This window comes from Lampris incognitus, chromosome 14 (genome assembly GCF_029633865.1).
Source record: "Lampris incognitus isolate fLamInc1 chromosome 14, fLamInc1.hap2, whole genome shotgun sequence".
NCBI lineage: Eukaryota > Metazoa > Chordata > Actinopteri > Lampriformes > Lampridae > Lampris > Lampris incognitus.
The window spans coordinates 18,147,506-18,219,594 of record NC_079224.1 but is presented as its reverse complement, the minus strand read 5'-3'; the positions used below and the strand labels follow the sequence as shown (position 1 = coordinate 18,219,594).

The window sequence follows — 72,089 nt, the reverse complement described above, 5'->3', positions numbered from 1 at the left end:
CTAAGTTTCTCGGAGACCCCAGAAACATACGGGGTGACTGTGCTGTTCCTTCTGTTCCTTTTCTCCTCATCACTCACCTGGTTGGTCTATTTGGAACGTATTGCAGTTTTCACAAAGGTCCAACTGGGGTAGCCACAGGTTTTTAAAGCTCCCCTCAGGTGTTTGTGTTCTTCTCGTTGGGCCTGAGTGCTGCTGGGCACATTGTCAGCTCTGTGTTGCAAAGTTCTGATGACGCTCAGTTTGTGTTCCAGCGGGTGGTGTGAGTTGAAAAGTAGATATTGGTCTGTGTGTGTAGGTTTCCTGTAAACCCCAATGTGGAGGCTCCTGTCTTCCCCAATGTGGACGTCGCAGTCCAAGAAGGGCAAACTGTTGTTCTTTACGTCTTCCCTTGTGAACTTAATGTTCTTGTCCACTGAGTTGATGTGTTTGGTAAACGCTTGCACCTCTTGTGTTTGGATTTTGACCCATGTGTCATCCACATATCTGAACCAGTGGCTCGGAATGTGTTCCTCTGAAGGAGTTCAGGGCCCTGTGTTTTACCTTTTCCATATATAAGTTGGCCACAATGGGCGATACTGGTGAGCCCATTGCACAGCCATGTTTCTGTCTGTAAATCTGGCCCCTGAATTGGAAATATGTAGTGTTCAGGCAAAGGTCCAGTAGTTGAGGCGGAACAGCTTAGGTTAAAGGTATCAGCAGCTCTGTCCAATGCAAAATTCCCTCCTTCCAACCTAACCATAGCCTCCAAGAACAGCAGTCGGTCACTAACGGCTCCAATGACTCTCATGACCACTGAATAATGAAGTCGAAACTAACACCCCCAACGACCGTCGCTGCTAAACAAATGCAAATCAATAGCTGCTGGACATCGGAGCACAGGAGAGCCACGCATATCAATAGCTCCAATAACGACGGGCGCGGCCAAACATTGGTGCACAAAAGAGCCACGCATATCAATAGCTCTGACAACGACTCCTAGAGGATAAATATCTGAGTCTCATCACCAGCCAGTCAGACTAGCTTGGTCTATTCAGAAAGGCCCGAACTGAGGAAGCCTCTTGGATGAGAGGCGAAACGTCTTCACGGATATATATACCAAGTGACCAGTTGCACTTGATTCAGCTCCTTTGGATAACCATGACCTGGATGAATGAGAACATTCACAGACATCCAGTGCCCAAGGAAATCATTGGCTGGCAGGCCCAACTTGCACTTCGCTGGGTTGACGATGAGCCCATGCTGGCTGAGCAACCCGGTATCATGAACAGCCGCCGGAGGTGGACCAGGTGCTCCGCCGCAGACGTACTGGCCACAAGAATGCCGTCCAGGTAAACAAACAGGAACGGCATATCCCGCAGTACAGAGTCCATGAGCTGCTGAAAGGTCTGCGCAGCCCCCTTGAGCCCAAACGGCATCCTTTGGCATCCTTGGTCTTGTACATATTAAGCAAATTATGCTGTTTTGCATAAACTCTAACCTTTTAACTATAAAGATTATGACTTCTCTATTTTATCCTTCCACATATATTTTTAACATATTTAAACATTATGAACTTCATTTTTAAAACTAGTTACGTCTTAAATGAATTTTAACCAAATATATATGAATTTTAGGTGTCTAAATTAATTTTAGCCAGGGCTACACATAGTAATCAATACAACGCCTATAATGATACATCATCTAAGGATTATTTCATATGATAGTATTGCACTTTCCATTATAGCAACATCCAGCTGTCAGTCACCTACACAATGTACAATATAATACTACTACTAATATAACTCTATATAATACAGCTACGTGATGTACAATATGCCTTGTGCATGGCAATTAGTAATAATGATAATAATTCATTTTATTTAAAGGCACTTTTCATGACACTCAAAGCCACCTAACATCAAATACAATAAACAACAAAGCAGTAAAAAACACAAGTGCAATCAACAACAAAACACACAATAAGCAATAGAGCATACATCAGCAGGAGTTGAAACAAGACTAAAAAACACAACTGCAATGTAGAATTATCTAAACATGAAAATGACATGACCTCTTTGAGAACAATTAGTTGTATCCTCAAAAAAATACAAGCAGTTAACTAATTAATTTAAGGTTGGTGGAGGTCTTATCGCTGATCCACAATTAATTGCCAACAATTTTGATAGCTTTTTCCCATAAGTTGGTCCAACTTCGGCCTCCAAGATTCCTCCCAGCAACCATAGTCCTCTTCAGTTTATAAATTCTTCATTTCTTACCGGTTACAGAAGGTGAGGTCCGGGAGACCTTATTCAGTCTGGAAGATTCTTCTCCAGATTCTGATAGCATTGACAGAAAACTGCGGCTATCCATGAGTACATTGGAAACCTCTAGCTCACATTTTCAATCTCTCATTGGAAAAGGGAATTGTTCCTCTTGAACTAAAAATAGCCACGATGATTCCTATCTATAAAAATGATGACCCAGCCATTTTTAACTATTATAGACCCATCGCCACTTTGCCTGCTATATCAAAAGTACTTGAAAGGCTCGTCTATAAAAGATTAATCAAACATCGTAATAAGTACAATGTTATATAGACACATCAGTATGGGTTTAGAAAGAAACATTCAACTTATATAGCACCTACATATCTACTTAATGAACTATACAAAGCTAGAGATAGAAAGGAAAACACTATAGGTATTTTTTAGACTTACCCAGATGCACGAAACAGGCTTGTACGGCTATGAATTAAAGTTTTTCCCCCCTACATCTATCTTCATATTCCGCTCCTCATTTGTTGAGCACTTTTATCAACACCATTGACGGTTTCTCTCTCTCTCTCTCTCTCTCTCTCTCTCTCTCTCTCTCTCTCTCTCTCTCTCTCTCTCTCTCTCTCTCTCTCTCTCTCTCTCTCTCTCTCTCTCTCTCTCTCTCTCTCTCTCTCTCTCTCTCTCTCTCTCTGGTGTTATAAAGGGGTGCTGTGTTCAACCATAGAGGATGAGCTGATTTTTGCTGCAGAACTCGGATGAAAGGGGTCTTATCTGTTTTCCTTTCTTTTTTTTTTTTACGTTTTGAGCTATTGTTGAATGATTGTTTTTGGGAATGTTAGAGATGTGTGTTAAGTACTTATTTGTAAGTTGACAAATATTGTTCATGATGTTAAAAAGATGTCAAGTCTGTTTTTTTGTTCAATAAAGACTTCTCTTAAAATCAAATCTCTCTCTCTCTCTCTCACTCGCTCTCTCTCTCTCTCTCTCTCTCTCTCTCTCTCTCTCTCTCTCTCTCTCTCTCTCTCTCTCTCTCTCTCTCTATATATATATATATATATATATATATATATATATATATATATAGTAAGGTGCATGGATTAGTAGACACGTTAGCCCTAAGCTGATGGGTCGGACCCTTTAGTCGAGTGGTTAGCGAAGTCTCCCTTGATGTGGGACATACCGGTTCGTGTCCTGGCTGCAGCGGTTCCTGTGGTTGCCCCCTGAATTCGCTACTACACACACATACATATATGTACAAAAGTGTTGGGACACCTGGCCATTACACCCACAGGAGCTTTTATGACATCCCATTCTAAATCCATAGGCATTAATATGGAGTTGGTCCCCCTTTTGCAGCTTTAACAGCTTCCGCTCTTCTGGGAAGGCTTTCCACAAGATTTTGGAATGTGTCTGTGGGAAGGTTGCCCATTCATCCAGAAGAGCATTTGTGAGGTCAGACACTGATGTTGGCTGGCAATCTCCGTTCTAGTTCATCCCAAAGGTGTTTGATGGGGTTGAGGTCAGAGCTCTGCGGGCCAGTCGAGTTCTTCCACACCAAACTCACCCAACCATGTCTTAATGGGCCTTGCTTTGGGCACTAGGGCGCAGTCATGCTGGAACAGAAAAGAGCCCTCCCCAAACTGTTCCCACAAAGTTGGAAGCATAGACTTTTCCAAAATGTTTTAGTATGCTGAAGCATTAAGATTTCCCTTCACTGGAACTAAGGGGCCTAGCCCACCCCCAGAAAAACAACCCCATACCATTATCCCTCCTCTACCAAAATTTACAATGCAGTCAGGCAGGTAACATTCTCCTGGCATCCGCCAAACCCATACTCGTCCATCAGACTGCCAGACAGAGAAGCGTGATTCGTCACTCCACAGAACACGTTTCCACCGTTCCAGAGTCCAGTGACAGCGTGCTTTACACCACTCCATCTGATGCTTGACATTGTGCTTGGTGATGAAAAGCTTGCATGCAGCTGCTCGGCCATGGAAACCCATTCATGAAGCTCCCAGGACACAGTTTTTGTGCTGATGTTAATGCCAGAGGAAGTTTGGAAATCTGCAGTTACTATGTCAACAGAGTGTTGGCGACTTTTCCGCACTATGCGCCTCAGCACTCGTTGACCCTGCTGTGTGACTTTACGTGGTCTGCAACTTGTGGCTGAGTTGATGTTGTTCCTAAACACTTCCACTTTTCAATAATACCACTTGACTTGAATAATACCACTTGACTGTGGAATATCTAGAAGGGAAGAAATGTCATGAACTGACTCATTGCAAAGGTGGCATCCTATGACAGTACCATGCTTGAATTCACCGAGCTCTTCAGAACGACCCATTCTTTCACTAATGTTTGTAAATGCAGACTGCATGGCTGGCTGCTTGATTTTATACACCTGTGGCAATGGGTCTAAATGAAACACCTGAATTCAGTGATTAAGAGGTGTTTCCCAATACTTTTGTACACACACACACACACACACACACACACACACACACACACATACACACACACAAACACACACATTCACACACATATAAACTTTTATATATATGTATTATGTATGTATGTATGTATGTATGTATGTATGTACACTACCGTTCAAAAGTTTGGGATCACGCAAACAATTTTGTGTTTTCCATGAAAAGTCACACTTATTCACCACCATATGTTGTGAAATGAATAGAAAATAGAGTCAAGACATTGACAAGGTTAGAAATAATGATTTGTATTTGAAATAAGATTTTTTTTACATCAAACTTTGCTTTCGTCAAAGAATCCTCCATTTGCAGCAATTACAGCATTGCAGACCTTTGGCATTCTAGCTGTTAATTTGTTGAGGTAATCTGGAGAAATTGCACCCCACGCTTCCAGAAGCAGCTCCCACAAGTTGGATTGGTTGGATGGGCACTTCTTGCGTACCATACGGTCAAGCTGCTCCCACAACAGCTCAATGGGGTTCAGATCTGGTGACTGCGCTGGCCACTCCATTACCGATAGAATACCAGCTGCCTGCTTCTGCTCTAAATAGTTCTCGCACAATTTGGAGGTGTGTTTAGGGTCATTGTCCTGTTGTAGGATGAAATTGGCTCCAATCAAGCGCTGTCCACTGGGTATGGCATGGCGTTGCAAAATGGAGTGATAGCCTTCCTTATTCAGAATCCCTTTTACCCTGTACAAATCTCCCACCTTACCAGCACCAAAGCAACCCCAGACCATCACATTACCTCCACCATGCTTAACAGATGGCGTCAGGCATTCTTCCAGCATCTTTTCATTTGTTCTGCGTCTCACAAACGTTCTTCTTTGTGATCCAAACACCTCAAACTTGGATTCATCCGTCCACAACACTTTTTTCCAGTCTTCCTCTGTCCAATGTCTGTGTTCTTTTGCCCATCTTAATCTTTTTCTTTTATTGGTCAGTCTCAGATATGGCTTTTTCTTTGCCACTCTGCCCTGAAGCCCAGAATCCCGCAGCCGCCTCTTCACTGTAGATGTTGACACTGGTGTTTTGCGGGTACTATTTAATGAAGATGCCAGTTGGGGACCTGTGAGGCGTCTGTTTCTCAAACTAGAGACTCTAATGTACTTATCTTCTTGCTCAGTTGTGCAACGCGGCCCCCCACTTCTTTTTCTACTCTGGTTAGAGCCTGTTTGTGCTGTCCTCTGAAGGGAGTAGTACACACCGGTGTAGGAAATCTTCAATTTCTTAGCAATTTCTCGCATGGAATAGCCTTCATTTCTAAGAACAAGAATAGACTGTCGAGTTTCAGATGAAAGTTCTCTTTTTCTGGCCATTTTGAACGTTTAATTGACCCCACAAATGTGATGCTCCAGAAACTCAATCTGCTCAAAGGAAGGTCAGTTTTGTAGCTTCTGTAACGAGCTAAACTGTTTTCGGATGTGTGAACATGATTGCACAAGGGTTTTCTAATCATCAATTAGCCTTCTGAGCCAATGAGCAAACACATTGTACCATTAGAACACTGGAGTGATAGTTGCTTGAAATGGGCCTCTATACACCTATGTAGATATTGCACCAAAAACCAGACATTTGCAGCTAGAATAGTCATTTACCACATTAGCAATGTATAGAGTGTATTTCTTTAAAGTTAAGACTAGTTTAAAGTTATCTTCATTGAACAGTACAGTGCTTTTCCTTCAAAAATATGGACATTTCAATGTGATCCCAAACTTTTGAACGGTAGTGTATGTATGTATGTATGTATGTATGTATGTATGTATGTATGTATGTATGTATGTATGTATAGATAATTTGTGTTTATTTTCTCCTTTATCTTTCTTATCTTGTGAAAACTCCAAGCCATATCACGAGTGTATGCTAGTAGTCTGTTACGATAGTGTTAATGTATACTTGTACGCATCATGAATGAGTGTTCTTGATGTGTGTATGTGTGTGTGTGTGTGTTGTGACCGATTCCTTGTACTTGTGTAACATGGGTGTTAATGGGATACATTGTTGTTGGGTGCTGTGCTGAACTGTCTCCATCTCTTGCTATATCTGTAATTATTGATGGATACATACAAATTGTGCATACCGCATTGCTGTAATTGTTTCCTGTAGTATGCTACCTGGAGAGTGTCACTTTTCAAGCCCATGGAAGGTTTGCAGGCAATTCTCATCCACATTTTCTTTCAAATTATATACATATTATATCTTTTTTGATTTTTTATATGTGTAAATAAAGAAATGAAATGAAACAAAGTCCAACTATATTGTAGTATATAATGTACTGTACATTGTACGTATATTGGTACACTCTGTCATGTCCATCTACCTCAGGCATGTGTGTAAGTAACCTGCTAACATCTATTTTAGCATCTCTGATATATTCTCTGCACCATTCCACTTATCACCTGTTATGTTGCCTGTATGTAGTCAATCCTTTTGTATCTGAAGATTGTTGTGTTTTAAGTACACCGAGACAGCCATGAAACCGGAGTCAAATTCCATGTAGTGCAAACCTACGTGGCCAATAAACATGATTCTGATTCTGAGGTTTGGCCCGGTCAGTAAGCAGTCATTTGGGGACAGGCAACAGTTCTCGTCTGATGATGCATCAAACACAATTCTTAGTTTGGTGGTTGCCTTATCTTCTCAGAGAACTGCATGGATGAGGAAGGTAAGATTTCACAGTCTCCATTTTCTCTGGTGTCATGTCATTTACAGGAATATCCTCATAAATTCCCCCCCGGGGTGTCCGGGTAGCGTGGCGGTCTATTCCGTTGCCTACCAACACGGGGCTTGCCGGTTCGAATCCATGTGTTACCTCCGGCTTGGTCAGGCATCCCTACAGACACCAACTGGCCGTGTCTGTGGGTGGGAAGCCAGATGTGGGTATGTGTCCTGGTCGCTGCACTAACGCCTCCTCTGGTCGGATTGGTGTGCCTGTTCCAGGGGGAGGGGGAACTGGGAGGGGGAACTGGGCGGGGGGTAGCGTGATCCTAACATACGCTACGTCCCCGTGGTGAAACGCCTCACGGTCAGGTGAAAAGAAGCAGCTGGTGACTCCACATGTATCGGAGGAGACGTGTTAGTCTGCGGCCCTCCGACCGGGACCGCTCAGAAGAGTGGGGTAATTGACCGGATACAATTGGGGAGAAAAGGGGGGAAACAAATCCCCTCCCGAAGATAGTCTTGGATCACTTAATTGTACCTTTCATAAAGAGTTACATCAGCCTTTAGCCTTTTCTTTAAAATTTCAAACCTTTTCTTGGCAACTCTGAAGTTGTCAGGCAGATCTGGTTTGTCTAGTCTCCATGGTAGCTTGACTTGGTAGCGTCCATTTTTGAAGGTTATGGTCTGCTCAAACTTCTCAAGAGCCTCTGTCTCCTCTGGGCTTTCAGTTTTTGCACAACAGTGCATAGGAACTCAATTTCCCAGAAAGCGTGCCACTCCTTTGAGACTTGAGTTTCCTCCTCTAAACTAATGTGCATGCATGTGGTTTCTGGCATGATAGACACAGAGTCTGGCCCATGCAGACTCTGTGCTACCAGGGATTCATTTAATCTCTCAATGCGGCCTGACACAACTTGCCAGTAAAAGTCTTCTCCTATTAGCACAGACAACTCTGGCTCATCCATACCATCTAACAGGAAACCTGCAAGCTGCAGCCCTTTCGTTTTGAGTTCTTCTTGAATGAGTGTTACCTTTACAGTGTTGCGTTTTGTGATGTGGTAGATCCGAATGTGTGAAGGTTCAATGTTTCTCGTTTATAAACAGGTAATTTGAGGGCTTTCACCAGTTTGTTTTTTTTGTGACTGAAAATCCTTTGGCTACCTCCATCTAATGAACATCACACACTTTTTTTTCCTTCTAGTCCCTCTGTCCGTGCTTTAACTGTCTGCAACAACATTGCGTTCTGTCCATTAGTCTTTGGTTTCATAGTGCTAGATCCTGAAGACACCGCAGCATCTGTACTGCCACCGCTCACATCTGGTTGCACTTCACCTTGATCACAGATTGACTGGTGATGTCTGCAACCACACAAAGCACATGTGACGCGGTTTACTTTGCAGAATTTGGCAATGTGTTTCAGACCTAAGCACACAAAGCGTCTTCTCATTCTTTTTTTGCAATTTTTCTTTGCAAGTAGACACTGAATTATCTGAGCAGCATTCTGGTTTATGGTCCGGACTGTCACAGTACACACAGTTCTGTGGTGCTTTACTAGCTGCGTGTAATGCAGCAGTTGAGGGCATGCTCCATTTCTTATATATTTTGTTTCACTGGAAGACACAAGTTTAATGACTGGTCGATTATTTGAGCTCCCTGATCGGGTAAGCTGAAGTGCTCTCTCTCTCTCTCTCTGCTTTGCAGCTCATTTTGCAGGAGTAATTTTATTCTATGAATACATAATTTGACAATCAACATCTAAACAAAATGTTTCTGAGGAAATAAAGCCGTCAAACCCTTCAAACCGGCCTATTCAGTTTGCGTTGGAATGTGAAGGGTTAAATGAAAGAAGCTCCTTTGTCTCTCTATCAGAATTTTGCCACCTCCGGAGTTGCTAGGAAGAAAATGCTATGTTTCACCTCGCTATGTGATTGGTGGTCCAGCTATAATTTTACAGAGGTCCGGGCAATAGTAATTCAATGAGAGAGTAATTTGAAATGATAGCAAATTTGACCAATCATATCTTCCCTCTAAATGGCCGGGCTTTGTTATTGCTAAATTCATGACAAGTTCCACCAGCTGCGGGGAACACTAATCACAAGCTAGCGAAAAACCAACAAAACAAAACAAATGCCGATACATTGGCTCAGGGGTCCCAAACCACCGAGCCATGGACCAGCACCGGGCCGCAAAGCATTTGCTACGGGGCCACGAGGAAATGATATGATTCGGCAAAAATGAATAAATAAATAAATAGATAAAATAAAACCCTGAATAATAAACATAACAGTATAGGCTATTGGTGTGGTAATTACATTGAACTTGGCATGGTCTGTCTGTGCTGCACCTTTCCTCACCATTCCCTGTAATACTAATAATAACTGAACTTGAACTTGAACTTGAGTAATGCGATGCACGCGAGGTCATCAGTCAGTCATCACCCACTTACCTACTCGATGTGCATGTTGCAACTAGCTAGATACCATGATACCATTTACTCATGGTCCATGAGTCAGGAACAAACACTGCTTGAGAATTTCTTCAGAAGAGGTCAGGGAGATAAAAGGTTTAACAATGATGGTAACCCAGAGACAACAGAGACCGAGACTGCAAAATAAAGAAAGCTTCCCTCAAAAGGACATATGACAAGTCGTGTCAAAAATATGGCTTTATTGTGACCTATGACCCGCATGTCATGGCTGTGTTGTTGTTGCAGGGGAACAAGTCCAGGGCTCCAGCTGATTCTGTGATATTAGTGAGTTGCAATGTTTTTAATATGTTCATGCGAGGAGAATATGCGCTGTGTGTTTAATGTCCAAATGTTAGTTACATGTTATGATGCTATTGACTTTCAAACCTAACCTATATTCTGGTTGTGGTTACATGGCACTGGCCAGTCCACAAAAATATTGTCAATATTAGGTGTCCTGGTAGCATAGCGGTCTAGTCCATTGCCTACCAACACGGGGATTGCCGGTTTGAATCCCCGTGTTACCTCCGGCTTGGTCGGGCGTCCCTACAGATACAATTGGTCGTGTCTGCAGGTGGGAAGCCGGATGTGGGTATGTGTCCTGGGGGGGACACATACCCTCCCACGTGCTACGTCCCCCTGGTGAAACTCTTCACTGTCAGGTGAAAAGAAGTGGCTGGTGACTCCACATGTATCGGAGGAGGCATGTGGAGACACGTCTCTTCTATTCTTCATTGTTGTTGCTCAGTAGCCAATAGCACAACATCATGGTGGCTTCTCTCATTGCATATCCACAGCAGAGGTCGACGCATAAGTCCCACATTCTATAGCCATGCTACATCAGAAATGTTGCATCCTATTTTACCTATTTTCAATTTAATATGATTTAGAGTTAAAATGTTGGGTATAATAATGCACTGTCCAAACTTGCACCGGCAGCAAACTCTTTCCTCATGCCTCCTTTAAAGAGCAAAATTTGGATTCTCCCATACCACCTGCATTGGCGATGAGAGAGGTGAAGATTAGTGCTTCATTACTGGTTTCACTGCCATACAAATGGGACTTCAAAACTTAAGATTGCAAGTGTTATTGACTTTTTGGATGAACATCTGTTGACAGGGCCCTTTGGCTTCACTTATCAAGGAAGATGCAAGGTTGTTGTTTTTTTATCTACAACACACTGCTGGTCAGATTTAACTGGCAAATCATGCAACATGGGCCTCTGACAGCTTCTATTTGAAGGACAATCCCATGGGTTCAAAGTTGGTCACTCAACAACTCCCAGCAACCCATGAGTATACCTGCCAAATCCTTTCATCTTGGCAAGGTGTTTTAAATCCTTCCATGTGTTAGTCTGCCACAGGGGCTCAGTCAATAACAAGTCAGCCCGGTTCTGATCCCTTAGTATAGTTCATTATGTACTCCACGCCTGTCTGTCAACTGACTGAGATGTGGATTCTCATTTTCTCTGTTAGGTCCAAAATCCCTCCTCATCAAGGAGAAGAGGGATGGCCTGAAAGCAAAACAAGAGCTTGAAAATTGCCTTGATCACAGACACACAGATGGAGAAAGACATCCAAAGATGGAGCCTTGCTTAGCTTACTATAATTTAGGGTAGAACATCAAATGACTGGATGTGTGGAACGTAGACTAAGACCTGTGAAAGTTATTAGACCCAGGGCCTAATGGGTCCCTGTATACGTGGGGCACATTCTGCACTGTAGTTGAACCAAATTGCTTGAGATTTTTATGGAAGTGCATGAAAGTAGCATAGCAGAGGAAAATAATATCGCTTAAGTCCCAGTTACTCTTTGATGTGAAAAGAAAGAATGAAATTACTGTAATCATAAAGACGTTTACTAAGCACTTAGGGATGAGCAAGCATCCGGCATATCAGTGCCCAAAAAACCCCCCCAAAAAACGAGGCATCTCAGGGAATTAAGAGCTCATATATATTTTGCACCAACTTTACTAACTGTCCCCACCCAAGAGGAAGCACCCAATCTCACCTTTCCCCCTCTCCCACACGAGGCGTCTATATATGATCCATGCTTCCAAAGCTGTAAAGTGTGATTGAGATGGACAGACAGCAGGCTGTCAATAAAATAACTCCCAAATTTATAATTTTAAAGGTATGAGTTAGCCCTTATTAATACTCTCACGCGGGAAATTCTGTCAGTGAATGAAAAAGAAGTGAATGAAGGAGGGAACGAAGGAAGGACAGAAGAAATAAAGGAATGGATGAATGACTAAATAAAACAACCGCAATAACCAGATTTCCCCATGGGGACCAATAAAGCGCTTTCTTAACTTGGTTTAGTTTAACGAATCTTATGTTAAATGTGATTTCTGCCAGCCAGCCAGCCAGATGGGGAACAGCAACAGGGATTTTGGTAATATATGGCTGTGTTTTTCTCACATGGCTGGGCCTAGGCACCCCGGAGAAGGGGACAGACAAGAAGTCCATGCTCCTTTCTGGTCCACTGTCTCACAGCATGACTAACTGATGCCGAAAAACTGTAGCCTTGGGGCAATTCTGTCTGAGCTGTACCAAGGAGCACTTTAAGCATAAATTATTATTTTTATTTTATTTTTTTTGCCAAGTGCCATCCGGATGCACAACGCTACCTGTGACAAGGGCTCCAGCCTTAGCCAACAAGGAGGGTGCTGAGCACCTGCACTGATACCACTTGTCTGTTGTTCCTGTGCTCTGGGCAAATCTTTGCACCTGCCATACATTTAACATACAAGTCTTATCTACATTCTTGTACTTGATCTGTACTTGTATATATATATATATATATATATATATATATATATATATATATATATATATATATATATATATATATATATATATATATATATATATATATATATATATATATATATATATCTACTACTACTACTACTACTTTCGGCTGCTCCCGTTAGGGGTTGCCACAGCGGATCATCCGTTTCCATTTCTTCCTGTCTTCTGCGTCTTCCTCTGTCACACCAGCCACCTGCATGTCTTCCCTCACCACATCAATAAGCCTCCTCTTTGGCCTTCCTCTTCTCCTCTTCCCTGGCAGCTCCATATTCAGCATCCTTCTCTCAATATACTCAGCATCTCTCCTCCACACATGTCCAAGCCATCTCAATCTTGCCTCTCTTGCTTTGACTCCAAACCGTCCAACCTGAGCGGTCCCTCTAATATAATCGTTCCTAATCCTGTCCTTCTTTGTTACTCCCAGTGAAAATCTTAGCATCTTCAACTCTGCCACCTCCAACTCCGCCTCCTGTCTTTTCGTCAGTGCCACTGTCTCCAAACCATATAACATAGCTGGTCTCACAACCGTCTTGTAAACTTTCCCTTTAACTCTTGCTGATACCCTTCTGTCGCAAATCACTCCTGACGCACTTCTCCACCCACTCCCACCTGCCTGCACTCTCTTTTTCACCTCTCTACTGCACTCCCCATTACTTTGGACAGTTGACCCCAAGTATTTAAACTCAAATGCCTTTGTCACCTCCACTCCTTGCATCCTGACCATTCCACTGTCCTCCCTCTCATTCACGCATAGGTATTCCGTCTTGCTCCTACTGACTTTCATTCCTCTTCTCTCCAGTGCATACCTCCACCTCTCCAGGCTCTCCTCAACCTGCACCCTACTCTCGCTACAGATCACAATGTCATCCGCGAACATCATCGTCCATGGAGACTCCTGCCTGATCCTGTCCGTCAACCTGTCCAGCACCATTGCAAACAAGAAAGGGCTCAGAGCCGATCCTTGATGTAATCCCACCTCCACCTTGAACCCATCTGTCATTCCAACCGCACACCTCACCATTGTCACACTTCCCTCATACATATCCTGCACCACTCCTACATACTTCTCTGCAACTCCTGACTTCCTCATACAATACCACACCTCCTCTCTCGGCACTCTGTCATAAGCTTTCTCTAAATCTACAGAGACACAATGTAACTCCTTTTGGCCTTCTCTATACTTCTCAATCAACATTCTCAAAGCAAACATCGCATCTGTGGTGCTCTTTCGTGGCATGAAACCATACTGCTGCTCGCTGATCGTCACCTCTCCTCTTAATCTAGCTTCTATTTCTCTTTCCCAAATCTTCATGCTGTGGCTGATCAACTTTATACCTCTGTAGTTGTTACAGTTCTGCACATCGCCCTTGTTCTTGAAAATCGGTACCAGTATGCTTCTTCTCCACTCCTCAGGCATCCTCTCACTTTCCAGGATTGTGTTAAACAATCTAGTTAAAAACTCCACCGCCATCTCTCCTACAAATCTCCATGCCTCCACAGGTATGTCATCAGGACCAACTGCCTTTCCACTCTTCATCCTCTTCATAGCTGCCCTAACTTCCTCCATGCTAATCCGCTGAACTTCCTGATTCACTATCCCTACATCATCCAACATTCTCCTCGCTTGTCAGCACATTTCCATCTCTATCCTTGATCGCCCTAACTTGCTGCACATCCTTTGCAGCTTGGTCCCTCTGTCTAGCCAATCGGTACAAGTCCCTTTCTCCTTCCTTAGTGTCTAATCTGTCATACAACTCACCAGACGCCTTTTCCTTTGCCTTTGCCATCTCTCTCTTTGCTTTACGCTGCATCTCCTTGTACTCCTGTCTACTTTCTTCATCTCTCTTACTATCCCACTTCTTCTTTGCCAACCTTTTCCTCTGTATAATTTGCTGTACTTCCTCATTCCACCACCAAGTCTCCTTGTCTTCCTTCCTCTGTCCTGATGACACACCAAGTACCTTCCTAGCTGTCTCCCTCACTGTTTCTGCAGTGGTTGTCCAGCCATCTGGCAACTCTTCACTACCACCCAGTGCCTGTCTTAACTCCTGCCTGAACTCCACACAACAGTCTTCCTTCTTCAACTTCCACCATTTGATCTTCGGCTGTGTCTTCACTCGCTTCCTCTTCTTGGTCTCCAAAGTCATCCTACAGACCACCATCCGATGCTGCCTAGCTACGTTCTCCCCTGTCACCACCTTGCAGTCTCCAATCCCTTTTAGATGGTGCCTACATAAGATATAGTCCACCTGTGTGCACTTTCCTCCACTCTTGTATGTCACCCTGTGTTCCTCCCTCTTCTTGAAATATGTATTCACCACAGCCATTTCCATCCTTTTCGCAAAATCGACCACCATCTGTCCTTCCACATTTCTCTTCTTGACTCCATACCTTCCCATCACCTCCTCATCATCTCTGTTCCCTTCACCAACATGTCCATTGAAGTCCGCTCCAATCACCACTCTCTCCTCCTTGGGTACCCTCTCCACCATGTCGTCCAACTCACTCCAGAATTCTTCTTTTTCATCCATCTCACACCCAACTTGCGGGGCATATGCGCTGATAACATTCAGCAATAAACCTTCAATTTCCAGCTTCATACTCATCACTCTGTCTGACACTCTTTTCACCTCCAGCACGCTCTTGACATACTCTTGCTTCAGAATTACCCCTACCCCATTACTCCTCCCATTCACACCATGGTAGAAGAGTTTGAACCCACCTCCGATACTCCTGGCCTTACTCCCCTTCCACCTGGTCTCTTGCACACACAGTATGCCTACCTTTCTTCTTTCCATCATGTCAGCCAGCTCTCTCCCTTTACCAGTCATAGTGCCAACATTCAAAGTTCCAACTCTCACCTCCACATGCCTACCCTTCCTCCTCTCTAGCTGCCTCTGGACATGCTTTTCCCCTCTCCTTCTCCTTCGCCCAACAGTAGCATAGTTTCCACCGACACCCTGCTGGTTAACAGTACCGGTGGCAGTCGTTGGTAACCCGGGCCTCGACCGATCCGGTATGTAAGTCTTATTTATGATCCGCATATTTGATTTGGCAAAGATTTTACGCCGGATGCCCTTCCTGACGCAACCCTCCCCATTTATCCGGGCTTGGGACCGGCACTAAGGATGCACTGGCTTGTACATCCTCAGTGGCTGGGTTATATATATATATATATATATATATATATATATATATATATATATATATATATATATACACTACCGTTCAAAAGTTTGGGATCACCCAAACAATTTTGTGTTTTCCATGAAAAGTCACACTTATTCACCACCATATGTTGTGAAATGAATAGAAAATAGAGTCAAGACATTGACAAGGTTAGAAATAATGATTTGTATTTGAAATAAGATTTTTTTTACATCAAACTTTGCTTTCGTCAAAGAATCCTCCATTTGCAGCAATTACAGCATTGCAGACCTTTGGCATTCTAGCTGTTAATTTGTTGAGGTAATCTGGAGAAATTGCACCCCACGCTTCCAGAAGCAGCTCCCACAAGTTGGATTGGTTGGATGGGCACTTCTTTGAGCAGATTGAGTTTCTGGAGCATCACATTTGTGGGGTCAATTAAACGCTCAAAATGGCCAGAAAAAGAGAACTTTCATCTGAAACTCGACAGTCTATTCTTGTTCTTAGAAATGAAGGCTATTCCATGCGAGAAATTGCTAAGAAATTGAAGATTTCCTACACCGGTGTGTACTACTCCCTTCAGAGGACAGCACAAACAGGCTCTAACCAGAGTAGAAAAAGAAGTGGGAGGCCGCGTTGCACAACTGAACAAGAAGATAAGTACATTAGAGTCTCTAGTTTGAGAAACAGACGCCTCACAGGTCCCCAACTGGCATCTTCATTAAATAGTACCTGTTAGAGCCTGTTTGTGCTGTCCTCTGAAGGGAGTAGTACACACCGGTGTAGGAAATCTTCAATTTCTTAGCAATTTCTCGCATGGAATAGCCTTCATTTCTAAGAACAAGAATAGACTGTCGAGTTTCAGATGAAAGTTCTCTTTTTCTGGCCATTTTGAGCGTTTAATTGACCCCACAAATGTGATGCTCCAGAAACTCAATCTGCTCAAAGAAGTGCCCATCCAACCAATCCAACTTGTGGGAGCTGCTTCTGGAAGCGTGGGGTGCAATTTCTCCAGATTACCTCAACAAATTAACAGCTAGAATGCCAAAGGTCTGCAATGCTGTAATTGCTGCAAATGGAGGATTCTTTGACGAAAGCAAAGTTTGATGTAAAAAAAATCTTATTTCAAATACAAATCATTATTTCTAACCTTGTCAATGTCTTGACTCTATTTTCTATTCATTTCACAACATATGGTGGTGAATAAGTGTGACTTTTCATGGAAAACACGAAATTGTTTGGGTGATCCCAAACTTTTGAACGGTAGTGTATATATATATATATATATATATATATATGCATATCTCGGCAAAATCTGTTATATAAATATCTCTCAGTTCAAGGAAATGTATAAGGAAAGAATAATTAGACAATATGGGGTTGTCAGGTAATGGGTTTTCAGTTGATGGTGAATTATTGTGTATGGCTTTTTGATTCTTTTTCATTTCTCATGTTGCTGTAGGTATTAGTTGTTGAGTGACTGACTGACAGACCATCTATTCTGTTGTTTATTTAGGTTTGAGTAAGGGGCAGGCAAAGTAAGATTTTCTTCTCCCTGCTCCTTTTCAGTCATGGGATGTGTAAATTGATTTGTGTTTGATTATGAATCGCTTGTTTCTGTCTGGAGCTGTGCATTACCATGAGTGCAATAAATAATAATGAAATGAAATGAAACGAAAAATGGGTGTGTGTGTTTTTGGAGGCCTTTCTGCACATGCTGTGTATAGGATTGGATAAACTCATAACATAAATGCATGTTTGGTCATAGTTATGTATAACTCCGACTTCACTCCAAATCTACTGATGTATAGGGGACACATTTCACACACCATTTCTCACAGCGTCTTTATGCATGCTCAGTGATCCAGGTAAGAAAACCACAGGACGTTGAATCAGTTCCTCTGGACACAGCGTTTATTGAGAAACGTTTCATCCCTCATCTAAGAGACCTCTTCAGTCTGAACTGACGGCAGGTATCGCCGATTCCAGCAGATCATTATAGCAATCACACCCGCTCCTAGACCGCCCCGCAACCCTGGCCAGTGTGTGGCCTCCTAAAGTCAAAAAGACACTGGGGCAAAAACACACTGGGGCGGATCCGTTTTGCGGATCCACACCAGTTGCTGTGATACATTCGGCCCGCATCTGGGCCAGTTTTATTTTGCTGTCTGGGCACCCTTATAAACAATACAGTGGCATAACAACCAAACCAAACGATCATGCAAACTGCCGTGACCATTAAACTAGAGTTACAATGGCAGTCACAGCACTGTAAAATGGCGACAGATGTACTAGGAAAAGTTGAGATGCGTATTTTCCAAACACCGTGTCTCAGTTGCTGTCAAACCCCAAAATACGCTGCGCCACAAGGTGGTCCACCTCAAGGACTGGGTCCCTCGGTACAAATGGAGCATTATAGTGTATGCTGTTGAGTGCCGCGAGGATTGCCATGACTTGTACATTGGGGAAACTAAACAGACGCTGGCCAAGAGGATGACACAACACAGGAGAGATAACACGTCAGGCCAGGCAGGACTCGAGTCAAGTCAAGTCAAGACAATATTATTTGTATAGCCCAATATCACAAATTACAAATTTGCCTCAGTGGGCTTTACAGCAACACAACATCCTGTCCTTAGACCCTCACATCAGATAAGGAACGGCTCCCTAAAAAAAAAAAACCTTTAACAGGGAGAAAAAATAGGAAGAAATCTCAGGGACTCTGCAGTCTACACCCATCTACAGGCCAGTGGCCACTCTTTCCAGGAGGATGTGCACATCCTTGATAGGGAGGAATGCTGGTTTGAATGGGGAGTCCAAGAGGCCATCTATGTTAAGAGGGAATGACCATCCCTGAACCGAAGGGGGGGGGGCTAAGAGTACATCTGTCACAACCATTCCCAAATCCTCTGTGAATAGTACACATGGCCGTTGTAACTCTAGTTAATGTCACACCCATATTTGTATATGAAACCGATCGTTGGTTTCGGTCGTTATGCAGTCGTATTGTTTATAAGTGTGAGGAGACCTGCAGTCAGACTGAAGAGGTCCCTTAGATGAGTGATGAAACGTATCTGTCAATAAACGTTGTGTCCAGATGAACTGATTCAACTTTCTGTGACCATTTGTCACAGCACTCGTGTGTTGTTCCCATGTTTATTTACATTTTCTCACTATGTTCTGCAGGCCGTCGGTATTGAGTGCGTTTTGCATTATATCCTGCTTTTGCTTTTTACTTCTGGCCCACTTTTCTGGTGCAACAATCTCATTTCCCTGTGGAGGTCATTCACAGCTACTCTCATTTCCAACTTCACATGAAAAGAAAAATGTATTTCCATTAATCTTTCACTCAATGTCATATTCAAGACGACGGCTAATCTAACATATGCAAATCGTGAACACCTGTATTATTGCTCATTTTAATGGCTACTGACTTTATATGGCAAGCAGAGTTTTATTTCTTTACATTTCTGGAACTCGAACCGAATCCGTCAGAATATTATTCTTTCATATCGGTGAGAAATGTAGAAACGCTGGATCTCCACCACATGTAATTGTGTACTGAATGATTCATCAGTCCAGGTTAGATAGCTTTCAGCTTTGCTTTGCATAGAAATAGAGGAAGAAAATAGAGGAGAGGGGAACTTGTTTGGGGGGATTTATGTTTTCTGCACACAAACATTTCTGTGTTATGAATGGCTCATCCCCTCAGGATAGTCCTGACTTTGCCGCTTTTGCTCATTTCCATTTTCCATGGGACTGAATACTGACTACACACTGCGCGCTTTATCGGTTTAAATGTCCATTTCCATTCTGGAGTGCATTAAACACACATTAAACTTGAACATAGCTTACATTTTACTCAGTTTTATATTGACAGCAGCTGCGGGTGTGCGTGTTAAGTACATGTACATAATGGTCCATGATACCAATATAGAGTGAGTCTTTGTGAACTAGCTGTGCTCGGTGTTCTCACCCTGGCTCGATGAGGACAAACCATTAACATTCACTTCATTAAAACTTAAAACTGAGATAACTGTTTGTTGTCCTTGCATCATCACAGAAAGGTTGATGTAATGTTTTCATGCAAATAACACCCCCCCTTTTTTTCCCTCCCCAATTACCCCACTCTTCCGAGCCATCCCGGTCACTGCTCCAGCCCTCTGCCTATCCGGGGAAGGCTGCAGACTACCACATGCCTCCTCTGATACATGTGGAGTCGCCAGCCGCTTTTCACCTGACAGTGAGGAGTTTCACCAGGGGGATGTAGCGCATGAGAGGATCACGCTCCCCACCCCCCGAACAGGAGCCCCAACTGACCAGAGGAGGCTCCAGTGCAGTGACTAGGACACATACCCACAGATACAGCCAAATGTGTTTGTAGGGACGCCCCACCAAGCCAAAGGCAACACGGGGATTTTAACCGGCAATGCCCGTGTTGGTAGGCAACGGAATAGACCGCCACGCCACGCCACCCAGATGCCCAGCAAATAACATTGTGACGTGCGGTAGATGTCAGTGCTACGTGTGTTGCTGGTCTGTGCTTGTGGAGATCGTCTTGGTTTGGGGGTGTGTGAGGGGTGTCTGTACTGGGTGTTTACCTGCTCTCCCACAGCATTCGTATGGCTATCGTTCTTCTCCTCTGCCTCGCCTCTGTTCTTCTCCCTTTTCAACCTCTTCTCCTTTACTCCCCCTGCCCCATGGCCGTCTCTCTCTTCTCCTTCTTCTCCTCTCCATCCATCCCCCCCCAACAACTAGCTTTCTCTGCCCTTTATATCTTTCCTCACCAACTCATTGTTTTCTCTCCTTCAGTTGCTTCTGCTGTTTACCTACCCTCTCTCTTGCCGGTTCTCCTGCTCTCTTGACAGATGAGTATTAAAGGTTGCACCGCCACCGGCTGCAGAGACTAGACAAAACACAGGTGAATACTTTCAAGACAGGGACGGCTGCACCGGGTGACGTGAATGACCGGTGCACAAACACACCATCACAACAAAATCCTGAACACTGACGCTCTTCACACAGCATACAAATGGGTCTGTCTGCAAAATGTTGACCTTCACTGACTAGTGTTGGTCAGTCGACAATATCATCGCAACACATCATGAAAGTTTAGCCAGGTAATTGGAAATACGTTGAGTAAATACAGCACATCATTCACCTGCAGCACCGACGGGATCATACCTGCAGATCTTCAGTACTGTAAGAGGAATTGCCTCTTTGAAATGGCTACAGCATCGAATCCTCACTCCGACAGCTGAGGGACTGTTGTGGAAGTGCACATTTGGATGTATTCATCAGTCAGAACCATCATTTCTACCACGTGACTGGAAGACTCAAGGTTTTTTGTCACAACATACAAACTAGGCTGGCGCATAATGAGCTATTTTCACAATTTCTGTATGATGTCAATTATAACTTTCGGAAGTTTTTTACTTTGAACTGATAAATAATTCAATATTACATTAATGCAAAATGAAATTCAAGTGTCAGAAAAACAAATCAGGGTAGTGTCGTCTTCCATTTGGAATGAGTTGCAGCACATTGTTGAAATCACCCTTGAGACTTGGCAAAGTGTGTGGGTGGGTGAGTGTGAGTGTGTGAGTGTGTGTGTGTATGGGTGGTTGGTGGTGGGAGTTCATTTACTCGGTTCAATGCTTCAGAAAAGTTAGAACATTCTGCATAGCCCCATCAAAACCGATACAGCATCTTGCAAACTTTTTTGTTTTTCATTAGGGAATGCAGTTTTGTTCATCAAACTTAAATGCCAGAACAGCTCATGTAATGACTGTCTGGTCTCAAATTCCAAAACGGGTCATTTACTAGCTCAGCTTTTTCACTGATGAGATGGGAAATGCAATGATGTGTGAGATAGGATCAAGAAAAAGAACGTGCAAAAAAGGGAAAGTATGTATATGAATATTTGGGTTTGCTATATGAGGGGTCGTACAAGCCATAATTCATTCTGTTCCTCTCACACACATATATTCTCCTCTCACATACTATTATATACATATTATTTTACATATTACATACAGACATACATATTATTTATATGTGTGTGACAGGAGAAATTATTTATATGAAAGCCGCTCCCCCTCGACTGAATTATGGCTTGTACGGCCCCTCATTTGCTAGGAGACCTGCCATTAGCTATTTATATCAGTATGCATTTAAACTTGTGTGTGCACATTTGTGTGTATGTGTGTGTGTGTGTGTGTGTGTGTGTGTGTGTGTGTGTGTGTGTGTGTGTGTGTGTGTGTACCTCTCCAACCCACTGACCACGTGCTTATGTGCGCTTGTCCTTGTGCTCACTATAAAGCTGGTCAGCACCTCCTCTTATTCTGCACTGAACTCTGTGTGAGCTGGAAATGAATGGCACTACTCTCCTCTGCTAGGATGTCAATGCTTAATCCTGCGGGGGCGGAGGGGGGGCGGGGGTTCCTACAAACTGAAATATAAAGTCCTTGTCAAGCACACTTGCACAAATTGTTCTGAAATGAGCTGTGTCGTCGCCATTCTGAAAAGGGGGTGAGCATATGCCAGAGGTCAGGGCACCGCTAAGTGGCAAGACTTCCGAGACCTGTTTTGAATCTAAAACCAGAAGAAAAGAAATCAGGATTAAAGAGAGTAAAGACGGAAAGAGGAAAGGGAAGAAGGGAAGTCAGGAAGTCTAAATCAGAAGATGTTCTGTGTCTTAACGTTGTCAAGTCGCTTTCCTGAGGTGCTGATCTGCAGAACAAATCTCCATGACTGCCCGCAGGCTCACCTGTCTATCAAGGGAGACTAACAAAGAAACCTTCGAACCGTGCTGGCGTGGGGAGTTGGTGTTAACGTGTGTGTGTGTGTGTGTGTGTGTGTGTGTGTGTGTGTGTGTGTGTGTGTGTGTGTGTGTGTGTGTGTGTGTGTGTAACCGTAGTGCCATTTTTCACCTTTATCGATCATGTGAAGATAAAGAGACTGTTGTCCACTCTCGTTCAGAATTAGATTTCATCTGATCTGGTGTGCCGTCGCTCCTCCAGGCTGCCTCAACGCTCTCTTCCCTCCGAGAGCCTGCCGGGGGTGCAAGATGCTGTGAAGGGAAAACCTGTCCCCCTCTCTCTTACAGAAAAGGGTTTGAGGACTCCTGAGATTTTTTTCCCCCTTTGCCCCCCTATTCATCTCTTCCACATTTATCTCTCCTCTTTTCATTTGGTCTCAAACGCTGCCCTATCCCCCTCCCCATTTAACTCTCTCTCTCTCTCTCTCTTCAATGCAGTGCACCCCTGCCTGCTATACTGTCCACTATCTCTCTGCCTCAGCCCCCATCATCCTTTATTCTCTTTTTTACCCTCTTTCTGCCTCACCACGCATCGTACTCTCTTCCCGTCTTCCTTCTTTAACTGTCTCTCCCTCTCCCCCTCTCGTTTGCTCTATCCTACTATGATGGAGAAGTAGCGCTGATTCTCATTGGAGGGTTTCAGACCTCACTGAGTCAGGGCTGATTCAAGTGTGCACACACACAAACATACATACATCTCTCACTCTCTCTCACTCTCTCTCTCACTCACTCACTCACTCACGCACACACACATCCACCCTCCACCGTCGCCTCTATTCCCACAAACCTCACACCCCTCTCTCCTCCACTTCCCTCCTTCCTTTATCCTTCCGCCCCGTGACAATGTTCTCCTCTGAGGATTTCTGGAACTCCACCAAGCGTCTCAGGATCAACGAGTCTGATCTGAACTCCTCGCTGGACGGGCACAGGGACAGCGAGGATGAGGAAGAGCAGCACCCCTTCCTCACGGACGCCTGGCTCGTCCCTCTCTTCTTCTCCCTCATCATGCTGGTCGGCCTGATGGGCAATTCTCTGGTCATCTATGTTATCTCCAAACACCGGCAGATGAGAACTGCCACCAACTTCTACATAGGTGAGTAAAGAGTGAGTGCTTACTGTCAGCGGTGGCGTTAGTGACATGTTGCAACTTATAACTGATCATTTTTTTGCTGTCGACCATTTTGTAAGAGAGGGAGTCACTTTTATTTCAATTGACTGACAACTCATTTGGAAGCAAAACAGTAAAACACTAATAGCTGCAATGTTAACTGTGTTGGATGTTCCCCATTCAGTCAAGCTTGGAAAACAAGAAAAGCATTTCTGTTTAATGTTTGGTACAAATGCTTGACGTTTAGTGCACTATATAGGCCATTCAGTCTAAATAGCCTATATTTTGAGGCTTTCTCGGTGCTCTTTAAATAATGTAAGTTTGTACATCAAACCAATAAATAGCATATGATGAATGGTACGATGTTTAGTTGGAGAGCATGTCGATTGGATGTTTCAGCACCTCGACCAATGATACTAGGTTTCGCAGTTGTACCGTAATGTAAACCTAACTAGTGTTTTCCAGTGGGTTGCTTAGGAGAAAATGTTATCAAATTGTGGTCCACAGTATAAAAAGTAGTTATTACGGTGTTTGACGGTCCTCTGTAAATGAAATCTGATTAAACAGATGAAAGAGGGCGTCCGGGTAGCGTAGCGGTCTATTCCGTTGCCTACCGACACGGGGATCGCCGGTTCGAATCCCCATGTTACCTCCGGCTTGGCCGGGCTGTGTCTGCGGGTGGGAAGCCGGATGTGGGTATGTGTCCTGGTCGCTGCAGTAGCGCCTCCTCTGGTCAGTCGGGGCGCCTGTTCCGGGGGGGGGGGGGAATAGCATGATAGCATGATCCTCCCATGCACTACGTCCCCTGGGCTAAACTCCTCACTGTCAGGTGAAAAGAAGCGGCTGGCGACTCCACATGTATCAGAAGAGACAGGTGGTAGTCTGCAGCCCTATCAGGATCGGCAGAGGAGGTGGAGCAGCGACCGGGACGGCTCGGAAGAGTGGGGTGATTGGCCGAATACAATTGGGGAGAAAAAGAGGGGGAACCCCCCCCCCACCCCCACCCCCCACCCCCCAAAAAACTGGCATATTGGTGGCACGAGTGATTTACCTTGTAGATATGTCTGTGAATGTTCTCATTCATCCAGGTCATGGTTATCCAAAGGAGTTGAATCAAGTGCAACTGGACTTGGTATATATCCGTGAAGACGTTTCGCCTCTCATCCAAGAGGCTTCCTCAGTTTGTGCCTTTCTGACTAGACCAAGCTAGTCTGGCTAGCTTATCTGACTAGACCAAGCTTAGACCAAGACTAGCTTGGTCTAGTAAGAAAGGCACGAACTGAGGAAGCCTCTTGGATGAGAGGCGAAACGTCTTCACGGATATATACCAAGTCCAGTTGCACTTGATTCAACTCCTTTGGATTACCTTGTAGATAAGTAAAATCAAGAGCTTCTCATTTTTGTTTTCTCTCGCAAGAACTGAACAATATCAAAGACTGCTGTAAAACAGAGCATTCTGGTTTACTCATATTACTCATCTTCTTTTCAGTTTCAAATTTGAAATGCTAAACATGGCACGATGGATGCTGTAGATTTTTCATCCGGGCAGTCCTGTCTCGTCTCCGGTTCTATCAAAGCGTCAGCGCAGTACATCAATCACATCCTGGCACTCATTACACACAGAAACACGACGAGGGTAACTGCTCCGCATGGCGTCCGACCACTCTCAGGTGTGATATCTGCAGAATTCACACGGGGAGGTGAGGTTGTGACGGCTGGCCACAAGGCTGATAGGTGTGTATATATGCAGTATGTGAGGATGCTTATTTATGTGGGGGGACGAGCGGGGAGAACATCCTGGAAGCGGTAACAGTCAATTGCATATGTGTGCAATACACATCTCTACGCACGTGATGTGTGCTCATCTTGTCCGGCCTGTGTGTGACATGAATTGTTAAAGGGCGTTATATAATATCCAAAAGGCCACCTCACCCGCCACCATCTGCTCACCGGTGTAACACTGTTTGGTGTATAAATAATCACCATAAATCCCCACTTACTGATATCAGCGAGTATTAGAGATGAGTAGCGGCTCATACCATGGGTGCATCCGTATTAAAAACTGAACTGAGGAACAGAAAATAAGCTCAACTTACGGTACGAGGATGTCAGGCTGCTAGTCTTCTTGTCAGTGAATGCTCCCTCTGATGTGCTGCTTCAACACTGTTGGATGTGTTGGGGCTGTTAATAACCAGAATTTACCGAAAACATGACTGTCTGAATGTTTCTGTTTGTTATCAGGATATGTTAATTATTTGTCTGATAATATGAGTGGATTCAAATAAAGCATTTCAAATGTGTGTGACTGTGTGTGTGCATGTGTGTATGTAAGAGAATGGATTGATATGACATTGTAACAAAACTGAAGAACTATCACAATCAATAAATAAATCAATCAATCAATCAATCAATCAATCAATCAATTTATTAATTAGTCAATCAATCAATCAATAAATCAATTTATTAATTAGTCAATCACTCTGTCTTTGTATATCATAGTCTAAAGCTGTCGATCAATTAAAAGAAATTAATTACTTGCACAATTTGCTGTGATTAATCGCTTTTTCTACCTAAGACAGAAGCTTGTAACAATGGATATGTAAAGGTACAATCGCGGAATTAATGCAGAATCAACACAAAGGAAGTATATTTAAATATTGTTTGTTTGATATAATCTTTTCTTTTTTTTTAACTCTGAACGCAGGTTCTCTCTTGTGAACCACAGATTTCCGGCAAAACCATCAAGGCCATTAAAATTAGATATATGCTTAGAAGGATTAATCTGTTCTATGCAATCACACAGATGATAATTAACAATAAAAAATGTGTTCCATGTACAAGTGCCAGTTGAATTCACAGTGTTGTGAATAATGTGTTCATCACAGAGGCCCATATGCGCCCCAGTGGTGCAGCACAGTAGACTATCTAATATTCTCCACGAGCTGATGAGGGCTGGGAACTAACAAGCCTGCTGCTGCGAGGAAGTAGAGATGAAGGCTGGGCATGTCAAAATCCATATACATGGTGTCCGGGTAGCGAGGCGGTCTATTTCGTTGCCAACCAATGCGGGGATTGTCTGTTCGAATCCCGGTGTACTTCCGGCCTGGTCAGGCATCCCTGCGGGTGGGAAGCCGGATGTGGGAAGTCGGATGTCGCATGTGTCCTGGTCGGTGCACTAGCGCCTCCTCTGGTCGGCCAGGGTGCCTGTTCAGGGGGAAGGGGGAACTGGGGGGGAATAGCGTGATCCTCCCACATGCTATGTCCCCCTGGTGAAACTCCTCAGGTGCAGAGAAGTGGCTGGCGACTCCACATGTATTGGGGGAGGCATGTGGTAGTCTGCAGCCCTCCCCGAATCGGCAGAAGAGGTAAAACAGCAACCGGGGACGGCTCAGAAAATAGGGTAATTGGCCAAGTACAATTGGGGAGAAAAAGGGGGCGGGGTTGGACAATTACCCCACTCTTCCGAGCCATCCCGGTCGCTGCTTCACCCCCTTTACCGAGCCGGGGAGGGCTGCACACTACCACATGCCTCCCCCAATACATGTGGAGTCACCAGCCGCTTCTCTGCACCTGACAGTGAGGAGTTTCACCAGGGGGACATAGCGTGTGGGAAGATCATGCTATTCCCCCCCAGTTCTCCCTTCCCCCTGAACAGGCGCCCTGGCCGACCAGAGGAGGCGCTAGTGCGGTGACCAGGACACATACCCACATCCGGCTTCCCTCTCGCAGACACGGCCAGTTGTGTCTGTGGAGATGCCCGCCCAAGCCAGAGGTAACACGAGGCTTCGAACCGAAAATCCGTGTTTGGTAGGCAACAGAATAGACCGCTATGCCACCCAGACGCCCTCTGACAAAGACTTTTGTACATCATATATGTATGTTATCACTCAAATAACGTGTGGCTCTAATAAAACTTTATATTACATTTATTTTAACTTTCATTTTGTAGAACATGATTGAGGAACACTTCATTTCCCCGATTGTCTTACTTTACCCCAAAGTCTTCAACATGAAGTCACGTAGGATAAAATCTTTGAGTTCTTTAGACAATTAAATTGGAATAAATGATAATTGCATTTGCCATGATGTTTTAATTGTTGATTACTGCCTTTGAAATGAAAAACAATATTACTCATTTTGGAAGGGACATAAATGGGAATAATTTTGAAATAAATGATGTAATTATTCATATTTTGCAGGGAAGTAGGCTAGACTAGATTAGATCTGTCATTGTGTGACTAAATGGGATTTGGAACCAGAAATAAGCGGAATTTCTTTGAATCGCAATGAATCAAATTCCTCTTGCTGTCAAATTTAAATTCCAATTCAAGATCCTGTGGAACATGGCCAGTTCAGCACAAATTCCAACTCATGAATTGAACGGCGTCCAGTTCTTAAATTCTAAATTTTGCAAAGCTTTGACCACCATACTTATCCAAGTACATTTTTCCACATGCAAATATATTTTGTACGCCACACAGTGTAAAGGCACATAAATCAGAATTTGTATCTCTCTGTGTATGTGGTACAGATTAACATACACTACCGTTCATAAGTTTGGGATCACATTGAAATGTACATATTTTTGAAGGAAAAGCACTGTACTGTTCAATGAAGATAACTTTAAACTAGTCTTAACTTTAAAGAAATACACTCTATACATTGCTAATGTGGTAAATGACTATTCTAGCTGCAAATGTCTGGTTTTTGGTGCAATATCTACATAGGTGTATAGAGGCCCATTTCAAGCAACTATCACTCCAGTGTTCTAATGGTACAATGTGTTTGCTCGTTGGCTCAGAAGGCTAATTGATGATTAGAAAACCCTTGTGCAATCATGTTCACACATCTGAAAACAGTTTAGCTCGTTACAGAAGCTACAAAACTGACCTTCCTTTGAGCAGATTGAGTTTCTGGAGCATCACATTTGTGGGGTCAATTAAACGCTCAAAATGGCCAGAAAAAGAGAACTTTCATCTGAAACTCGACAGTCTATTCTTGTTCTTAGAAATGAAGGCTATTCCATGCGAGAAATTGCTAAGAAATTGAAGATTTCCTACACCGGTGTGTACTACTCCCTTCAGAGGACAGCACAAACAGGCTCTAACCAGAGTAGAAAAAGAAGTGGGAGGCCGCGTTGCACAACTGAGCAAGAAGATAAGTACATTAGAGTCTCTAGTTTGAGAAACAGACGCCTCACAGGTCCCCAACTGGCATCTTCATTAAATAGTACCCGCAAAACACCAGTGTCAACATCTACAGTGAAGAGGCGGCTGCGGGATTCTGGGCTTCAGGGCAGAGTGGCAAAGAAAAAGCCATATCTGAGACTGACCAATAAAAGAAAAAGATTAAGATGGGCAAAAGAACACAGACATTGGACAGAGGAAGACTGGAAAAAAGTGTTGTGGACGGATGAATCCAAGTTTGAGGTGTTTGGATCACAAAGAAGAACGTTTGTGAGACGCAGAACAAATGAAAAGATGCTGGAAGAATGCCTGACGCCATCTGTTAAGCATGGTGGAGGTAATGTGATGGTCTGGGGTTGCTTTGGTGCTGGTAAGGTGGGAGATTTGTACAGGGTAAAAGGGATTCTGAATAAGGAAGGCTATCACTCCATTTTGCAACGCCATGCCATACCCAGTGGACAGCGCTTGATTGGAGCCAATTTCATCCTACAACAGGACAATGACCCTAAACACACCTCCAAATTGTGCAAGAACTATTTAGAGCAGAAGCAGGCAGCTGGTATTCTATCGGTAATGGAGTGGCCAGCGCAGTCACCAGATCTGAACCCCATTGAGCTGTTGTGGGAGCAGCTTGACCGTATGGTACGCAAGAAGTGCCCATCCAACCAATCCAACTTGTGGGAGCTGCTTCTGGAAGCGTGGGGTGCAATTTCTCCAGATTACCTCAACAAATTAACAGCTAGAATGCCAAAGGTCTGCAATGCTGTAATTGCTGCAAATGGAGGATTCTTTGACGAAAGCAAAGTTTGATGTAAAAAAAATCTTATTTCAAATACAAATCATTATTTCTAACCTTGTCAATGTCTTGACTCTATTTTCTATTCATTTCACAACATATGGTGGTGAATAAGTGTGACTTTTCATGGAAAACACAAAATTGTTTGGGTGATCCCAAACTTTTGAACGGTAGTGTATCATGACTAAACCTAGATTTAAGATGTGTGTCCTGTCTAGCTACTGACACAAAATAAATATAGCAACATACACAAAACGACAAACCCCTGTAAATGAATGTCTAGGTTTATTCTGATTTGTAGATAGTGATCGAGCAAATGCATAATAGTAAGAACTGGTTCCTTTCCTTCTACTATGTAAAGGCTCTAGTGGAGTGGCTGCAAGCCCAAAACAAATGAATCACATTGTAAAACAAGCCAGGGGGGGGGGGAGGGAAAAAATCATATTCAAATAAAAACACTTCATCTGCAAACCAGAGAAGATGTTGTCTTGGCAAACATGCTCTCAGGCATATTTCATGTATTGTTGATAATTTGTCCAGCACTTTCTCCCTGCTGTCTAAAATATGAGGACGAATACTTTGAGAAGCGGTTTCCTCCAGCCCTGGTTTCAATTCCTGAGAGCATCACACCACGTAGCATTTGTTAAAATATTTAACTCATGAAGTACATACATACTGCAGCTTTAAAGCTGCAGGAGGTAACATTGAATATTCCAGTGCAAATCCTTCCACCTCTCTCTCTGCCGCCTCATATTACTCCGCTAAAGCCCTCCCACCAAATGACCTCTGCTTCGCTCTTCAGCCCCCACTTGTGTTAATATGGTGGGGATATGTACGGATTCAATAGCAGTCTTGGAAAGTATACAGTCAACAAAAACTCTCAGAGAAGACTTAATCATTGAAATTTACCATAATTTACTAGGACTACACAGAGGCGGTATAGACGTACAGTTCTGTTGGGTACCAGCACATGAGGGACTTGAAGGGGAATGAGTGTGCAGATAAACTAGCAAAAACGGCATTGCAAAAAGAAATAACAGTATCAGTTCCACTGGGAAAAGGAGAAGGAAAAGCACTGATTAAGAGGAAAGGAATGGAGATATGGCAGACAAGGTGGGAGGAAGACCAGAACGGAAGGGGATATTACAAAATACAAAAATCTGTCATAACAAAGAATTATAAAGAAAGGAACAGGAGGGAGGAAATCATAATAACGAGACTAAGATTGGATCACACAGGACTAAATGGCACTCTGTTTATGAAGGGGGAAAGGGACAGTGATAACTGCAAGAACTGTGGAGTTAAAGAAAGAGCTCAACGTGTGATATTGCATTGTAACATGTAAGAAGTGGAAAGAGAAAGGTTACAGGACGAAGTCTGAGTGGCGGGACAGGAGCGGAATCTGATGGAGATACTGGGAACAGAAGGAGAGGGGGAGGGGATTAAAATCACCAGGAAGGCACTCTTTACTTTGACACAAGGTTGATGGGTAGAATTTAAGAAACAGGGCAAAATGACATGCTGTTACACACTCTTGTACAGTAGGTAGCAGTATGCACCTTAAAGTTGTTTGCGATCCGCCAGTGGTAGTAGTAGTGGTAGCAGAAGAAGCAGAAGCAGCAGCAGCAGCAGCAGCTGCCCCCACTCATGTACAACCAGGAAATGTCAAAGTGAGACTTGTGAAATGTCAGGCCCTTTGATGGTCTGGCGGCCTGTCCAAGGTGTCTCCCGCCTGCTGCACAATGACTGCTGGGATAGGCTCCAGCATCCCCGTGACCCTGAGAGCAGGATAAGCTGTTTGGATAATGGGTGGAATGGACGGATGGACTTGTGAAACTTGTATCATAGTTGATAATATATCCATGTAAAAAAATTTCAGCGAATCGCTTAGTTCCACTAATATTGTTCACATGAAGCAGCCATTTCGAGTTGGTCTTTTTGATTTTTAGGGTCAGAGTTACAACCACAAGTGACCAGCAGGGCAAGGCAAAAGCAAATTAATCGCATACATGCTCATCTGCATTTGTAGCACAGCCACAGCAACACCCTCTCTCTGAAATGACCTGTCATTGACTAAAATCTTCCGTCCCAGGCTAGATTTTTTTTTAAAGCCTGAGTACAGAGCCCAGAGGAGGTGCAGAAGTCTAGTTTTCTCTCAGACCACTTGAAATACAATATGCTGAAAGGTTATTATGGAATTTTTGCCCAACGATGCCATAAAAAAAAGACCTACCTCAGCTTTAACAGCTAATTACATCATGGCAAAATAATGACCATGAATGAACATGGGTGATGACTACAACATCATTAGTACCACTGATCAGATTTTAGGGGGAAGTCAAGCCCAGCTTACTGACCTTTATAATAGGAAGGTGTTCAGAAAGGCTACTTCCCTTCTGGAGATCCAAGGTCACCTCCTTCAGCCAGAGTTTGAGCTGTTACCCTCAGGTCATCGGTTGAGGATGCCCTGTATTAGGACTAAAATATACAAGGCTTCCTTTGTCCCCACTGCCATTCAAGTGTTCAGTAGTAGATAGTATTCATTTGTTGTCTGCAGATTGCTTGTTTCCATGGTCTGTATGTTTGAACTCCTTTGGTTCTCCTTGCCCACTATGCCCTGTTGTTTTATTTTTTATTTTTTTGTCCATCAGTGATGTATCAATTCTGCCTTGGTGTTTGTATGTTTTGTTTTTGTGTGAAAGTTTTATATGTAGTGGCTGCAAACTAAATTCCCTGTAAGAGACAATAAAGATACTTTGACTTTGATCACTAGGATTAGCAACAGGACATTTATTAATAAATAACGATGCACAGCCTTACCGCTGGGGGTAAATATGAACTCGATAACACACAGACTTGTGTTGGGGTACTCCTGTGAGACAATATCAAATAACTATCATAAGGTCATGTAATCTGTAGCTACAGAACTGCAGAAGAAAAAAAAACTGGCCCCGTGCTAATTAATGGCTGTTCAACAAATTAACACGGTATAAACTTGGAAAGATTCAAAGCTATTTCACTGCAAATAAAGTGTTGGGGTCTTACCGATTGCTGGTTAATATCATTTAAGCTAAAGAAATGCTACCGTTTTAACTGAAATACTTTGTGAATATTGAGAAAAATTCAGGTCGCAATCTGGAGATGGGCACGGTGCACATGAATGCAGTATCTGGCTATAACAGTAGTCAAGTGGTTTGTTTTGCACTCTCATTTTTGAGGCAGGTTGACACTCAGGTAACAGACAACACAACGCACAGACACCTGCCATGTGTAAACCAGTGTCACCTTTAACAAACTAGCTAGTGTTAGACAACCTGCATGTTGTGAGCCACTATCATACTGTACAACTTGGAAGTGCAGATGTTTAAATGCTTCCCTATGACAGGTGGGACAAAGGAAATGACCTGTATCCTAGTTCATATCAATGGTTGCAATTTCACAAATGTTACCCATTTTCAAGAGTGATATCTCCTTCTTCTTTGGCTAACTGTACAACTTCTGGAAATGATCAGAAACTCCAAATTGAAAATTTTTAACAACTTTTAGATACACCTAAAACCTTCAACCCTCCCCAAGAAATTGTATTGTTCATGGGAATGGGCCTTTGACAAAGCTTATAAAGCTACAAAGTGATGCTGTCTGTACATAATAGTCAGAGGTTTTGTCCCAGTGTGTTGAATTTAGCATTGTTTATTCATTCTGTCAGCCCTGACAAGTATGAACATTGGAAGTGGGCAGGGTATCCATGAATACTCTTCAGTACTGATGGATACTCAAAGGTATCTATGCAGGTTAATGAAATATGCACCTCCTTGTTTTGAGGCTAAGCTACCAGCTAAGCCATCACTGAGAGGATCAGTGATATAACAGTTGGTCTGTTTACCATGATGAGCACAGAGCCAACCAGTTCCATTCATCGGAATAAAAAATGTTTGCACACTATTTTTCCCAAGCACTTCCATTTCCAGCAGATTTTTTTTTCATCTCAAGGGCAAAGCTCATTTGAATATTTAATTGTTTCTTTACAAATATAGCATCTTGCTTAACAAGATAGCGGGATGATGGCGGCCAGAATTCCCGTTTGCAGTGGCCACACCCAGTACCAGTGTGAGAAGATGGCGGTGCGAATTCATGTTTGCGGCAGCCTCACCCAGTACCGGCAATGCAGTGTCTTTGTCCACGTCTGCGTCTAAGTCATGTCCTTGTTTGTTGGCTGGGAGATCTGGCACTGGATCAGCTGGGAGAGCTTGGTCTACTGCGTCCTGTGGACCCAGGGATTACACAACTTTGTCTTACAGTCTGTACATAACACAAGACTGTGGTCTAAATGCAGGTCTTATGTTTATCTCTGTCTTTATGCAGCAAACCTGGCGGCCACTGACATCATCTTCCTGGTGTGCTGTGTCCCCTTCACCGCCACCCTCTACCCTCTCCCCGGATGGATCTTCGGGGAATTCATGTGCAAATTTGTTGCCTTTCTTCAGCAGGTAAAAGCATTGCTCCTTATTCATAAGACATTCATATGAATATATTGACTCGTAACAGTAATACGCACAATATGCACATTGGCTGGGCGAGTTTGTTAAGTCTGTACTCCCAGGGCAAATATAATCTAGAAAACACTTGATTACTAAACAATATTTGATGTTAAATATTTCAAAAAAGTCTCTATTGTCTATTAATCTCTGTATGGTAAATCTTTGTAAAACCATTAAGAGATGTTTCTTCTTCTTCTTTTTGTGTGACCTACTCCAAAGGAGCAAGTCAAAGACTGTTGCAAAAGGTCAAGAAGGCTCTAATATGTATTTAGTAAGCAAGCACAATTTTATTTATATAGCACTTTTAAAAACATACAGTTACAACGTGCTTTACACTCAATACACAAAATATGAATAAATACATAAAATAAATTAAATGGATATAAAGACATGGGATAGGGAGTAACAGGCCAAGCTAAAAATTAAACAAAACAGAAGGTGGGGATGGGAATCTATAAAGGCTTGCCTGAAAAGATGGGTTTTTAGAAGCCACTTAAAACAGTCCAAAGATTCAGCGAATCTAATGGATTGGGGAAGAATATTCCAGAGGCTTGCGGCTAAAACTGCAGAGGCGCGGTCACCTTTTGTTTTGCAGTTGGAGTGAGGGATGGATAAAACACCGACGTTTGAGGATTGGAGTGGTCAGGAGGTGGAATGAGTAACTGGGGGCAAGATCATGCAGTGATCTTGTGATCAATAGATATAATCAATAAGATCTTATAGATTATTCTCAGTTTTACGGGAAGCCAATGGAGGGATGCAAGAATAGGGGTAATATGGGACCTGTGGCTAGTTCTAGTTAGTGGTCTAGCAGCTGCATTCTGAACCAACTGTAGACGATTTAAAGTAGCTTGGTTGAGGCCCAGCAGTGATATTGTAATCAGCCAAATTTTGGGGGTATTTATTAATGTGTGAACAGCTCTGACACACAGCTCTAACACACACACACACACACACACACACACACACACACACACACACACACACACACACACACACACACACACACACACACACACACACACACACACACACACACACACACAAGTGCACCCATCGCAGCACCACAGGTGAAAACAGGTGAAAACCTCTGACACACACAGCTCACCCACACACACCCACACCCACCCCCCCCCCCACACACACACACACACAACCACACACCGCCAATAACTCAGGGCCTCATGATCCACCAAAATCAAATCCATTGGAAAGCAAGTAGCCTTTGTCTCTCTCCATAGTTGGAAAACAATGAAAACCCACATGAAATGGCCTCCACTTCTGGCCTACAACACCATGGACAGCCCTAGGCTGCAGCATCATAAAACCTCTTCTTTACAAACTGACCAGACCAAGTCAAAGCAATTCATGAGCAAAGAATAGAAATAACGATAAAATCGAACTTCACATGTAGAATATGTCATGAGCAAAGTCGCAATACAATCATATGGAAAATATGCCAAACCTTACGCCATAATGTTGATATTGATATAATATCCAATATTATTCCATAAAATGCCATAATATTGATATTGATATAATATTCCAATCACTTGTTGCTTTTCCCTGAAAGCACATCTTGAGAAGGGTAATGCTAACAAGCTACCTACAACATTGCTCTCATCCTCTCCTGTAGCCATGCTTCATAAACTTCGTCGCACTTGTTTGATACACAGACTAGTGTTAGTGATGTGTGGTTCGATTGGTTTAAGTGAACCAGTAGATTTGGATTGCCAATGTGAAAGAGTCGGTCAATCACAAGTAATAACTCCTCAGCAACTGCACATCATTATTTTATATGAGTCAGCCCGCGTCTGGGTAGGTCTGGACTTCTAGAAGTCCTAGGGCTATTTTTTTTTGTCCCACCCACTACAACAGCAAAATATGATTGGCTGATTCACCTGTCACTTCTAAATAAACACACAAGCACAGGACTTCTAGCAGTCCTAACCAATGAGGTAGCCAACTGTTTCTCTGCAAAGAGAAAACAACAACAAAATCTGATTTGATAACTCGATTTTCATGGTTTCAGGACAGTAACCCTTTCATTACTGAAGCAAACTTGATAGAAACTAGGGTTAAAATTAGAATTAGAAGCAAGAATTATTATGAAATTAAAGATTTTAAATACAGCATTTAAAATGCTATGTTGGGCCTTCTCTGAAGTCCTAGAAGTCCCTAAGGGTTCCCCTCTGTTGAGGCCAGAGTAGAGGGAATTACAGTAATCTAGATAGGAGAAAATAAAAGTGTGAATTAATTTTTCGAAATCCTTAAAAGACAAAATAGTTGTGAGTTTTGCAATATTTCATAGCTGAAGAAAACATGATTGGACAAGCTTAGTAACACGATTGAAAGACATATTCTGGTCAAAGATGATACCAAGATTTTTAGCGGTAGGTTTGATCTTTGATTGAAGTGGACAAATGAACTGATCAACTGCAGTGGCAAAGTTCTCAGGACCAATTAAGAGAACTTCAGTTTTGTCTGGGTTTAGATGGAGGAAATTAAGGGACATCCAGTCTTTGGTGGCAGCTAAGCAGTCATGGAGGAAGGACATTTGATTCAGGTTACTGGGTTTAGCAGAGAAATAGATCTGAGTATCATCAGCATAACACTGGTATGATGTGTCTTCAACGTGACTAAACAAATGACCCAGAAGAAGCATGTATAAAGAGAAGAGGATTGGCCCAAGGACAGACCCCAAACAGATTTACACAGCATTATGATATTTTGAGAATTCCAATTGTAGATATAGTCTGTGAACACGTTTTAAAACTGCACATTAGAAATGCTGGAATACTCTCCGAATGTGTAGGCCTTCCTTTAGGATCTAAAATGTCTGGTGTAAAGAACTGCTATGATGCAGTGACTCCTGTGGAGCTACTGAGCTGCCTGTCAGCTTCAAGTAAAAAAAAAAGAAAAAAAAACTATTGTAGCCCAGGACTGTAATAGCTATAATATATAAAATCCTAGATCTTCCTGCTTTTTGAACGGGAAATATCTATAACAAATTCAAATGATTCATTATAATTACATTTGATGACAGTTCTCACTTTTATTATTTGGTGTTGATGGAGGATAAAATTCACCTTATCCATCATGAAGAGAGGAGAAGCTCCATTAGGCAGACAGATAAACAATAATTGCAGAAACTTCTATATACTATAATTGTGAATATGCAGTGACTAATATTAGCAAAAAAGAGAAAAAGTCTGTCTGTGAGGCAGCCCGAGAACACTGGTTGTCAGAGATAAAAGCAGACAGGATTGTGTTCTTTTAAAAGTACAAACCTAATTCATCATATTCATTTGAACATGTAGTCAAGTGCCTTTTGCAGAAAGGCACATGCTGAAAGGACATTTCTGCTTTTAATTATGGAAAAGGCATTGGTGTGAAAGGGAAGAGGGGAGGGATAGTCAGCAGTGGGGAAATCAATTTTGTTTCAGAAGTTGAAATGAAAGGCAACAGGAACCTGCTTCATATTGCTACAACTCTTCATGTAAGAATTTCTACCATACAAACAGAGAGAGACAGACAACAATGCAACACTAGGAGGGTCTAACTGTTTGCCAGACATTTTAATCCTGTATCAAAAGTTCCTCACATGCACCTGTTTTCCCCTCTTTGTAGTTCTTTCCTGCCTTGGCAGAAATAAAATTGTTTTCTTTCATACTACGCTTCTTTACTAGCGTAATTGAGAGGCGCGGGGGGGACCAAAGTGAAAGGAAGGAGTTGTAATGGTGGGTTCAGTTTAACTGACTTCGCTATGTCCCTCCAGAGTAAAAAAAAAAAAAGAGCTGGTACACTGTAGAGATAATAATAAAAAAGCTCACAAGGGATGTTTGATCTATAATCAATTTAGCTGAAGATTGGTTTCGATTAATATTTTATGTGCCACATGCATCAGATAGATTTAAACTCTTCAAGCCACTTTTTTTCAACCCAAAAGTGTTTAAAGGTAACAGGGGTGTTGAAGGTTTTCACAACAGAAATTATTTTTCTTCTCTATGGCATGAGGTCTAAGATGGACATCATGTTTCACTTGTGTGTCCTTTTGAAACTTCGCTCCAGCCCACGTTACAGGGTAGATGCTTTTGCTCTCCACTTTGCTGTTTAATTTCACAAGTTCCTTCTTTTTGTTATTTTTTGATACTCCTCCATGAGCAGTACTCAACTCTTCCAACTAGATTATTTGTAAAAGTGACCACAGTTTTCATGGAGTTTTCAGATTTCATCTTTTTGAAGAGAAGAGACTGTCTGGCCATGGTTCTGAGACTGAAACACAATGCATCCCACTGCCCTTGGGAACCAGACTGACTTTTCTTCGTGGAGATTGTTTTCTCTTCTGGCAGTGGAATTTGAGGAATTAATGTGGAAAAATCATCATCATCATAATCGGTGGTCATTTGAGGTCGAGTATGACTGTCCTCCTTCTGGGTCCTTCTGGGTCTTCAGGTGGGCATAGAGGCCGATTCTGGAGCCACATAATAGGAGGATGCCTGTGTATGACAGCTTTTTACATTGGGTGGCTGATGTGCCTGCAGCCACTACACGGTCCTTGGCATGGGGTGGCCGGAGTCCAATGACACAGATAGCCAAGACAATTAGGGACCACTCTCTGTTGCAGCCTTCATCTGCTTTCACTGCCGTTGTGACCTGGGGACATCGTCCGCCAGTTCTGCTGTTGAGATCTTTGTTGGATTGCACTTCGTCTGGAACTTCCTCCTCAACCTATTTGCCTTAGGTGACCCTACCAGGAGCCAAGCTCCGGACGGCATAGCTCTTGAGATCATTGGTACACGCAAGCTTTTCCACCACGGCAAGGTGGTGATCCAGGAGAAGGTGGACAAATCAATATATGAGGCACTGGAATACAGACTGAGGCTTCAAAAGATGTCTGATGGAAAGACATCTGAAGGTAGTGACATTCACTTAGGGGGGGACAAACCATTGACATGAAATAATTAATAAAGTTAATTGAATGTCAGGAAACAATGAAAACTTGACAGAATCAAGTTGAAGACAGTTGTACAGCACCATAGGAGAGGAGGCCTGAAATAACAGCAAACAATGATCATATTCAGGGAGGTAATGACATTCACTTAGAGGTGATGACCCATTGACAAATGAAATAATGAATAATGCCAATTGAATGTCAGGAAACAACTTGACAATGTGACAGAAACAAGTTGAAGAAAGTTGTGACTACATTATAAGAGCCTTGAAATAACAGCAAACAGTGATCCTATTGAGTGAATACAATAGGAAAGACCTGAAATAATAGCAAACAGTGATCCTATTTAGTGTATACTGTGGCAGTACAATTAGAGAGACCTGAAATAATAGCAAATAGTGATCCTATTCAGTGAAAGTTGAAGGCAGCTTTGTTTGTTGGAGCTTTGTTTTGCTTTGGGAAACATGCCTCCCCTCTTCTACCTCCACTGAATTCACCAGCTGTGCCAAGCTCAGCCAGAAAATCACAGCGCTTGAAAAAGAATCTCTACACTACCAAACACAAGAGGAAACACAAGAGAACAAAAAACCTATTGATACTGTGTTTGGCACTTCCCAAGTTGATGTCTGATGATCAGAACTAGGGACATGAAGCACATTGTGGAGTGGCTTTCGGACATAATGAGACCCATGCCGACAACTATGCAGACACTATTCTCTGGACCAGCCTGAACCTGCTTCAGACTGACAGCACAACTAATCTGGAAATGTGCGATTGGCTAAACCGGGGAGCAAGACCAAAGACTACCTCCGCAGTGTCCAACCCTGAGATCTGGACAGATGTCGTCTGGGGTAAAATAAGTGTCAGACACAACAAGCACAGTTTCACTAATGTCTCACCAGAGGTTCGGCAGGAAAACGGATATATTATTTTGGATGAGATGCCCATCAGTGAGCACAATGGTAATACCACAGCTAGCTTTAGTGTTTTTAGCTCAGAAACTAATGCTGAGATCCGTCTAGCCATGGCCTGTGATACAGCTAAGCCTGCCTGCAAGGAGCGTCTCTCGGCAGCACCCGGAGGTAAAGAACAGCTCAAAAGCCACTAAAGCTAATGTCACATCATCAAAAAAGACAGCATCACAGCCGAACATGCACTGGACATTCAAAAAAGAAGTTAACCAAGCCAGAAAAGACACCAAACCAAAGACTGCTGGTAGGTGACCATATTGTAAACTACTAATAAGACACGTTAGCCCCTAGCTAACGGATCTGACCCTTTAGCCGAGCGGTTAGTGACATCGCCTTGTGGTGCAGTACACGTATCGTATCGAATCCCGCACCGTAGCATCTGAATTTCTATCTACCAGGGCCTGCATTGAATTTGTCTCCTTCTCTAATGACAAAATTCAGAAAATTAGACTAGCAGTCAGTGCCTCCATACTAGGTACAGGGTATAGGTTGTGCCTGTGTCCACCTAAAATCAATTCAAATAGCATGACACAATTTGATCCCATCACCTATAAAAAACTGGAGGACATTATACAACATCTGAAATCCTCCTCGTGCTGCCTTGATATTCTGCCAACAGGCTTTTTCAAAAATGTTTCTAATTGCATGGCCTTAGATTTTCTACAAATCTTTAACATGTCTCTTCTCTCGGGTTTCTTCCCACAGGCCCTTGGGAAATTCTGAGACATCCAACGATTGGATGTCTCAGAATTTCCTTCAATGAAACAAAGATAAAACTGAAGTAATTGTCTTTGGAGCCAAGGAAGAAGGATTAAAAGTCAGTGATCAGCTACAATCGGTAATGTTAAAAACCACAAACCAAGCCAGAAATATTGGTGTAGTCATGGACTCAGACCTGAATTTCAATAACCACATTTAGATAATTACAAAGCCAGCCTACTATTACCTAAAGAATAAGGATTTATGTCTCAGCAGTATTTGGAAAAACTTGTCCATGCATTTATCTTCAGTCGAATCGACTACTGTAACGGCTTCTTCACAGGTCTCTCTAAAAAAAAAAATTGATCAAACAGCTGCAGCTGATTCAGAATGCTGCTGCTCGAGTCAAAAGAGTGGATCGCATCATTGCAGTTCTGAGGTCTTGACATTGGCTTCGGTCTGTCAGAGTTGATTTTAAAACACTGCTCTTGGTTTATAAAGCACTGAATGCTTTAGAGCCGAAATACATTTCTGATCTTCTGTTATGCTATGAACCATCCAGAACTCTGAGATCGTCTGGGACAGGTTTGCTTTCTGTCCCTAAAGTCAAAACTATACACGGAGAAACAGCTTTCAGTTTTTATGCACCATATCTGGAACAAACTCCCAGAAAACTGTAAGTCTGTTGCAACTCTCAGTTCTTTAAATCAAGGCTTAAGACTTTCCTGTTGCCTTTTATTAAATAAAACTTGAAGCTTTTGATTATCATCTTACACTACACTGTAACTTTTACTCCATCTTTTTATTTGTTGTTAAATGTCTTTTTATTGCCTTATGTTGCTTTTACACTTTGTCTTAATGCCTTTTATTTTTTATGTAAAGCACTTGGAATTGCCTCGTTGCTGAAATGTGCTATACAAATAAATGTGCCTTGCCTTGCCTTGAAACAGTCAAAATTGAGAAGATGGGTGCATGGGATTTCATCGTCTTTAATAAATCCTTGTATGGATGGCATCTTCGTTGCATATAAGGATTTTTATTCATTTAGATTAAATTTATATGGGAGAGACTGAATATGGATGTTACTGTTTAAACGTCAGTACACTGTCTTATCTTATCCTAGAAGCTGAATCCAGTTAATGGTAATGGACTGCATTTATATAGCAATTTTCTAGTCTATCGGCCACTCAAAGTGCTTCACATTCACCCATTCACATACACGTTCATACACTGATGGCGGAGGCTGCCATGCAAGGTGCCAACCTGCTCATCAGGAGCAGTTAAGGGTTCAGTGTCTTACTCAAAGACACTTTGACATGCTCTCCGCGGATGTCAGGGATTGAACCAGCGACCTTCTGAGTACTAGAAGGTCGCTGGTTCATCTGGACACAACATTTAGTGGGATAAACCTTTCATCACTCATCTAAATGACTTCTTCAGTCTCAGATAACTGCAGGTTATCCAAGCGAACGAGCAAAAGCAATGATAGGTTTCATATGCAAATTGTCGTGACCATTAATTAGCATTACAATGGCAATGTGTACTCTTCACAGAGGATTGGAGAATAGTTTCAATCACAGCACTGTATGATACCGACAGATGTACTCTTCGCCCCCCAGTTCAGGGATGGTCTTTCCCTCATCACATAGATGGCAACTGTGCCATCTGTTGATGCAACTGTGCCATCTGTTGATGCAACTGTGCCATCTGTTGATGCAACTGTGCCATCTGTTGATGCAACTGTGCTGTTTATAAGGTTGGGGATAGTTGAGACTAACAAAGTCACTTAGATGAGGTATGAAACATCCAGATAAACTGATTCAACTTCTGGGAATTCCTCACCTGGATTATTGAGCATGCATCAAGACACTGTCTTTCTTAAATGCAAGACACATCACAGTGTGTCATTCAAAGTAATAGAATCACATTTGACTAATCCAGCTAATTAAGTGTTTGATTCAATTTTGACAGACAAAACACTTCCAGCCCGGCAGTCTTTATCACTCCTCATGCAGCCTGCGTTCATTCTCATTGGGATTTATATAGTTGGCAGCTATCCAGCCTCACTTCTGAAAGTGCTCTGATAAAGATGTTAAAAAAAAAGTTTAAAAGGTTCGAAGGTTTATTTATTCAAGGAGCATGATCAGTAGCGATGGGCTCAACACAATCAAAAGACGAGGGATAAAACAATGCAAATGCTAAGCATTAAATAGAAAAAGAAAATAGCACTATGTAATAGAGATAATAGTAAAATATAATCACAGCAACAAATATAGAAATAGCATGACAAATAATACTAATTATACAATAAATTGCATTAAAAAAACACGATGATTCATATGCATAAAAACTTGAGCTAGCCAATAAATTTAAGGTGGACTGTAACAAAAATTAGCGTGGGTGGGTTTTCCATCTTAACTTAAAAATATCAGCAGATAAAGTTGTCAAACAAATGCAAGGAGTGTGTTATTAAGGCTAGGACTGCAGTGGGTGAACACTCTGCCCCAACTACCGTTTTGTTGATTCCTTGAGTTACTACGTAGCCAACATCTAAAGAGTGCTGAGTGCACAGTGGCACAGTGGTTAGCACTGTCGCCTCACAGCAATAAGGTCCTGGGTTCGAACCCCGGGGTTGTCTAACCTTGGGAGTCATCCCGGGTTGTCCTCTGTTCGGAGTTTGCATGTTCTCCCCATGGCTGTGGTGGGTTTTCTCCGGGTGCTCCGGTTTCCCCCACCAACAAAAAGTCATGCATGTTAGGGTTAATACTCCTGTCGGTGCCCCTGACCGAGGCAACAGGAAGAAATAACTGGAGTTGGTCCCCAGGGTGCTGCACAGCGGCTGCCCACTGCCCCTAGCTACACAGCTATGATGGGTTACACGCAGAGTGTAATTTCCCCATGGGGATTAATAAACTATCTCCTCTTTTGTCTCTCACGCATCACTTTTTTTGAGTTCTAGCATACTGTATATTATTTACAATCACAGTACATTCATCTATTTTAACCTAACTTAACCTAACTTACTATCTTGCAGTGATTGAAAAAAATGTATAGTATCACTTCAAACTTTGATGCATCTTAGAGTACTGATGCTGACACCCATGATGTTTATTCCACAGTAAATGCTCACTGACGGGACTTCATGTTTTCAAAGTCATTGATTAGATCTTTAATTGTTTTGCTAATTAGCTTTCGTTTGAGAGTCATGCCAGGCTGTTCAGCCTCTCCTGGGTCATCATTGATCTGAGGTAGTTTTTAACTAATTTTAACTTGCTGAAATCCCATTTACCCACAGCAACAGTCACATGCAGTGTGCAGAAAACCCTGCTATACAAGTTTCTCCAAAAATACTCTGCAGCTGCATCTTACAGATGGCATTAAGGAGCTCAAGAGGGGACAGAGTATGTGGAAACGTGATGCCATATATTGTGCTCAGGTGCAGCATTTCATTTTCAGATTCAGCTGTGAGACCCTTCTCCTATGTTCTCCTCAGTGCCTGGCATGTTGTCTTTATCTGCTCTTCAGTCATCTCTGTCAGCTTCAGAATAGGTGCAAATGTTTCACATACGGCTGCTGCGGTCTGGAAGCTTACACTCAGGTCACTGATGATGCTATCCATCACAACAAAAAATGTGTTGTTTTGAATGAATTTTCTGCGTACGCTTCAGTTTCATCTTCTTGTGTCATCTCATCAGGCATGCGTTTCCTTTTCCGCTTTCGCCTCTCTTCACTCCAAAATTGAGCAGGGATCTTCATTTCTTGTGCTACTAGGGAGGCCTCGGCGAGCAGGGAGTCCCATTCATTGCAAATACCCTGTATTTCATCTGGTAGTGACTTGATGTTTGCAGCCTAAACATCCAGAAAAATATCTCCTAGGAGATAGCCAGCCACCTTTCTTTTGGAAGAAATTACTCAACAGTTGTTTTCTCTTATTTTGCCTTCTCTGCCTTTCCTTTTATTTTCCTTTCTTTTCTGGAACCCAGATTTTGCTTTCTTTGGGAAAGATATGACTCTGCGCTTGTGCTTGTATCAGCAGTCAGTCATGACAGGACTAGATGAGCTGCATTGAGAGTTGCTCATGAGGAGCGGACTAAACCATTTTGCACCTTTGGTAAGGCGTGAGAGGGGCCTCGCAGAGGGGTCAGAAGGGCTTCCGAGAACCTCCACTATTTTCCTTAAGTCCCTCAACCGATATTGAGCCAATTTTAACTGAAATTATGACACTAATTAGTTAGAAATAAAAATTTGCAAACCAAAACAAACTTTCAATTCCAGCCCCCCCCCCCCCAATCTGGTGAGTTCAATCTTAGTGCAGTCAAGAGTCCCGAAACCAGATAAGAATGTGTCAAAAAGATTGTTTTCTGACAGATATGTGACAAGCTGGTCTGCTACAGCCTTCTCGAGTATCCTAAACATGTAGGGGAGGTTGGATACAGCCCTATGATTATTCAACATTTCAGAGTCAACATAAAGTTTCTTGATTAAGATTTTGATAGTAGCTGTTTTTAATAATCAGGGAACGGTGCTGGTGGAGAGAGACTGAGTTTATAATAACATAGCCACTTGAAATCAGGAGCAATTCTTTAACGAGCTTGGCAGGGATCAGCTCTTGTACGCAGGCTGTGGCCTTAGATTCCATGACCAATTTAGACAGGGTCTCAAGGAAGAGGGCATTGAAATTGGTAAGTGAGCAGATAGCCCTTATTGTTGCGGTAAAGTGACCTGTTAAATGTTCCCCTTGATGGCGAGTGGAGTCAGTGATGCCCTTTCTGATCTGAGACGTTTTACATGTAAAGAATTCTGCAAAGTAACTGGCACTGAAAGTGGAACAACAGGCAGGGGACATTTCTGATTAAGTGTAACTACAGTGGAAAAAGACAATTTGGCTTGCTTTTAGTTGTGATTAGCTGTCAAAAAAAAGAAAGAAAGAAAGAAAAGAAAGAAAGAAAGAAAGAAAGAAAGAAAGAAAGAAAGAAAGAAAGAAAGAAAGAAAGAAAGAAAGAAAGAAAGAAAGTAAAAAAAGAGGTCCTGGCCACCCAGTGAGAGGGGTTGTTTTTCTTTAAATTCTCAATCCAGCCAATGTGAATGACCTGAAGCTTTAACATCAACTATATTATAACCTTCTTCAGGTTTGATTAAGCATATTAGTAGTCTTGAAGAGCTGCAGTGCTTATTTTGTACTTGTACATCTTCTGTTGACTGACTCATGGAGCAACCAAATCCAAATCCAATATATTGAGTAGTGCAATGTTCAAGGTATTATTAGTAGAGCTATTAAAAGAGTAATTTTTTAGTATAGATGTCGATTTTCTTCCTTAACTATTATGACTGTTATCAACATTTTCTGTTGTATTGTTCCATGGTGTCCAGTGAATATGCGCATTATCTGCACCCCCCCGCCTTTTTTAAAAAAATTTAATAGACTCGAATAGTTTGTCTCTTTTCTCACAAGCAATTTTCACAGACAACTGTTTGGCCAAAGGGCTGGAAAATGTTTTACCTATCATAAAATTAATTTGTAAAATGAAATATTGATTTTTTTTCTTTTTTGCATCATGCATTGTCTGTGCCCAACCCACACACTTACACAACATAATGCATTGCCAATTGTGTAAAACGAACATTTTGCAGAACAGACTCAACCATTGTGCAAAGACAGTCCTTTGATGGTTTCCTGGGGGTTATAGATAATATGGTCTACAGAGAAACTAGATTTTCAGAAATGGTTATTAGGTCATTCACAAAAAGCCAAACCAACTGGACAAATGAGAGAAAAGGAGGACACAAAGTCATTTTGCTGTTAAACACACTATCTGTTTCATCATATGAATATATTTTTCTGTGTTTTTACATAAAGATTACAATCTGACTTGTCCAAGGGCAGTGGGCATCCGTCAGGTTGAGGGTATGCCAATTCCTCTTATCAGCTTGCCCACTTCTTTAATGTTCAATGGTGTTGCTTGAATAAAATCCCTCTCTTTCTCTTATATATCATTAAAATCCCTCTCTTTCTCTGTCTCTCAAAATATATCACATCCTTTGGATCACTGTCATGGTGCTTTGAAAGCCAGGTGGGTGGGTAATGGGTGCTAACTTCAGAGAGAGAGAGAGAGGACGTGTCTGAGTGAGTGTGGGTATGGGGAGTAATTTATAAGAGATGTGGAGAACTTTTGACCCCTTCTTCCCCTCTCTGCTGCACAGATTCCAAGGGAAAAAACATTCATTCCTTATAAAGCATTACTCTTATGACCTTTCTTTTTGAAACAATAGGCATGCCTTCCCAAAAATGTTACCATATGTTTCCTTATTTTCTGTCTTATTCTGTATTATATCCATGTCAACACATGTAAGAGGAAAGATCAGGACAAGAAATCAACAGCCATCTAGTTCAAATATCTGAATCTTTGAAAATAACTGGAATCTTCACTATTGCCACATGAAATCATTGTCTCAGTTTGATGTTGGATAAAAATCTAATTACCAAAATCCAACATAAATTGAGCAATTTATACTGTATAAAGATAGGACCATACGTGATAGATGTGTGTGAAAGTTCAAGTTGAGCCAATCAAAATGTTTGTTTGTGATATTTTTTGCCAATGTTAAATTATTTTTTTATTGATATTTATGAACCAAATATGTGAACTGAAAAATACAGTTTGGCAAAATCACCCGTCAAAATATAAATGTATATTTTAAATTTAAATTTGTTAAATGAATTAAATTATTTTAATTATTAAATAATTAAATTAAAATAATAATTTATAATTTAAAATATGTCTAAAATGCTTCTCAGGTACATGTAAAATCTTTGAATTATTCTAGTGAATAATTTGAAATTTATTTTTGAACTATTGGACTTCAATTAGCAATGCTGTCAGGTGCTTGAATTCAGTTAAACACCCTTCAGCCTAATCAAACTCTAAATTGGATTATCTGTTCGAATGTTAATTAAAAGATCTTATTTCAAGCACAGTAACAACCTCTCCCGGCATATCTCATGTCCTTCATATTCCTCCATCTCTCCCTTTTCTCTCCTCAAAAGCTTCAGTGAGTAAGTTGCTAATGAGAGCTCATTAGGGAAGCCTCACCATATTGTTGAGATAATTAGAAGTAGAGGCTGGTCCTCTTGAGTATCAAGCAGATGCTTGTGTTTCTCCGTTACTCCTCACTAAGAGACAGAAACTGGACATGTCTCAGACAGGGTGCAGCGTTCATCAGCAACGCTGGTGCCAAGTTGGATTCCAGTTTTAGCAGTTAAGGGGTGAATGTCTCATCTGGTCTCTCCTGGAGCATCATTCTCTCTACCCGTTCATTAGTGCAGAAACTGTGGCGCTTTAGTGGTTTACATAAGTCCCATAGTTTAGGTGGACCTTCAGCATTATCTTCATCTTTGCAGAAGAGAAGGCTGCAAAGTTTACTATTTATGGATGCAAAATTTGGGTGGATACCCACCCACTACTACTATTACTACTACTGGATGCAAAATTTACTATTTATGATTTATTTAGTGAACTGATTTTTATGCTGTACGCTGTATGTATTGTTTAATTTTGATAACGCATCTTTTTTTAACTATGTATTTATTTAGTTACTGGTTCACGTTTTTAGCTTGTTTTGAATACGAAAGTATGGTTTTAAAAAGGCTCTAGCACTGCTAGCACAGACGCCCAACCATTTACTGACAACGTTTGGCCTTTAAAGTATAATTAAACCTGTAAGCATTTTTCTGAGCTGCAGGTGCCTACATGCTGAAGCCTATCAAAACTGACATAATTTCAACACCGGCTGAGATAATCTTCTCAAAATATTTTTACTGAATAAAACAATAAAATAAAAATAAAAACATTTTATCGCCCTTTCAGTTGAATTTTCCCTCCCTATGGCACTTCAGACCCCAGCCCAGTTGGTGATATACTGCCAAAGTTTCTGTGGTGATTTGACATCAGTGGGCAGAAAGTTAGTTTGGCTTTGCACAACATGCAGAAAGACGTTGCCAGCTCCAATTGGGCACCCTTGTTTTACATCAGCCACAATTCTGTGCAAAATATGTGTGGAGGCAAAGTATATTTTTGCTGTTTGGTCTGTTTTTTCTGCTCAGCACTTGTGGCTACCACAAAAATACATTGGAGGAATACACTTTAGAACCACATGCATCATATCTTAGAACCATTTAGGCTTCATACCATCTAGCAGCCAATACTTGTGTCTTCTCATAGACGTAACAGTAATCACAGAGATGACACATTTAAAGATCACTTTTCAAATGAAAATAGTTTTGCCCCTGAATTATCCAAATGAAAATAGGTGTTTAGTCATTTAAGGTTGTTACATATAGAGAGACATGTCCAGATACTCCACGCCTATAGTCAGTGTCTGGTATATACAACAAGCTGCCACTCTCTGTGTAAAATACATTCTGTGTGGGTGTCCGGGTAGCGTAGCAGTCTATTCCGTTGCCGATCAACACGGGGATTGCTGGTTCGAATCCTTGTGTTACCTCTGGTTTGGTTGGGTGTCCCTACAGACACAATTGGCCGTGTCTGCAGGTGGGATGTGGGTATGTGTCCTGGTCACTGCACTAGCACCTCCGCTGGTCGGTTGGGGCGCCTGTTCGGGAGGGGAGCGGGAACTGGGGGGAATAGCATGATCCTCCCACACGCTTCGTTCCCCTGGCGAAACTCCTCACTGTCGGGTGAAAAGAAGCAGCTGGCGACTCCACATGTATCAGAGGAGGCATGTGGTAGTCTGCAGCCCTCCCCGGATCAGCACAGGGAGTGGAGCAGTGACCGGGATGGCTCAAAAGAGTGGGGTAACTGGCCAGATACAATTGAGGAGAAAAAGGAGGTTAAAAAAAACATTTTGTGTGCTGTGTATTGACCCAAAAAGTGACAAACTGTCAGAGTCAGAGATGAATCTTCCTGTCCACAGAGACATGACTAATTCTCCCACCTCCATCTCCTCCCCATTTTTAATAAGTATGTGCTGGTTGGAGACAAGTTGAAACAATCCAGCACATTATCCCGCTTAGCAATAGATAAGCTATAAACACATTACCTGAGGTCTCCTCAGTGTCTGTCGGAGACACTAAGACCCGCAACCCTTTGTGACCCTGCCTTCTGACCTCTCTGAAGGTAAACACCTGCATGTGTGCACACAAGGTTGGCTGCGCATGTGTTTGTGGATGTGTGTGTAATTATTTGCTTCACGCATGTAATATGTTGGCTTACCCTTCCTAGGTGACAGTGCAAGCTACCTGTATCACCCTGACCGCCATGAGTGGAGACCGCTGTTATGTCACTGTCTACCCTCTCAAGTCCCTCCGCCACCGCACACCAAGAGTTGCGATGATTGTCAGCATCTGCATTTGGATAGGTCAGAGTTTTGCTGACCCCCGTTTAATTTAGGATAGGTAAAAATTATCACTTCACCCCTGAGAAAATATTACTTTCAACAAATCTAATTTAGTTATTCTCCTTACCCAGGCTCCTTCATCCTGTCTACTCCCATTTTCATGTACCAGCGTATTGAGGAGGGATACTGGTATGGTCCCAGGCAATACTGCATGGAGAGATTTCCCTCAAAGACACATGAGAGGGCCTTCATTCTCTACCAGTTTATAGCTGCCTACCTGCTCCCCGTCCTTACTATCTCCTTCTGCTACACACTGATGGTGAAGAGGGTGGGCCAGCCAACGGTAGAGCCTGTAGATAACAACTACCAGGTAACAACGATATTATCTTAATTTATCATAACATAACTCAAAGTTGAAATCCTGAATATTTATATGCAATCAAATGCCCTTTTTGATACATTCTCTTGCTGATGTACTTAAAGGGATAGTTCAGTACTGTGTCTAACTTGCATCAAGTCAGACAATCTGTTGGATATCTTCTTTTATGTCTGTGAGTGTAGTTTGAAGGTATATTGAATGGTGATTTTAGCTTATCCTTGCTCAATAGCTGGACGTCTATCAGGATCATTAAAATCTCTCCTCACAAGAAGGGAAATACCACCCTCCCTGATGCCCATCATTAACACTTTTCACTCATTAGCTTAACATGAACAATTTTTCATAACTAACATTGTCATAAGTACATGAAAAATCCTAAAAATTAGGTAATACTTTGCTCTTGGTCTCACTCGCGCAAGACTTAAAAGTTGAATGAAAAGTAATCAAGCCTGGATAAGGAAGTGGTTAAGAAGGTTTAAGAAGGTTAATCCTACTTTTTTGTTTATAGTGAATTTAGCAACTTTGTAAAGACGTAAATTACAACCTTTATTTATGCCAGACCAGCCATTCAGACATGTTTCTCTTCTTCTGCACACCTACCAGCACTGATAGACATTTTTAGTGTTATTATCTGCAGCTGTGTCTATCCTGCTATGCTAACATCAGAGTACCAAGACCAGCCTGCCATGTTTTTGACTTTTACATGGTTTTTAACCCGTAGATGTCAGCAAACTCACTAAAATGGTCTAGGGTTTAGTTATTCTTCAACAAAAACAACAATCTTGTATCTGGGTGGCGTAGCGGTCTATTCCATTGCCTACCAACATCAAGTCCCCATTGTTACCTCCGGCTTGGTCGGGCGTCCCTACAGACACAATTGGCTGTGTCTGTGGGAGGGAAGCCGGATGTGGGTATGTGTCCTGGTCGCTGCACTAGTGCCTCCTCTGGTCAGCCGGGGCGCCTGTTCAGGGGAGGGGTAACTGAGAGTAATAGCGTGATCCTCCCACACGCTACGTCCCCCTGGCGAAATGCCTCACTGTCAGGTGAAAAGAAGCGGCTGGCGACTCCACATGTACCGGGGGAAGCATGTGGCAGTCTGCAACCCTCCCCATCGGCAGAGGGGGTGGAGCAATGACCAGGACAGCTCAGAAGAGTGGGGTAATTGCCAGGATACAATTGGGGAGAAAAAAGGGGGGGAAACAAACAACAATTTTGTAATTCTCTTTTACTTGACTTTTTAATCAAATTCAGCTTACTGTGGCCAGCAGGTGCAGAGTTCATGGTACTCTGGTTTTAACTGACACAAAAAATGCTGCCTAATAAAAACATAAATAAAAAGCAAACTTTTAAACTTATTCCCTTTGGTTCTTCACTCTGGGTTTCTCTTGTTTTGTTTAGTCTTCTCTCTTCTCTTATCGTCCCTCTGCTTCTCCTTTCCTTTGTATTCTCATCCCTCTGCTTCTCTTTTCCTTTCTCCTCTTCTGCTCTTCTCTGTCGTCTTGTATTTTCTTCATCTCTTCATTGTAGTCTTTTGCTCTTTTCTATTCTCCAAAGTGTAATCCCTCTCTTGTCTCATGTCTGCGCCTCTTTCTTTCTTCTATCACAGGTCAACCAGTTGTCTGAGAGGACACTCAGCATACGGAGCAAAGTCTCAAAGATGGTGGTGGTTATTGTCCTACTGTTCACAGTCTGCTGGGGTCCCATCCAGTTCTTTGTCCTCTTTCAGTCCTTCTATCCTAACTACCGGCCCAATTATGCCACCTACAAGATCAAGACATGGGCCAACTGTATGTCTTATGCCAACTCCTCTGTCAACCCAATTGTCTATGGTTTCATGGGAGCCAGTTTCCAAAAGTCCTTCAAGAGGACTTTCCCTTTTCTATTCAAACACAAGGTCAGAGATGGCACCAACACTTCCAGGACCGCCAATGCCGAGATCAAGTTTGTTGCTGCAGAGGAAGGCAACAACAACAACAACGATGCGAATTAAATTTGACAATTTTGTGGGAGTGCCGGAATGAGGAGACGGAGAGATCGATTCGAGTCAATTCCATTTACTCGCCACACAAAACAACACCAACACAGCACAATCTCTCGTGGCCACAAGCTAACAGCTGGGCTGCCAAAAACATGGTTCCACTTCCTGTGAAACTCCAGAGCCCTAGAAAGAGAGTTACGTCAACTCCGTAGACGTCAATGGGCCAATTATTTAACAGCAATGGTGGATCATGGGAGCCCCGGATAGTTCCAAACAGTGCGACCCGTTGCAATAGGATTTCTATGGCGAAGGTATGTTTCTCGCATTGATCAAAGGTTAATTTACAGGTAAGAAGCTACAGTTGACATTTTAATGATGACCATTTTACAAGCACGTTTGAATCAAATTAACAATGTAATTTAAAGCGTGATAGCTCATCAATTTCAAACAAAATATTAGTTTTAATGTTCCTACACATGCGCATAGAATATGTGTCATGTTGGAATATATCGATAGCTATACATAAATGTAAAAATCTGAAAATATTGGTTAGTAGTTACCAGAAATCGCGGCTAAGCAGTTCATTTAAATGACCCGCCATGTTTCGTTTGGAATTATTCGGCAGCTACATGAACCACGTGACCCTCTCGCGTTCTGACCCCTCATTGACGTAACTCTCTCTTTCTAGGGTTCTGGGAAATTCTAAGCAGTGCCTACGTCAGCACTCTGAACATCTGCCTTAAAGGAGCAGCAGCCCCTGGTGAATCTATCCTCAATTGTGTATCACCACAATTTCCTCTTTAGAAGAATGGGACAATTGATAAGTTGGCCGGCTATGTATTAGTGCAGTTTAAGATGGCAATACAAATAACAACAATGGGACATGAACTTCATGAGCATTGTACCTATTGCATAGAAGCCTTGACAGGAAAATAACAAATATGGGCCTGTTCTGATTAAGATAGGCTCTGTTCGAAGGACAATTTTTTTCATCCAGATTGTTTGCCAATTCATTGGACGGATGTATATCCTGATTATTGCCAGTAACAATGACGACAATGGTTGCCAAGGACTGCAGCCAAATAACAGACAGTAAAAGAGCTCTGATGGCACAATAGAAAATATATCTCTGTGGCAGTTCTGCTAATCTGTTTTGCTTTATTGTTGATATAAGCTACTCTATACATAGAGCAGCACTGGACAGCTTAATGATGAAAGTGAACAAAATACAATTATGTTCTTTGGAGAGGATTTCAATATATAAATTCAAAATGGCCATTCGAGACTTAAGAATTTGTGTGACCCTCAATATTTTCAACAATTAAACACACGAATGGCATTACAGTACACGCCATGATTCAGCATACTGTGATATATTATGGTAATACAAACACTGCGATATATTGCAATTGTAGAAAGTTTAGAATTTCATTAAGACAACACCTCAATATGTATCAAATCAGAGTAATCAAAGCAATCGGGGGTTTGAATCCCTGTGTTACCTCCAGCTTGGTCGGGCGTCCCTACAGACACAATTGGCCGTGTCTGCCGGAGGGAAGCCGGATGTGGGTATGTGTCCTGGTCGCTGCACTAGCGCCTCCTCTGGTCAGTCGGGGCGCCTGTTAAGGGAGAAGGGGGAACTGTTCGATCCTCCCACATGCTTCGTCCCCCTGGTGAAACGCCTCACTGTCAGGTGAAAAGAAGCGGCTGGCGACTCCACATGTATCAGAGGAGGCATGTGGTAGTCTGCAGCCCTCCCCGGATCGGCAGAGGGGGTGGAACTGCAACTGGGATGGCTCCGAAGAGTGGGGTAATTGGCCGGGTACAATTGGGGAGAAAAGGGGGGGGGGGGAATTCACAAAATTTTATGCATTAACTGTATGTACTCTGCATTACCTACCTCTGTGTAGTCTATGATGTTACATTATAATTCTGTTATTTTTGTGTAATTTGTGCATTTGGCACCTTTTGCTGACCGTCCTGGAAGAGGTATCCCTCCTCTGTTGCTCTTTCTGAGATTTCATTCATATTTATTTTCCTGATAAGGTTTTTCTTGTGGAGTTTTTCCTCACTCGGGTTTAGAGAGTGTTGTGTGTCGTATATTGTTGTATATTGTACTGATTGTAAAGCCCTTCGGGACTACATTGTGAATTTGGGCTATACAAATAAACTTGACTTGATCACTATATTTCTGAAGCTGTAAATAGGCAGCATTTGATTAGCAGCTGCCCCCCCCAGGAAAGAAACAGAAGAATCACGACGGACACTCAAACTGTTGACTGTTGTTTCAGTCCAGTGCTTCTGAAGAGTTTTACTGTGCTCATATTTCTTTGTTTTGTCCTTGATGGGCAGACTTGTGGTTCAGTTATCTCAAAACATGAGAGACTTTACACCGATAAGATGAAGATACTATTTTTTTCTGTGTTTAACCAGCAATGGAAATGTCAATCCAGAGTAACAGAGAGTGAAAAATGTGCTTTTGCTGCCCTGCTGTGCATATCTGACTTGTATTTATGTGGGTGTTTCTCTCCTGTGATGAGTTGGAACTGACAGAGATAGGGGTTGGGACCAATGAAGCATTGAGTATTTACTTTTCGTGTGCATTTCACACACACACACACACACACACACACACACACACACACACACACACACACACACACACACACACACACACACACACATACCTTCCCCTGTGCTCCCGCATAAACAAGCACACACTCACATAGCTGCACATCTACGCGGAAATACATACACCAAGATGTACACATGCACACATAAACATACAAATTTTACCCTCTTAATGCAGGTGTGAGTGGTTGGAATCAGTTGTCACATCTTCAACAATAAAACGGCAAAGCTTAACAATATCCAGATGGGATCTTGTCGGACTGATTAAATTCCAAATGGCAAAGGACCCCCATAAATGACAGTGGCTCTGAGGTAGAGCAGGACATCTGGTAACAGGAGGGTTGCCGGTTCAACCCTCGGTTCCTAGCAAAAATTTCGAGGTGTCCTCGAGCAAGACAACCTAACCCCTAACTGCCCCCGATGAGCTGGTTGTTACTTTGCATGGTTGACAGCGCCGTGCGTGAATGTGAGGCATTCATTAATTGTGAAGTGTCTTGATGCATGCTCAATAATCCAGGTAAACAAATCCCAGAAAGTTGAATCAGTTCATCTGGACATGTTTACTGGGAGAAACTTTTTATCAGATATCTAAGTGAGTTCGTCAGTCTCAAATGACTGCAGGTATCTCCCCAACCTTATAAACAGCACAGTTGCATAACAACCAAAACCAACAATCAGTTTCATATGCGCAATATAGTAGTTTATGCTGCTAAGTGCCGGGAGGACTGCCGTGACTTGTACATCGGGGAAATCAAACAGACGCTGGAGAAGAGGATGGCACAACACAGGAGCGCTAACACGTCAGGCCAGGACTCCATGGTCTACACCCATTTACAGGCCAGTGGCCACTCTTTCAAGGATGAGGATGTGCACATCCTTGATAAGGAGGAACACTGGTTTGAACGGCAAGTCAAAGAGGCCATCTGTGTGAAGAGGGAATGACCATCTTGGAACGAGATGGGGGGCTAAGAGTACATCTGTTACCACTTTAGAATGCTGTGATTGCAACTATTCCCCAATCCTCTGTGAATAGTACACATGGCCATTGTAACTCTAGTTAATGACGGCAATTTGCATACAAAACCGATCGTTGGTTTCAATCATTATGCAACTGTGCTGTTTATAAGGTTGGGGGGGGGGGATACCTGCAGTCAGTTGAGACCAACAAAGTCGCTTGAGTGATGAAACGTTTCTCCCAATAAACGTTGTGTCCAGATGAACTGATTCAACTTTCTGGGATTGATTATAAAGCAATTTGACTGGCTGTTGCAGCTAGAAAAGCGCTATGTTAATGTGATCCATCTACCATTCATTACTCAATGGAGAAGAGGCTCATGGAAGAGCTTGTTGGCACAGAAAATATGAAACATCACTATTTCTGAGTTGCTCCCGTGTCCCCACTAGTTGAATGAATTTACACATTCTCTATCACTCATTAAATTCCCAGCTTAGTGTTTCATGTAGACGTCTATTTACCAGCTCACTTATAGCAAATGCACTTCTCATTTGAATTGTAAATTTCACAAAAAGCTGTCATAAAGACTTCATTTGAATAACATCAAATAATCATTTCCATTTGAGAAAATGGATTTTAAGTGTGTTCTTGCTTTCTGATCAAGTAATCACTTAAAAAAAACTGCTTTCTTACACATGGGAGTTGAAGGCAGATAAAAAGCCTGTGTTCCCTTGGCCACTCTCCATTTCTAAGAAATCATCCTGATCAGGCCATCTTTGCTGAAACATAACTGCAATATTTTTTTTTTGTTACAACTACTTACAAACATTTCCTGTAAATTCAGATTCAGATTTCAGACAACTTTATTTATACCAGAAGGGCAATTCGGTTTTACAATCTACCCAGACCTTACACAAAACTCACAGAGAAGTGGCAATCATCAGTATGTCAGAGACAATAGACAGATCAGCACATGGCCAAGAGATGCACACTGTCACCCTCGTCTGGCCTTGCATGCAGACTCACTCGAGGACCAGGCGAAGGATAAAAATTCACATTAAAAGGTTAAAAGAATAAATAGATAAAGCATCCTAAGATACATTGCACATTACATTCAGTGAACGTACAGGCCCACAAGCCACGTGAAAAACAAACACGGTATAAACTAACTATTGTGGTTTAAAACAGTATAAAGCATTAATCTAAAATGACTACTCTCGGCATTTAACTGCCTGATAGCAGAAGGAGAATGAAGGACTTAGAATAGCGATTCGTTTTCCTAGGGGGCGCTTTATAATGCTGGCCTGAGGGCATTACATTGAATTCACTGGACAGGATGTGGTCAGATTGGCTAATAATTCCTTTTGCTTTCTGGGCCACACGTTTCTCCCAGAGGCAGCACAAGTCTCTCTGCTGGACTCGGATTATTTTGGATCAGACCTTAACTATACTGTTTAGGCTATTCCTGTCCTTCACAGACAACCCACTAAACCAACAGATAAAGGAAAAAGTTACAAGACTTTCAATAAATGACTGGTAGAAAATACATAAGATGGTGTTACAGATATTAAAGGAGCTAAGCTTCCGCAGTAAGTGAATTCTTTGTTGTCTACGCTAGACAATTGAATCTGTGTTCACATCGAACTTGAGTTGGGAGTCGAACACAGTTCCCAAGTACTTATAAGTGTCAACAATTAGAACATCCTCACTATGTATAGTGCTAGCTTTGGGTTTATCACTGTTCTTCCTAAAATCAGTGATAAGTTCCTTAGTTTTTGACACATTAAGGTCAAGGAAGTTATCATCGCACCAATCAACAAAAGGCAGGTACGGCACAACCGTGATCTGACTCCAAGCCCTGAAGAAGAGACAAAAGTGCGGTATCGTCAGAGAATTTCACCAGGTAGCTACCTTCTTTAGAAGACCTGCAGTTGTCTGTATACAAAATAAAAAGCAGGGGAGAAAGAACGCAACCCTGGGGTGAGCCCATGTTTGAGACCAGGACATTGGACAAAACTCCATTAACTAAAACCTGCTGGGTTCTGTCTGTTAAGCTTAAAAGCAACATTAAAAGCCGATCAGGTAAATTAAAATAAGAAGCAAGCCCCTCGATCAAAATGTGAGGTTTCATCTTGTTAAAAGCCAGAGAAGTCAGCAAATAAGTCTCACATGAGAATTGGGTTTCTCCAGGTGCTTATATACTTTGTCAAGGATAGAGTTTTGCATCCTCCACACCCTTGCCAGCTTGATAAGCAAGCTGCAAAGGGGTCTAGTTTTCCATCAACTAAGGCGACAACCTCATCTTTTAAATTTTTCTTCCAAGTTTTTCATTGCAAGTGATGTAAGTGCAACAGGTCTGAACTCATTCAGTTCTCTGGAATTTTTTGATTTCGGAATAGGGATTATAGTGGAAGTTTTCCAGATTGAAGGTAACTAGCAACAGTCGGCACTCATCTGAAAGAGTTTAGTGAAGACCTCACTGAGCTGGTCAGCACAATAGCGCAGAGTGCGCCCCCAGATGCCATCGGGGCCAGCAGACTTCCTTATGTTTATTTTCTTAAATAAGGCTGTGACGCATCCTTGAGGTATCAAAATATTATTCTGAGGTACAAGGGACTCCTTCAACCTAGAAACATTGTGAGCAAAATCAGACCTTTCAAAGCAAGAGAAAAAAGAATTAAAAGTGTTTGACAGATCAGCATCCTCCACTCCATTAACACTGATAAGTTGCTTGGTCTCACTTGCATATTGATTAATGGAGGCCATTGATTTGATCCCTTGCCAGGCTGCTCTAAGGTCACCACTACTATATTGCATTTCTGTTTTTTTTTCCCTATACCTCATTTTGGCCTTAGCTATTTCATTCCTCACTTCTCTGGAGACAGCCTTTTTCTCAAGAGGATTGCCAGTGTAAAAGATCATTTTCTTTTTACTAATAATCGAGTTGAGCTCTTTAGTTATCCGATGTTTTGTTATTTGGGTAAGTAACAACCTTTTTAGTTGAGACAACTGGGTTGACACAGAATGTGATGTAAGGCGAGATAGTGTCAGAAAGTTCATCGATATCGTCACAAGCATCGTAAAAACATTGCCAGTCAGTGCAATCAAAACATGCCTGAAGAGAGGAGACACTGTCCTCTGACCAAGTCTTTACTTGTTTCTCCCCACACTCAAGGCGCCTGAAGTAGGATTTGTATATGGGCATAAGACACACACAGTTATGATACCTCAAAATAAAGATACCTCATTTTCCAAAAATGTTAAAAACACCCGAAAAGCCATAGTGCTTTGTGATGTTGCTTTGTGATAGGTTGTGAGGACTGAAGAAGGAGGCAGAGATTGGACTGATTCACCTGTCATTTGTTGTGGTGACAGTGAGGGTAATGATGTCTGTTGGTAATATGGTCAGAAATGGGAGAAGTATGATCATATCAGAAGGGGGAGCCGGCGTGAGCAAAGGATGTGACAATCCTTATTGTGGGCAAAGCGGAAAAACAGGGTTCGAGAAGGCATGTGTGGGATTTAAATAGTCAATCATGGGTGGAGGACAGAACAGTGTGCTGCCAATTAGCAGCAAACATGCGACTCTCTAGCATGTTCAGGTGAAGGCCGTCTCTCTATACAGAGAGGAGCGCTCCCAGAACAAGTCAAAGTTGTGAATAAAAAGAATGGTGTGTGCTATACTCATGGACTGGAACCAGGAATGAAGGCTGGGAATTCTGCTAAAATGCCCCATACCGCGACCCAGTGTGGGAACTGGGCCAGAAATAAAGGCAGGTTTTCCACAACTGTTGGGGAGATTTAAAAGCTAAAATTACCTTTTGTCAGCTCAGACTTCTGACGGGCAGTGTCATTGGAGCTGATGTAGACTATTATTTTGTGCTATATAAATAAAGTTTGACTTGACTTGACTTGGCAACTGTTAGAAATTAAGCAAGGACTCGTGGGAGTTTCTCCAGGATATCAGAAGTAGTAGCTCCATGGAAACAGTGTGTGACTGCATTTACGAAACAGACATTTCAGACTATGGAGTCCCCACTGATCAATGTAGTGGGGAGGGGATAAGTGTGTGACTGATTGACAGCACTGCAAGGGACAGTCTTGGGAGGGGATGAATGCTGTTGGTCTGAGGGAGCGGCAATGGGACTGAGAGTGACCAACTTGGCCAAACACCAGGGAGGATGTTGCAGGGGGAACCATACATGAGGACCTGCGGTGGGTGTGGTAGTGGGAGGTGGGTCAGCCACCACAGCAGCCGGGGCAGCCACTGCAGCAGCAGTAGTAACAGCTGGAGCACGGGCCAGTTCCACATGGGAAGGGGCAACACGGGCCACGGGAACAACATCGGCGAAGGGGGCATCAACAGGGTGAGCCATGGCATCAGCCGGTAGCATGGTGAAACGACATGAGAGGTTTATAGGCAGAGGCAAGGCAGGTAGCCTGTGAGCTGGGAGTGGAGCAGAAGGAAAATCACATTTCTGTGATCCATTATTCCATGGCAAAAACTCATCAGGATCAATATTATCAACGATGTAAAATTGTTTCATTTTGTTATAACATGGTATCATATTGATCGTTTTCATTCTGACATTATAAAAATGCAATGCTTTTATTACCATTTGAGGATGTAAACAATAAGGACCTCAAGCCAATGTGAATTGTAAAAATCCCATCATAACTCCACAGTTGGTCTCGATTTTAAGAGAAAGGTATAGAACAAGAGAAATAGCCAGAAAAAAAATAAAAATAAGCCATCGTGCAAACTTATAAGTCTGCTATTGAACTCTGAATGACTTCTGCAGTAGTGACAATTTGTTGGATTTTCAGGGTTTTGGAATATACACTACCGTTCAAAAGTTTGGGATCACATTGAAATGTCCATATTTTTGAAGGAAAAGCACTGTACTGTTCAATGAAGATAACTTTAAACTAGTCTTAACTTTAAAGAAATACACTCTATACATTGCTAATGTGGTAAATGACTATTCTAGCTGCAAATGTCTGGTTTTTGGTGCAATATCTACATAGGTGTATAGAGGCCCATTTCAAGCAACTCTCACTCCAGTGTTCTAATGGTACAATGTGTTTGCTCATTGGCTCAGAAGGCTAATTGATGATTAGAAAACCCTTGTGCAATCATGTTCACACATCCGAAAACAGTTTAGCTCGTTACAGAAGCTACAAAACTGACCTTCCTTTGAGCAGATTGAGTTTCTGGAGCATCACATTTGTGGGGTCAATTAAACGCTCAAAATGGCCAGAAAAAGAGAACTTTCATCTGAAACTCGACAGTCAATTCTTGTTCTTAGAAATGAAGGCTATTCCATGCGAGAAATTGCTAAGAAATTGAAGATTTCCTACACCGGTGTGTACTACTCCCTTCAGAGGACAGCACAAACAGGCTCTAACCAGAGTAGAAAAAGAAGTGGGGGGCCGCGTTGCACAACTGAGCAAGAAGATAAGTACATTAGAGTCTCTAGTTTGAGAAACAGACGCCTCACAGGTCCCCAACTGGCATCTTCATTAAATAGTACCCGCAAAACACCAGTGTCAACATCTACAGTGAAGAGGCGGCTGCGGGATTCTGGGCTTCAGGGCAGAGTGGCAAAGAAAAAGCCATATCTGAGACTGACCAATAAAAGAAAAAGATTAAGATGGGCAAAAGAACACAGACATTGGACAGAGGAAGACTGGAAAAAAGTGTTGTGGACGGATGAATCCAAGTTTGAGGTGTTTGGATCACAAAGAAGAACGTTTGTGAGACGCAGAACAAATGAAAAGATGCTGGAAGAATGCCTGACGCCATCTGTTAAGCATGGTGGAGGTAATGTGATGGTCTGGGGTTGCTTTGGTGCTGGTAAGGTGGGAGATTTGTACAGGGTAAAAGGGATTCTGAATAAGGAAGGCTATCACTCCATTTTGCAACGCCATGCCATACCCAGTGGACAGCGCTTGATTGGAGCCAATTTCATCCTACAACAGGACAATGACCCTAAACACTCCTCCAAATTGTGCAAGAACTATTTAGAGCAGAAGCAGGCAGCTGGTATTCTATCGGTAATGGAGTGGCCAGCGCAGTCACCAGATCTGAACCCCATTGAGCTGTTGTGGGAGCAGCTTGACCGTATGGTACGCAAGAAGTGCCCGTCCAACCAATCCAACTTGTGGGAGCTGCTTCTGGAAGCGTGGGGTGCAATTTCTCCAGATTACCTCAACAAATTAACAGCTAGAATGCCAAAGGTCTGCAATGCTGTAATTGCTGCAAATGGAGGATTCTTTGACGAAAGCAAAGTTTGATGTAAAAAAAATCTTATTTCAAATACAAATCATTATTTCTAACCTTGTCAATGTCTTGACTCTATTTTCTATTCATTTCACAACATATGGTGGTGAATAAGTGTGACTTTTCATGGAAAACACAAAATTGTTTGGGTGATCCCAAACTTTTGAACGGTAGTGTAAGTAGTCTCAAATTCCATTTTTACCCTGCTAGGTTGTGGTAAGAGGGTTAAAAGTTTTAAGGGTTTTCAAAAACTCGTTTTTGGCTTGTCACTGCCCATTCCACTTTTGAAAAGGCAAAAAGAAGAGGTGGAGAGCAAGAGGATGGTAAAGTAAAGTTGGGGAAGGGCAGTGGTGTTAACAGGTTGGTGCTGTATAAACACGTGTATGAACATTTCATGTAAAACTAGAAACAGCGAATAAAGGATACAGTGAATAACAGATCCATCCATCCATTATCCAAGCCGCTTATTCTAATTAGGATAGTGGGATGAGGGAGCCTATCGCAGCAGTCATTTCGTGGCAGGCGGGGAGACATCCTGGACAGGCCGTCAGTCCATCACAAGTCCAACACACACTCACACACACACATTCACACCTAGGGAAAATTTAGTGCGGCCAATTCACCTGACCTACATGTCTTTGGACTGTGGGAGGAAAACAGAGCACCCAGTGGAAACCCACGCAGACATGGGGAGAACATGCAAACTCTACACCGAGGACGACCCGGGACAACCCTCAAGGTTGGACTACCCCAGGGTTCGCCCCAGGACCGTCTTGCTGTGAGGCGACCGCGCTAACCACTGCACCACCGTGCCACCCTGAATAAAAGATACAGTGAATAAAAGATACTAAGACCTATAGACAATGTTTGCAACATGCACTTCTGCAAAAAAGGATGTGAGTTTCCACTTGTAAATGATAATTAGCAAGTTAGGCCTACGAGTATTGACATTACCTTCGCATTACCTACACCTTAACTTCTTTAAATGAAGCACTGTTCAGAAGTGGTGAACAATTAAGAAATATTAAGTTATTATTAGATCTTAACATGTATTCAGTACGCACTAAATATTTTTTAAAGAACAGCAGTGATGTCCTTTATTCACTGACTTAAAGGGCTACAGCATAAAAAATTTATAATAGGCTCTGGAACTGCATTACACGGTCCTGTATGTGTTATGAAGTCCTTTGGTTTGACATTTAGCAAAATAAATCGTGGACCTCAAGAGAAGATGGTGACTTTTGAGGGAGCGAGTGATTTACTGAGCTGTTGGCAGGCTATATATATCTTGGGCTTATGAGAAGTCGCGGTACAAAAGAAAAAAAATCTTGGCACTCATAAGCACAAAATGCAGAAGTGTTGGTACAGCATGACGGCCCGTTTGGCCCACTTCAAGCATTGGCTGTAGCCACTGTGATTCTACATTTTACTGCATGCTCTGAAATAGGAACACACGTTGTTCAAGGCTAAAAAGATCTAGAATGAATTAGTGTTCCAAAAACAATAAAAGGAATGGGCATTTGGCTTGAAGACATCTGTGCAAAGCTGTTTTGACAACTTCCATATAGCACTTCGTGTATCACATCATATAATAATAACGTGACGTAAACACAGCATAGGCATAAATAAGCCAATACCACGCTCTTACAGTACATTAGACCACTGCTATGCCTCCTGGACACGATATTCAATACCCACACCAGTGGTAGAGCAATTCTGTTCAGAGACCTTTTCCATCGACGTTGACATTTTAGCCACTTAGCTTTCGCCCTTACCCACTGTAATTAACAGTGGTTAAAACACTGCAACAAACTCTATTTCTAAGATTACTAACACTGAAATTAACCGCAAGAATTCAGAGTCTATTCCATTGCCTACCAACATGGGGATCGCTGGTTCGAATCCCTGTGTTACCTCCGGCTTGGTCGGGCGTCCCTACGGACACAATTGGCTGTGTCTGCGGGTGGGAAGCCGGATGTGGGGATGTGTCCTGGTTACTGCACTAGCGCCTCCTCTGGTCAGTCGGGGCGCCTATTAGGGGGGGAGGGGGAGCTGGGGGGAATAGCGTGATCCTCCCACGCGCTACGTCCCCCTGGTGAAACTCCTCACTGTCAGGTAAAGAAAGCGGCTGGCGACTCCACATGTATCGGAGGAGGCATGTGGTAGTCTGCAGACCTCCCCGGATCGGCAGAGGGGATGTAGCAGCGACCGGGATGGCTTGGATGATTGGGGTAATTGGCTAGATACAATTGGGGGGGGGGGGGATTCAGAGTACATTTCATAACCGTACAGGCCTGATGACATTTTTTGACTCCAGGAAATAGAAGCTACGGAAAGAGGCAGGAAGATTTTTGTAATGATAATTGGATCACTTTACAGTGATCAGAAGAAGAAGCACATGAGAGAGATGATACAATTAATGATGGAGATATGGTATTGTTCGAGTTCTTACACTACAACAGATAATAAAAGACTTCCTTTTGTCATTATGGAAAAAAGAGTATCAAATGTCAGTGACTGAGTAAATGTCATACTACCAAGAAAGAGAGAATGAGTTCTTTGGATTCTTGTACACTTGCTAGCACCTTCGCACATTATATCCAATGGAAAGCCTCACAAAGAACAGATGTCCACAGCACGGACAACAACATGAGTAACTCACAATTGCTGAAAAAGAACCACCCACACTGTGTACTATTTTACTTCACAATGACCTCAGAAGCAATAATGAATAAAGCCGCCATTGTTGGCTGAGTCACCGTCAGATCTGGCAGTGCTGAACACAAGTACCAAACAGGCACTTCTGCATCCTACTGTCTCTGGTAGGCCGACCCGGTGGCTACTATGAAAAGATGCATGGTTTGATTCCTGTTCAGGTTTAACTTAAAAGCAAAATGATGGCTGCAGGGCTTTCGATGGGTGCTGACGCTTCCCAAAGTTTAAAATTTTAGCCATTGTATTTCCAAATGATGCATTCTTTGTAGTCTCCCATAATGCGTCTCCACTAAATACGTCCTATTTTAGCAGCTGCTGTTGTCTCCTTTCTGCTCAAATGTTATGCTCGTACCAATACTGTGAAACACAAAGGCATTTTGCTACACTTATTCCCAAGGAGCTCAATAATGGGATCATTTTTGACTAAAGTAAAAACGTATGACAGCCTTATGTGTGTTTCTATTATATACAAGAATGCACGAGTGTCTCAGTCCAACAGCTGCATGGTGGCAGTAATGCAAGCAGACGAATACGAGCAAACTAATATTTAGTTACACATTACTTGGAAGATTATTAAACATTCAAATGAACTAAGTTTAGCATTTTAATGGGCTCATTTGAAAGACGAAACTGATTGAAAAAAAAAACCTAAAAATTATGCCAAGAATGTGTTTGCTGATGTTGATTCTGTCTTCTGCCAAAAGAGCGCCTGTGTGTGTATGTGTAGTATGGTGGTGGCAGGGCTGTCATTTTGCTCAGTGTTGGACAATGAAGCTTAAATACCATTGATTTCGCGCATGCTTGATGATTGCTCATCAACATTCCAGCTAACACGCCCCCCATCTGTTCGCACTCCAAACTGTATTGCTCAGATTCAGACAGGGAAAAAGATTTCCTGTTGCTTTGGCCTTCGTTTCAATAACGATATCGCATCTGTTCTTACTTCCCTTTTATTTCCTTAGAAGTTAAGCGAGTAAGAAGTAAATACAGGTCAAATAAAAATAGAAAAAAGTGTCCATAGTCTGCCGTATAGATGTTTTTCGTCGCAAAATGCAATCAATGTCAATGAGGCAGACTATGGGCCCTTGGAACTTGGGGAGACTTGAACAGTAAGTAAAACATATTTTAAATAATGTATTACTGTATTTGATCAAAAGCAGATCAGGATTCAGGGATTTCAAGTTTATTACCATCTGATGCGATGCTAATTACCAGTGCCATGTGTTCAACTTCCAGAAGCTGTATCAAAAGAGGGGAGACAAATCTGGAAAGGTCATATGGTAATACAGTCTAAAGAATTATCATTAATTATATCAAGCCCCCTCACAGACACACAAAGAACCTTCATTTCAAGCTATAAATGAATACACAATCATTCATTCCATACCTACTTACACCTCCCTCATAACTAGCCTGGTGGAATAATACTCCTAAACACCCCCTGATCCAATGATTAACTGTAAGTCAAGTCAAGTCAATTATATTTGTATAGCCCATTATCACAAATTACAAATTTCCCTCAGGGGGCTTTACAGCAACACAACATCCTGTCCTTAGACCCTCGCATCGGATAAGGAACAACTCCCTAAAAAAAAAAACACTTTAATGGCGAGAAACCTCAGGGACAGCAATAGAGGAGGGATCTCTCTCCCAAGACGGAGAGACGTGCAATGGATGTTGTGTTTACACAATTTACAGAATACAACACTGAAGGAGGATGACAATTATAATGGAATTATAAAATATATGACGAATATGATGAGGATGATGCCAAGCAGTGTCCAGATGCCACCAGAACGACCCAGGACCTAAGCCACATGACCGCCATCACCATGTAGACCTGACAGGAGGACAGACAATACATGCACACAGGGCAGACTCACATCACACCATTCACATACACAGGAGAAGAGACAAGAAAAAAACATTAGTCACACATCTGAGTGAGAGAGGTAACATTGAAACAGGATAAATTATACGGATTTATAAGATATATATGAAGAATGTGATGAGGAAGATGACAAGCAATGTCCGGGTGGCGACAACCATCACCATCGAGACCTGGGAGGAGGACAGACAACACGTGCACACGAGGAAGACTCACATCACACCATTCACATACACAGAAGAAGAGAAAGGATAAGACATCATTCAGAGAGAGAGAGAAAAGACATACTATGAGAGAAGAGAACAGTTTGCAATAGTAAATAATCTATACTCAACGGTGCTTGGTAAATTCATTGAGATAGAAACCGACCCGCCATGCAGTACAGGTCATTAAGTACTCCATTTAAAGGCAACTAATTGTAGGTTAAGGCAAAATGATGAGTTTTAAGTTTGGATTTAAAGGACTCAACACACGATTGTCTGACAGCAGCAGGCAGGTTATTTCACGAGAACGGGGCCCGATAGGAAAAGGCCCTGCCACCAGCTGACTTCTTTTTAACTTATGGTACACACAGGAGTGCTGTATTTTGAGAGCGGTGAGCTAGAGATGGAATATATGGTTTAAGGAGATCAGACAGGTAAGATGGGGCAAGCCCATTTAGGATTTTATAAGTCAGCAGAAGCACATTGAAGTCCGATCTAACATGGATGGAAGCCAATGAAGAGAGCCAAGAATTGGTGTAATATGGTCAAATTTTTTAGTTTTAGTTAAGTTTCTAGCTGCAGCATTTTAAACCATCTGAAGACTTTTAGTACTAGAATGTGGCAGACCTGAAAACAGAATATTACAGTAATCAAGTCTGGATGAAACAAATGCATGTATTAGAGTCTCTGCATCAGCCATGGACACGAAAGACTGAATTCTAGCCATGTTACCCAAGTGGAAAAAGGCAGTCTTGGTGATTTCTGTAATGTGGTTATAAAAGGAAAGGCTGGGATCAAACTTAACACCACGATTTTTGGCTGCCACACTTTGTGAAATCACAGAGTTGTCGATTGTTATTGTTACTTGATCAAACTGGTGTCTGTGTCCAGCAGGGCCAACGACCAGCGTCTCAGTTTTATCTGAATTTAAAAGCAGGAAATATAGTGACATCCATATTTTTCACAGCAGCCAAGCAGGCCTCTGATTTAGTCATTTGAGTAAATCATCAGCCCTTATAGGCACATTAAAATAGGCAAGTTCCACTGAAGAAGCTGTCCCGTGCCTTTACTTACCCACAACCTGAAAACAGTTTTATTGCAGTAAGGATCAAGTTGATATTCAAAGCCAAGTGTAAGTGACCACAATACAGCGTGTTTCATGTGTGTAAAGTTTGCATTGGTAAATATAGTTATATTCAGGGGTTAAAGTGGGATTTGGTAAGTGGGGGATCTCTGTATTAGAGAGGTGGGCAAAAGTGCGGGAGTGATAGGTAGCTAGCTAACGTTAGGCTAGCTAACCACTGGTCCAGTAGTCCCGACGTTAGCATTGTTAGCTAATAATATCTACCGGTAGCTAACGTTTGCTAGCTAGTTTGTTATTTGAATGAAAATATTGCATGGCCAGAGCTAAGGTTGGACAAACATAACTAGCTAGCTACCGGTAGTTAGCTTGCCTAGCAGCATTCAAACAACTAGCCAGCAACGTTACCGGGTGGAAGATAGCTAGTTAGCTGGCTAGCTAACGTTACGTTCGCTAACGTTAGTTGCTTGAATGAAAACCACAGCAGAGCTAGACAAAACTATTGGAAATACTATTGGAAATACACTGAAGATACTCACTCTTTATGCCCCCCAATCCAAGATAATAGTACAGGTAGCAGGTTGACGCTCTCTCGAGTCTTGTCTGCCTGGTGCGGTGAACTGACCTGACCCGTGAGTGTGAAGCCAGTCTCTTTTGATGTCAAGTCTGGTGAAGCCACACAGCAGGCAGGTGCGGGTCACGTGAGGACGCGATATCATTCAAACTTTTAGAAAAAGTAAAGTAGAATAAAAATAGAAGCATGTGGTGGACACGTATTGGGGACAGAATTCAACCCAGGAACTAAGGGTTAAGTCATGGTTGCCCTGGCAGGTTAACGCAGGGTTAAGTTATGGTTGTCCAGCCAGTTTTCTGGTTATTCTTGCCACCTCCGCTCAGTCGAGCTGTGGGTTTGGTTTGTCTCGCTGATTTACCGTTAATTAACGAAAGTTGCCTACACGGCTAAAGTGTGAACCTACGGTCTTCTCCGTTACTTCGGCTCTACACTGGTGACCCCGACGTCGGTTTTCGGATAAGTTTTCTGAAACCACACACATTATGGCTACGAACGCCGTTGCAATTAAACTGCCGGAGTTTTGGGAGTCTTCCGCGGCTACATGGTTCGCGCAGGCTGAGGCACAGTTCGCGCTCAGAGACATAACAGCAGACGAGACCAGGTACTACTACGTAGCGGCAGCGCTGGGGGGCGCTACGGCTTCCAGGATAAGCGGTTTCATAACCAACCCACCGGCCGATGGTAAATACGCCGCACTTAAACATCTCCTCCTTGAAACTTTTGAACTGTCAACAACGGAGAGAGCACGTCGCCTCTTCGCAATTCAGAGCTTGGGAGATGGCAAACCATCGGAGCTAATGAGCAGGATGTTAAACCTACTGGGTCAAGAAAAGCCATGTTTCCTGTTTATGGAGCTGTTTCTGCGCAACATGCCGCCCCACGTCCAGACTGCGCTCGCTAACTCCACCATCACTGATCCCCGTGAGCTGGCAAAGGAGGCTGACCGATTCTTCGTCGCTACACAACGTTCCTCCCATGCCGGGGTGCTGGCTCCTACCTTCACTGGCCCCCCGCCGACATCGCGGGCGTGGCCCGACGGTGGTGCCACAGCATCAGACCGCTACAAGCCCTCTGGACTCTGTATGTACCACGCTCGATTTGGTGCGAAAGCTAAACGGTGCCGTTCCCCCTGCAACTACAGGCCGACGGGAAACGAGAGGGCCAACACTCAGTAGTGGCCATGAGTGTTGGCGATACGAGCAGGCTACTCTTCATCCTCGACACCATCTCCGGTCGGCGATTTCTTTGTGACACGGGCGCACAGAGAAGCGTGCTCCCTGCTACTGACGTCGACATCATGGGCGGGGAGCGGGGCCCCCAGTTGGCGACGGCTGACGGCAGCCCTATCCACACCTACGGCGTGCGGTCTGTAGAACTGTGTTTTGGTGGACAACGTTTCACGTGGGAGTTCGTCATGGCCAATGTAACGCTTCCCCTCCTCGGAGCTGATTTTTTGTGCGCTTACGGTTTGCTAGTGGACATTTAGAACAGCCGTCTGGTCGATGCCTTAACCTTCTCCTCCTTCGCATGTACGCGGAGGGAAGCGGCCTATGCAGGTCTAGCCAACTCTCTCTCAGAGGCAGACAAGTTCAACCGCCTCCTCGCTGAGTTCCCTGACCTCACCCAGCCTACCTTCTCTGCACCCACCGCTAAGCATGGGGTGGAGCATCACATTGCTACGAAGGGGCCCCCGGTCTACGCCAGAGCCAGGCGTCTCGACCCCGCCAAACTCGCCATTGCCAAGTCTGAGTTCGAGCACCTGGAACGCATGGGGATCATCCGCCGCTCTGACAGCCCGTGGGCGTCCCCACTCCACATCGTCGCTAAGCCTGATGGAGGTTGGCGCCCATGCGGGGACTACCGCCGACTAAATGACGCCACCACGCCTGACCGCTATCCTGTCCCGCATATCCAGGACTTTTCTGCAAACCTGTCTGGCAAATGCGTCTTCTCAAAAGTCGACCTGGTCCGTGGTTATCATCAAGTTCCCGTGCACCCCTCAGACATCCCCAAGACAGCGGTGACAACCCCATTCGGCCTATTTGAATTCCTACGAATGCCATTTGGACTCAAAAACGCGGCCCAGTCCTTTCAGCGGCTGATGGATTCAGTGCTCCGTGGCCTTCCTTTCATCTTCGTCTATTTGGACGACATACTCATCGCCAGTGCCTCCGAGGAAGAACACCTGTCCCATCTTCATGCCCTCTTCACAAGCCTCAGCCAGCATGGGCTGATCGTCAACCCGGCGAAGTGCTGGTTCGGGCTGACAGCCATTGATTTCCTCGGGCACCGCATCACTGGGGACGGGGCAGTCCCCCTGCCCTCAAAGGTGGAAGCGGTGGCGGCCTTTCCGCGCCCCCAAACAGCTCGAGCGCTCAGGGAGTTCATCGGGATGGTGACATTCTACCACCGCTTCATTCCTCGAGCCGCCTTTATCATCCGGCCACTGTACGAGGCGCTGAAAGGCATGTCCCCCAACCAGGCGGTCGACTGGACAGCAGAGCGGGACCGTGCGTTCACCGAGACTAAAGCTGCGCTCTCCCAGGCTACCCTGCTAGCGCATCCTTCACCCACAGCGCCTATTTCCATAACCACGGATGCATCGGACTATGCTGTTGGTGCGGTTCACGAACAGTGGGTGGGGGGGGCTTGGCAGCCTTTGGCCTTTTTCAGTCGCCAGCTTACACCCCGAGAGCGCAAGTATAGTACTTTTGACAGGGAACTCCTCGGTCTCTGGCTCGCCGTCCGGCATTTCCGTTTCCTGCTAGAGGGCCGCGAGTTTACTGCGTACGTGGACCACAAGCCCCTCACGTTTGCCATGTCCAAGACGGCCGAGCCATGGTCCGCTCGCCAGCAGCGACAACTCTCCTACATTTCGGAATTCACTACCGACATCCAGCACGTCGCTGGTAAGTCTAACCAGGTAGCTGACTGCCTGTCTAGGGCAGTGATTGGAGCGGTCCACCTAGGCCTTGACTATGCACAGATGGCTGCTGACCAGGCCACGGACCCGAGCATCCTCCGTCTCCGGGCCTCCGGCACGGGGCTCCGCCTGCAGGACGTTCCTTTCAGCGACACAGGTGTCACCCTCCTGTGTGACGTCTCCACAGGACAGCCCAGGCCCATCGTCCCGCACAGCTGGAGACGCCCCG

The 72,089-nt window shown here is 43.0% G+C and overlaps 1 protein-coding gene across 1 annotated transcript; it reads left to right on the top strand.

The window, feature by feature from the left end:
* The first annotated feature begins 23,445 nt into the window (after positions 1 to 23,445).
* kiss1ra (KISS1 receptor a) lies at positions 23,446 to 52,619 on the top strand. The gene is made up of 5 exons (XM_056292889.1): positions 23,446 to 23,737; positions 34,097 to 34,221; positions 50,136 to 50,271; positions 50,382 to 50,620; positions 52,236 to 52,619. Exons 1-5 carry the CDS (start codon positions 23,488 to 23,490, stop codon positions 52,617 to 52,619), a joined length of 1,134 nt encoding a protein of 377 aa, XP_056148864.1. The 5' UTR covers positions 23,446 to 23,487.
* The last annotated feature ends 19,470 nt before the right edge of the window (positions 52,620 to 72,089 follow it).

Excerpts from the sequence above, each read along its gene's own strand:
- kiss1ra (XM_056292889.1), top strand. The coding sequence starts at position 23,488 with ATGTTCTCCTCTGAGGATTTCTGGAACTCCACCAAGCGTCTCAGGATC. Across the intron at positions 34,222-50,135 it reads TTGTTGCCTTTCTTCAGCAG|GTGACAGTGCAAGCTACCTG; the intron begins GTAAAAGCATTG and ends TACCCTTCCTAG. Across the intron at positions 50,272-50,381 it reads CAGCATCTGCATTTGGATAG|GCTCCTTCATCCTGTCTACT; the intron begins GTCAGAGTTTTG and ends CTCCTTACCCAG.